Source organism: Maylandia zebra, linkage group LG1, assembly GCF_041146795.1.
Source record: "Maylandia zebra isolate NMK-2024a linkage group LG1, Mzebra_GT3a, whole genome shotgun sequence".
In the NCBI taxonomy this organism is placed as follows: domain Eukaryota; kingdom Metazoa; phylum Chordata; class Actinopteri; order Cichliformes; family Cichlidae; genus Maylandia; species Maylandia zebra.
In genome coordinates, this window is record NC_135167.1 from 28,881,932 (window position 1) to 28,952,977 (window position 71,046).

The window sequence follows — 71,046 nt, forward strand, 5'->3', positions numbered from 1 at the left end:
ATGTATCTGCATATGTGCATGTACATCTATATTTCTACAAACAGGTGTATATAAGAGTCTGCTTTGTGTGTCTATATATACGGATGTCTGACAGTGTTTTTACAATGTTTCTTATCTATTTTAATTCTTTTTTATTTGATTTTATTATCTCTCTGTTCAGCACTTTGGCCGACACTTGATGTCTTTTAAATGCGCTATATAAATAAACTTGACTTGACTTGATAGCTGGACTGGCCATCCAGCTACGCTGCACAGCTGCCTCTTCTTCTCTCACTCTCTCCCCCTCCCTCTCTTGCTGCTACTTCAATCACGAAACTGATCAATGACTTTTCTGTCGCAAGTCCCGTCTCTCTTGTTTGTTTATCGCCCACTTTGCACCAGAAAGAGGAAAACTGCATGTTTAAGCTGTTGTTAGAATTTATTTAATATCACTTTCTAGTATCAGGTGATGTTTGCTGGAGCCACAGACATACAAGCTGCTCATAATGATATCGGTTTGGATGTCTGGTGAGAGGGAAACATGAAGATGTAACCAGGAGATGTCCTTACTGAAACATCAGAGCTGAACAGGTGATGGAGAAACAGATTTACCTTTTAGGTGACATGAATGAGTTAAAGAGAAGTTATGAACTGTTTCTGAGAGACAAATAACACCAGGATAATTTTTTACATAGCTGACATCTGTGCAGGGGCGGGTCTAGCAAAGTTTTGCCAGGGGGCCAGGTAGGGCATTAACAGGGAAAGGGGGCACAAACAAAGAAATACTTTTCTTTCTTATTCTCATTTAAAATGTCTAGCTTTTGATAAATAATTATCTGAATCTTACAACCAAAGTGGTCATCTGATGTAAAATGTAATCATACATATATACCAACATAACAGTGTACATCACCATCACAACAGCATTTGTTTTCATTCAAAGGCTTTATGGCTTTTCCTATAATTCCTGGTGGGCCGGTCTCTAGTCGGGGCCCGGGCCGATTTTTTGTCCCAGTCCAGCCCTGGGCAGAGCATTAAACAAACAAAAAACAATACAACAAACGTGTGGGAAATCTGTTTATGGTTCATGTGTCTGAAAGAAAAAAATATATCAGCCACTACATCAGAATAACAGATTTTAAAATCACCAAATATAAGGACTGGATATCGGCCTTAAAAAAAATCGCACATCATTCAGTCTCTAATTTAAAACTCCATTATTTTAAATATACTCATTAATTAACCCTGGTATAACCATTTAACCCTAGAGTGGGTTTAGCTGGTTAAAATATAGAACAAATGATAAAAATGGTCATTAATTTAAAAAAAAAAGATGCACAAAAAAGATTTTATTTGACATTTTTCAATCCAGTGCAACCTCCAGAATGCATCTTCTTGGTACATCACGCCTCACATGATATGTTGAAACAAGGCCACTGAGGCAAGCAACTGTTCCTATTTAAGGCACTGCATCAGGAGGCCCTTTATTCTAAAACATGCCTTATTAGTTTTCCCTCTGGATATCAATCTCAAATTCACCCCTCGAGACTTTGCTATGTTGAAATCTGTATCACGGGGTCGTAAGCAAAAGGTTGTTCTGTGTACAGCAGATTGATCTATGAGGCAAAGCACACCAAACACAAATCAGTCTGGTCTTGACCAGCTCTGTCATTCTTCCTCCACTCATACATGTCATACATGAGAGGAATGTCAGTACATGTCAATGTAAAGTAACAAGTGATTACTATCAGTTATTCTCTCCTTCATATATCTAAACAACATCCTTTACCTTTTCCATTTATATAACACAAAACATCCCCTGCTTCTAACCCTACATACGTCTATGTACTGCCTGAATTTTTTTTTTTTTTAAAAAAAGTAAAAATCTAGCCTTAATACAGACCACATATCTGATCTGATCACACAAAAAGCACTTCAGGTAAAAGGCTCTACTCTTGGGTTTGAAATGGGAGGATTGTTTCTTCAGAGAGCGGTGTCTTCAGAGCCAAAAAGCTTTGTGGCGATGGGCTGGTAGTCGGCCACCGGTGCTTTTCCACCGAAGTCTGAAGGCAGGATGTCTGCATCGAATTCTTTGAGGTAGTTGTCCAATTCATCACCATGAACAAAGACCTGAGGGAAGTTAGAATCAGCATTTAAAGATGTAGCTTAGATTTAAAACCAAAAAAATATAGCTGCTGTCAGTTGTGTCCCTTATCTTTACCCTCTCCAGCAGCTTGCTCTTCATGAAGGGTTTAACCACGTTGTAGGTAGTGGTGAAGTACCAAGGCTGGTGAATAACGTGAACTGCCTTGAAACGGGCTGGGAACGAGTCCTGCAGAAAAACACAAAAGAGCCAAAAACTAGTTTGAGGCTCCACATCAGCTTTCATTCTGAGTCTGTTTGGGCCTGCAGTTGGGGTGGGCGATATAAACGGTATACAGTAGAAATTATATGAATTTGGTCAATGTTAGAGATTTTGACTAGGCGCTCTACCATGATAGCGCATGTTGACGGAGTCATCAAGCTGCGCCTGTTTTGGTTGAAAGCATTGCAGCGGCTGCAAGCAATATCATCTGCAAATTATGCCGGGCGACAGTAATAAGCCAAAAGCTACGCTTCCTCCACTTCCATACCATTGATTTATTAATGCTGAATTCTCTTGCAGCTGCTCTATTCCCATCTGATTATTTCAGTTGTTCTCCTGACTGAAGTTTGGTCCGTTTACAGCATCCTGTCATGCGATTGCATTTGTCCCTAGTCATCGGGAACCCTCGCGTTAACTTTTATTGAGTGGAAAAAAGATAGCATTCATCCTCCAGCTTCACTGTGTTTATGCTAACATAGCTGTGTTGCTAGCGATCACATAACACATCATTATATACCAGCTAGTCCAACTTCAGCAACCCTAAAAAAGTCACTGCTGTTTCGTTTTCTGTCTTCATTTATGTTGGAAGTGATAGCAGAGCTGTACGTTTTAAGTCTTTTAGAAATCTCTCAGTCAAAATATCATGTTTAGGTGGAAACTAGCGAGCTGACTTCCTGCTAACGTCTAACTCTGTTAAATTTAATAAATTCTGTTTTCATGGATGCCTGGATGTTAAACTTAATTGTTACACCTGGTAAAGCAGCAACACTGATCATTTTATTAAAGATGAAAGAATTTAGACAGTTTTTAACTCAGTGATGCCGCTGTGTTCCTTTGACTTTGGGACCTGAAACAGATGGTGTTTTGGACCCAGATTATTCTGGGGATTATTCCGGATTATAAGGCACACTGTCGATTTTTGAGAAAATGAAAGGATTTTAAATGTGCCTTATAGTGCGGAAAATACGGTATACAGAAGAAGAGAATATATCGCGATATATATCGTTACGGCACATGCTTCAAATTAATAATAATAATAATAACTTTATTTATAAAGCGCTTTCAAACAAAGTGCTGTACAGCTATTTGAAACTAAAAAGATGAATAAATAAAAGCAATAAATAGCAGTATAAGTAAAAACACAATACAAGTTAAAAATAGTAAGAATTTAAAAACTAAAAGACATAGAATTAAGACATGTAAGATAGGGTGAACAAATGTGTCTTCAACTTAGTTTTAAAAACCTCCACAGAGCGTGCCTGGCTAATATCTTGAGGGAGGTTGTTCCACAAGAATGGGGCACGAAAAGAAAAAGCACGCTCTCCAACTGTCTTTTTTCTGTCTCTAGGAACCTTTAGAAGGCCTGAGATCGTAGAGCACGGGATCGAACATCAAGGTGTAAAAGGTCGGAGAGGTATGAAGGTGCCAATCCATTTAAAGCCTTGTAGGTGGGCAGCAGGATCTTAAAATCTGCTCGAACCTGACAAGGTAGCCAGTGAAGAGCTCTCAGTACAGGGGTAATGTGCTCAAATTTCCCAGTTCTTGTTAAAATACGAGCAGCTGCATTTTGCACCATCTGTAGACCTCTGAAACTTTTCTTTGGAAGCCCGTTACAATAATCAATACGTGAAGACACAAATGCATGGACAAGAACCTCTGCTGTAAAAAACTTGGGCATGTGGTTCAACATGGTGCTCTCCTTCGAGTCTCATGTAAACTCTGTCTTATCAGTATTTAGGAGCAAGAAATTATCCGATAACGAGCCCCTAATTGCAGATACACAAGATTCTAGTTTAGAGACTTCAGCACAATTTCCAATGGTTAGAGGAACATAAAGCTGCAGGTCATCAGCGTAACAATGAAAAGCTACATTAAAAGAACGTAAAAGAACACCAAGAGGCAGTGATGTTATACTGTGATATGGATTTTAGGCCATTTCGCTCAGCCCTAACCTGCAGCATGTCCACCATCTTCTTGAGCTCAGCTGGCTTGATTCCTGAGGCATGCTGCATTGTGAAGCCTTTGAAGTTCTCAATCAGCACAAATCCATTGATCTGGGTCTCGTCATTCTCGAGCAGCTTCTCTAGGATCACGCAGTATGCCCTCAACACCTATTACACGCAAAAGGACATATATTTCACAGAGTACACTTGGATGACTGAGCTGCAGCTGTGCAGGGCTGCTTTTCGGGTACCTCATCGAAGGTGATCTCCTCCAGGTCCCAGTTGTCGATGTTAAAGAGCAGGACCACGCGGCCATACTTGTCTCTGCTGGGCAGAACCACTGGGTATCCCGCTTCGACTGTGCTGCGGACTGCCTCGGGGGTCAGGTTCTCAAAAAGCTCAGGATACTCCTTCCTGAAGCGTACGTAACCTGGAGAACCACAACCAACAGATCAGCTGCATTCTCATTAGTTATTATTAATCCCCATCTCTCTTTCACGGCGCGTCTTTCCCGTTTTACTCCCATCACCACCAGTCGGTCATGGTAGATGGCTGCTCGTCCCTGTGCCTGGTTCTGGCGGAGGTTTTATCCTGTTAAAAGGAAGTTTTTCTTTCCCACTGTCACCAAGTGCTTGCTCAAAGGGGATTATTGGATTGTTGGGTTTGTAGGGTCTTTACCTTACAATATAAAGTGCCTTGAGGTGACTGTTGTTGTGATTTGGTGCTATGTAAATAAAACTGAATTGAATTGAATTCTCTCACTGGATACTAATAACTCACAACCCCACAGTGTACACAGCACTGCATATTTCTGATGCACCCACACAATGATAGTCCTGTGTCAGTGGGGCTCCAGTCCATCTAAGCAAGGCACCAATTAACCCACAGTAAATGTGTTTATGAGAGAGAGAGACAGAGAGGGAAAGACAGTCCATCTGGATGTGCATGGATTCCAGTCTCACACGGAACAACTTTTCTATATTGATGAATGTGCAGGTGTTTATTTTTGTTTTTGTGGGGATGGAGTATTCCAACAACAGCAGCACCAAGATTCAGAAATTCTGGTTCCAGAATTATGCCGATGCTTGAGTTAAGGTTACTAGGTTTAAGATCAGCTCAAGGTTTAATGGAATATTACATTATTATATTATTGGAATAATAAATGGGCATCATTTTGACCCAATCTGGTTAGGAAACAGCATTCTGATCATTCGGAGGATTGAAAAAAAGATTAAGAGGTTTTTGTGTGTGCAGGGCAAGTCATAAGGTGTCCTCACTATTGTCGAATTGCTCTTTTTAATCTTAACCCGCTCCCAGAGCAGCAGAAGTTCCCAGCAGAACGCGGCGGACTCACAAGTGAAGCAAACCTGCCGTCCCATTTGGACACACAAAGAACAGCTTTGTCAGCTCACTCAGAAGAATCTCAAAGCTCCCAATTAATGAACACATGCCCCCCTGCCTCAGCGATGGCCTGGGATTCATGCATACGAGGAGCACAAAAGAGGCCTCACCATCAATTACTGAAGCGCTTGGGTGCCAAAATGATGCAAGGAAAAAACTCTCTTTTTTGTCTCTCTACTCAATGAAATAAAGTGCTTCTCATAAAGTTGTATTTAGTAGGTTGGAAATCACCTTTCATGAGCTCGTGGGCCCTGTCGACATCAAACTTGCGAGCTCTGAGGAAGCGCAGGAACAAAGAGTCGGGTTTGTCCCCAAAGCGCTCCAGGATCAGCTTGGCCAGGCCGTCTCCATCGGCTGCCCTCTCTTTCATCAAGGCCCGCAGGTCCTTCAGTGATGATGCCCGTCTCTCATCTGTCTCATTCAGCTCATCCTTCGCCTGGAAGGGTAACATCAGCACGAACCCTGAGCCATCCAAGGACCATATATATGACTCGTGTATTTGCTGCCATTAGAAACTATGCTTACTTTACCTTTTGCACAGTGTGTCCAGGCAGTTTGTGGCACAGCCCAAACACAGGCCCATGATCCTTCACTGTCAAATGCTCCAGCTTTGACCTCATTGCTTGCTCCTCCTCTGACACCATGCGAAAAGTACCAGTCTGCATGACAAAAAATCCACGTTAAAATCCTCCTTTATTGTTTGTGTTTTACCTCATCGTTTCAGGCTTCAGTAGTTTTCAAATAAAAATAAAAGTATGCATTAATTGTGCAAAAAATGGGTCCAAGGACCTCCGGACTCCATACGATGCATGCCAGCGAACGTCTGGTTAATCTGCTTCACATGATTGCAGAAAGGACTTCTAAAGCCATTTCTTAAAAACAGCTTAAGGACCCATCCCAGAGCCAGCATTTACTGGCACAATAACAATACTAAGCAGCATCATGTGCTGACAGTTAGACCTCAAAGCCCTCTAATGCTTTTAGCCCACACTGAACCACTGAACTGAGGCCAGAAACTGACCCAACTGCCGTAAACAGAGATAAAGTGACACTGGAGCACTCTGGACTGTTGCAGAGAAATTGAACTTACAGTAGCCATGGTTGCAGCGTCTCACAGCAGCGACGCTAAAACTGTGGAGGAAGAAGATTTGGCACAAACAGAACGTGACCACATTACACCAAAAAGAAACAATGCAGACGCTCTTTCAATTAATGATGTATGACATAATCTGAGAACTACACAAATACAACATCACCAGGAGGACGCAATAGCATTCAAAATGAAGAGGTGGGTCTTTAATACATTGTATTGCTCATTAAGCAGCTTGACTGAAAGCATTTTTTTAATTGAAAAGTTTATATATATATATATATATATATATATATATATATATATATATATATATATATATATATATATAACAATTTGCTTAAATATAGTTTCAATTCTGTATAAAGCCAAATAATTGTTATAATTGAGTTAAAGCTCTTTAACCAAGAATCATGACACAGGTGCTGAAGTTTCTCTTCAGTGAGTGTTTTAGGCTCTTTAGAGAGCAAAATTCAAACCTGATTGCAGTGCAGCAAACAATAGAAGAAACTTAGCACAAATGCATAAATCCTTCATTTAAACTATGAAAGACGTATTAATCAAAGTAAAAAACAAGGTTTCTGTCAATTGACATCAAAGCAAAAATATTTTGTTTTTAATGTGATTTTTAGTTACTACACAAAATATGATACATATATCCTCAAAGTGCTCATATGTTATTTGTCTGTGTTTATCTGTCTATCGAATGATTTAGAGCTGAGCAGCCTTACCTCGAGCAGACAGGATCAGAGACCTACAGCGAGTGGCAGAGGAGACAGCAGGGACAGAGAGGACCACGAGGGGAGGAGTTACTGGAAGAAAAAACACTCAAAGTAGGATTAAAATGACACAGTGGATTACGACAGGTGGCTAATCTAGATGATGCAAACTGCGATGCAAAGCGTGAGCTGGGATGGAGTCCCATGGTGCCAAAATGAAACATGCAAGACAAAGAATAGAATTTGTTTTAAATGAAATTAAAAAGTGAAATTTTATTTTTTATTTTTTATTTTAATTGTATGAAAAAAGATTTATTGAACAGGTATATGACTCGGCTTCTTTTCTTTTTTTGCTCTTGATGTACATAGAAATATACAAAAGAGCCATCCATCCGTTTTCTTCTGCTGATCTAAATCAGCACTGTGGGGGGGCTGGAGCCTGGTCTGGCTTTAGGAATCAAGCTTAGGAACTTCTTGCTGTGAGGTGACCACTGCGCTGCCCTCAAAATCAGAATAAAAGAAACCCTTTCATTGAGAAAACACATGAATTAAACAAAGTGGTGTGTTTTTTGTTTTGCACCTTAGGACCACCGTACCCTGGACCAAACCTTCCACAACAGTTCTTATTAGCACTTATTTCCACATTCTCATGAAATATGCATTTCACTATCACTGATGTAGGAGAAATCCCACCTTTCATGTCACATGTGCTGTTAACCCAGCACATGTGACATGAAAGGAGGAAATGTCATATGAGCGAGAGGACCATTAGCTATTCCTTTATGCACATTCTTTGAAATCCTCCTCAGAGGGGATCACTTGTTTTGGGTCCCACATTATGGATTACTTATCCATGACTGCACAATATCAGACAAACTGGCCTCTCTTTTAGTTCCTCTCACTAATTGCAGGAAGTGAGAATCCATGTTTTGCTTTATTTCTTTTAGAGTTTCTTTTATTGGTTGTTCAGTCTAGCTGACCGTGAGTGACCTTAATACCACTAAGCATTTGTAGTTGCTGTGACATATGTTTGATATGAAATTTGTTATGTTCCCTTTATTATGATTTGTGAGTTCATGAGCACCCCCTAATATTTTATCATCTAACTGCCATTGTCTGGTCAAAACATGCTGGAGGTTCGTGTCAGTTTTTTGTGTACTTATGAAATGGCAGTGCAGTAACTCATTAAAATAGATGTTGAATTGGTTAAAAATGTAATTAGTCTAACTAGGTGATTTGTTAATTGATCATAAGTGTAAGCAGGAGAGAATGCAAACTTTACACGTATATGTATGCGTGTTTATGTGTATTAACGTAGATGTGTGTCTGTTTTAAGTTTGTTTTTCTTTAGTTTAAGCTTTTTAATACTGCCGGCCATTAGTTTCTATTCCCCATTCTTTTTCTCTTCCCTTGTTTTGTCTTTAAGACAGATGACATAAAATCTACGGAACAGAATGTAACGAGAGGCTGAGTACGGACAAGGAGCGAACTACTTGAATTCAACTCCGTTGAATTTTGTTGAAGATCAAGACCAGTTTCCTTAAAAGTGAGCTTTCTGAGCTCTCCCTGCTCGTTCAGTATCAGAGTCAAAGGTTCTTATGACACTCAAGGCAAACATAGATGGCGTAATGTTAGCTTATAACCTGTGCTTGTTGGGTTTTTTTCAGCTGGCTTGTTGTCAGCTTTTCAGAGTGGAGACGGTTGCTCTTCTATGCTGTTGACAATAACAAAATTGAGACAATATCAATTTGACATGCTTTTTATGTATGTGAGCAGAAACATGCTAGTTTCTGCTCACATACATAAAATGTAATTAGTCAGAACCAAGATGTCCAGATGGCGGCAACATAGCGGTTTCCAATAACTGGCCTGCTCTTATGCATTTTTAATGGATTATTACCAAGTTTATGTGAACGCATCAGTTCGTTGGAAGACGTAAATACACACAAATCGATCTATATTTTTTAGTAAAACATTCATTTTTTTTAATCACATAAGGTTGAAGCAATGATCGACTGTATCTTTAATGGCTGGATGAGTCATATGACATTTGTCACCTAAATCTTTTTCCTTTTTTTTAAATGGCAACAATCTTTGAAATGTGGTGTGCATTCAAAAAAACCTTTTCTGTGCAATTATAAAAAAACAAATCATGTTTTTTTATGTGGTTTGTGACATTGTGCTTCCTAAGACCAAGTTGTGCCATCGCAGCATGAAAAAGGAGAGCATTTTAGGTACTTAGGATGTAATCTGCATGTCGGCGAGACAAAATGGGAGTATTCAATGGCATTACTGTAAGGAGGTTAATGAGGTATGGGTAAACCGTCCACCCCACACTAAAGCTTGATGCTCTGCCGGGTCTCCTTCCTCCACACACTGAGGCCTCTGTGATCTAGAACTGGCAGGCTTACTGTGTCATTGTTCGTCTATCAGAGGCTCTCATTAGTGATTTTCTTTCTGCTTTTTTGAATAAGCTCTTATTGCCTTACAGAGGCAGTCAGGGGTTAACCACTCCTCCATGTATCACATCGGATGTGGCTATGTTTTTTTTTTTTTGTTCTTGTCTCTGGGTTAGAGTAAAGCTCAAAGATGCGAAGGAATTCCTGTCAGTTATGTCACCCTGCAAGCCAACAAGCAGGACTCTGTGACCACAAATCTAATAAAGAAGAATTTCGAGCTGTTTTACTGTTTCAGTGCACTCTGATCACCTCTGAAGTGCGAAGTATACTGTGCATCCTTTTACAGTGCAGGGTTCTCCTGGCATTCATGTGGATTTTACTTTGTAGACCCTCAAAACATAGCTGCCACTCCCTGACAGTGCACCACACGACACTGCAAGTAGTAGAGGCACCCATATGGAAAAGATATATATAAATCTTATAAAGTTTGTATCTGTCTTGTGTGAAACTTGTATGAAAAGCATATAAGAGTGAAAACAGATATAAGATCCCTTGAAAAATTATATAATGAAACTTGTATGTTTTGGATACTTACTAAAACAATGTATGAAAGTAATGAGAAAGTGGCCACTTTCATGAGCAAATCACATATAAGTTTTTACTATTTCTTTCCATATGGGCACTGCCAACATTTGGGGGCACAAAGGGGACTTACACTATACTAAGGGGATGCTTTTAACATTGTGGACAACAGAAGTAAAATGTATTCAGTGTATGGGAATTATTAGGGCAAAATCTACAGTGTATTAAAGATTTCAGGGAATGAAGATGATGTACTACAAATTAAATGCTAAAAGTAAAATTATTTATTCAAGATCTTCAGTCAGCCAGCATACAACTTCGATATCACTGTTTTTATTATTTAGACCGTGCCCTTGATCCAACACAGCTGATTCAAATGGCTAAATGATCTCCACAACACGTTTTGTAGTTCTCCAGAGGCCTGGTAATGAACTAAGCATTTGATTCAGGTGTGTTGACTCAGGGTGAGATCTGAAACGAGCAGGACACCGGCCCTCACGGCCTGGAGTTCCCCACCCCGATTTAGACCCTGGTTGTTCCACACTAAATTACTACTTAAAAATAAAATTAAGTGAGATGACCAGCGTGTTTGCAAATGTTAAAATACCTCCTTGAAATGTCGCCTTCATGTGCCTACACGTAATCACTAAATGGTATTCCTAAAAACTTAGATTTAAGTCTCTTATTTCTGTCTGTTTGGTATGCTGTCCATTTTGGATGAGGCTATAAGACAGAGGATCAACACTCCCACCATGCGGCTCCAGTAATCTGCTGCCAAATGCAATCAAACCCCCAAACACACCACGCAAAATTTTAAAAACCCAATTTGTTAAGTTAAATATTCACATTGGACTTGTTTTTCTTTCACCTGCACCCTTTAGAGGTCACCACAGGACATCATTTGCCCGTAGCCATACCACACCCCTGCAATCATGAACCCTCTCTGTGATCTTCCTCTTTTAAAAATTCTTCCTCTTTTCACATCCCACTCAAAAATGAAGGAATCTCTGTATGTGTGTTAGTTCCATTACTTTAAATATCTTATTTATTTTGCAGTTTTTGGTTTGAAGTCAGGGAATGATGACATTTGGGGTTCATGCATGAGATCATGTGTGAGTGAAAGTAGACGATGAGACGATGAGACAACGAGAAAGCTCCGTTGTAAACAACAACAACAACAACAACAACAAAGAAAGAACCAGAACTTGCACTCATTTTTTAAAGTTCCTTTTTACTTTGAAAAGGTTAACAAAAAGCAGTCGTGTTTCTCATGAGAAGAATGACCATAAGGCGCAAAATATACATGTAGTTTGCTTATAAAAAGACAGTCAAGGTTTTCAAATGATTTTTATATGTTAGAGTGCAAACTGGGTGATGTTGTGCTAAAGAAAAGGAGTGGCTTTTATTTCTTTGGCTAACCAAAGGTGACATTAAAAAATAAAAATAAAAAAGGCGAGGCATGTGACATGTCATGTCATTATAACACTTTTTTTGATGACAGTGTCCTTTTCATGTCAATCAAATTTATACTTCCTGCTTTTGGCACGTATGTGGAGTCAGAAGATTACACAAGAGATACTTCACTGCTTAAATATAACAGTCAGTACTTGGAGTGTAAGCAGGCTGAAATATGATACTTTATACTAGACCTGCAACCCTTTTTAAAATAGTAGTGATGCATCATCTTTTCAGTAATAAGAAGTAAAATAAGAGTATTAAGAACAATATGTAAGAACTTACTAAAATCACTGGAAAAACAACATTTAGTAAACAAGACCGGGTCAGTGAAAAACCAGTTTACAAACCCCAAATACCCAACTGAGCCAACTGTAAAGAACAACATGCGTGAAACAAAAGTAAAGAAACAATCAGTGCATTTCGGAAAGAAGTAACTGTCAAACTTCTCCGCTGACCTTGCGATTTATAAATATTAAAGCTCTGGAGGCACCAGGCATAGTGATTGAATGAATTAAAAGAGGTCATACTTATAGACTGCCCCTTTGTTGCAGTGGTGATGTGCATATCCTGAAAGTTCAGAGGCAACGTTCAGCATGCATTTCAAAATAACATCAGCGATGAATTCAACAAATGCAGCACTGCAGTCAGTAGTTCATCTTTATGGAGGGCCCAAATCAAAAACCAATATACAAATAAATGATATATAAACAAATGTATATCATTTATAAAATGCGACAGAAACACAATCCAGTCACAGGTTTGGACAAACTTTTGACTGGTTTAATTTAATTTGCATCTGTATTTATTTACCTTTGTATTAATAATCTTTTTTTAAATTTAATTTTTACCAGTGATATTTCCGTTTTATTATAAACTAATCATTCATTTTTTAAATATTCATATTTATTTATTGTTATGTTTTATTTTCCCTCTTACACAACAACCCCCAGTACCAATTCTCCCTTGAAAATCCATGTTTAAGCACAAATGCATAAAACACTTAAAAATATGTAATAAATAAATGGCAACACATGATTTAGTTGGGCGGTGGGTTAAATAAAACACAAATATGAAACCATATGGAAGCACTCTTGAAAAAGTACATTAAAATAAAAAAAATTGGTGAATTACCACAAAGTTAAATACAGATGCAAATTAGAACGGAAATATTAGGATGTGTCACATTTTAGAAACAAGTTAGCCTACAATTATTTTTAATACTATTTGATGTATTTTATAGCATTTGTTGACATTGATTCTTCATGTCTTGGTCCTCTGTATTTCAATATGCAATACTGTAAAAGTTAAAACGTAAATCAATAAAATGCCAAATGTTGTCACGCTCCTTTGATATGAACGACTCCAGGAGTAGGTGTGACCCTGTGGCAGCAAAGCTACGTCTTCCTTCAAGTTTGTCTCTGTGTACCAAAGTGAAGTGAATCTGTGGGAGCTGTACAACAGATGCAAGGGATATCCTGACGGAAATGTCAGCCGAAAGTAACGAAATGTCAGTTTCAACCCAAAAATGTCAAACCTGCCATGATGGTGAAGCCGAACAGGATGAACATCACCTTAAGGAGCTGATTCCCGGGGGAATTCAGCTCATGCGGGAGAATCTCCAGGAAAGTGATGTAAACAAACGTGCCTGCAGCGAGCCCCTCCAGCACTGCCTGGATCAGAGGTCCGGCTGTCAGCTGAGCCTCCATCACACCGATGCCGATGGCGATGCCTAAAGGAGACATCAAGGCAAACACTACGATGTAAGCGGCAACCCACAGTGGGTGAACTGTGCTCTGGATCAGCTTCACAGACAGGCTGAACACGATGATGCTCTTATGAACAAGAATAGCGATGCAGATCTCCAGTACCTGGAAAAAATAAAGACATTTTGCGTATATTTAGATTTACTTTGTGTTATAAAGCTGTAATTACAATGAAACAAACAACAGCATGTAGATGACTAGCTGTACTAAGGCTGGGGCTAAATTATAGAAGTTTAATGGTAGCAGGAATTCCGTCATTATTAAAAGGAATCTATTCTGTGACATGTTTTAATTATTATGTGTTTAGTTCTAACAAATTCACCAGCTGCCATAGAAGAAGCCGTTTTATAAAACACAAATTTATGACAGCTACTGCAATGGGCTCCGATAAGTGTTTCAGCTATTTTAATATGGAATTCATTTAGTGAGTGGTACAACAAATGATTTTTTCCTGGGAGTAATTGAGTAATGCAGTCCATTACTTTTAATAAAAGTGTTCTGTGTAGTATGTGTAATAATGACTGTGAGTCACGACTCCAACACTGATCACAGGAAAGAGGGGGAATACCTCAACAAACATGCACAAACATTTGACCCACAGCATGCAATAAATTTGTGTGAATGTAATTTGCTTTTTGCAGCTTAGCAATGGCGGTGACTCTGAAAATGGAGCCAATAACAACCCAGCGAGAATCAATGAGGAACCGAATCGATATATTCTAATCAATTCCCATCCCTAGCAATATTTGTAGAGTAGTGTGCAAAAGTCTTAAGCCATCCTGGGGACTTACTGAAACGTCCAAACATACATACAAATACAACGTATTTATATAATTGTAAGGAGCTAGAACATCAATATGTGGTATAACCAACGTTACTCTTTTGGTTGTGTGTTTTGTTGTTGGTTTTTTTAAGCATAAAGGAGACAGCCTGCTGAGAAATGCTCTTTGGAAATCACCTTGGTGGTGAAAAAAACAATATAATGTCAAACTGTGTTATCTTTGGCAACAAATCACACGTTTATACAACAGACTGCTGGTAACAAAGTGCCTAAAGATACAATTAAAATAGGTTCTTTGATAAGTTTATGCTTGAATGATTCATATGTAGGGATGGGTACCGGTGTCCGGTGCATAAACGGTAGTAACCAGACCGAAAAGCAGCGCACATTTCGGTGCTTTATTTTGGTGCTTTTTTTTTCCTGAGCTGTGATACACTTCTAGCCAATCATTTTACGTTTCCGAGGATAGTAGGCGGGTCCAGGTACGTACGTTCTTTTAGAGCAGAGCTACAGATTAAAAATGTCCAAGGCGAAGCGGTCAAAAGTCTGGCTGTACTTCACAGCAGAATATGCAAACTCAGCAGCCTGCAACAAGTGCTTTAAGGTGATACTGTGGTACTGTCAAAGGAGGTAACACCTCAAATCCGATGAAACACCTGGCGACGCATAGCGTTTTTTTTAAAAAGCCAAGAAATGCGCCGTATGATAGCTTGCTGCGAGACCTCACACCGAGCACATCTACTGCGGGTGGGTTGCCTGTTATGCATCATCCCCCAAAAACATGAAGAGGAGAGTCCTGGCCCCTAGCCCTGCCAGTGTAGCAGAAATGATGAGGATGATGATGGCAGCAGCAGCCGTTCTTCTCTGGGTGAGTAGCTTAATGTTGTTCGTGTGTAATTTACGTTGAGTAGGCTAACCACGTTATTACATTAATGCATGTAAGGTGAACTAGCAAACATCATCATAGCTACATGCCGCTGTCTTCTTGTTTGATGGCAGATACTCCCTTCACCCTGGCCAAAAAGGCTAAAATGACCAAAGAAAAAGTGGAAAACAGTTAAACATGAGAGGTTTTTGGACAAAGTTTGTGTTTTTTCCATTGTTTAAGCACTGCTTCCAGCCAAGAGTGATACCATATATGCCCCATAGCTGCAGAAAAGGCTAACATTGTTATCTTTTTACAAAAAACAGCTGAACATGAGAGGTTTTTGGACCAATTTTGTGTTCTCCATTCTTTAAGCACCGGTTTGAGCACCGGCACCGTTTCAAAAGTACCGATTTGGCACCGGTATCGGATAAAACCTAAACGATACTCATCCCTATTCATATGTCAGTGTTAAGTGGCTTAACAAAAAATAAACATTGTACTGAAAATGGTCAGGTACAGGGAGTGGACCGAAAATGGGTGAAAAAGCAGCCAATGTCCAAAGAAACAGAAAAAGTGTTAGAAAGCTTGGAGAGCTATTGCTCTAGACCAGAGCAACATATAAGGAAACTGGGGTTTACTCAAGACTTTTGTACAGTACAGTTACATTTTATGTATTGTATATATTGTTCTCAGTTGTAAAGTACAGCTGAACACACACATCAAATTTTCATGTGAATGAAAGATGCTGACTGAAATTCTGCTAAAGCTGCTTGTGCTGTCATTCGATCAGTAGAAATAAATCCGACTCATTTTGCTGCCAAAGTTTTCTGAAGCTCTGAACTGAAACTTGCTCTGCAAACATGACTTCAACTTCACCTGAGCATTAATTTCCCAAATAAATGCTGACACGGGTTTGACACGTAGCAAGAGAGAGGTGCGATTACGAGCCTTTAAAAGTTTGTGTGGATTAAGAAGAAAAAAAAAAAAAAAAAAAAAAGAGCACGCGATCACAGTTACCGTCAGGTGATTTGGTCTGTCTTACCTTCGAGTCAGTGCTTTGCAGGCCAATAGCAAGACCCTCAAAAACTGAATGGAGTGAGAGAGACAGGAAGAGCATGAAGGAACGAAAGGAGGAGTGAGCCTGTAAGTCTACATGAACGTGGTGGCCGCTGCTCTCCAGATCACGGGCTGTGGCTAGCCCGTGGCCGTGCCCATGGTCATGCAAAAGGGGAGCACTCTCCTCACGAGCCCCTCTCATCTCCCGGAAGCTCTGGACAATCTTCTCCAGTATGAGGACCATGAAGAAGCCGGCAGCTATGATGAACTCTGGAAGGGGAAAGGGGGTCTTTTTAAGACCAGATACAGAGATTCAACAGTTAGCGGGGTCAATGTGGTAAAATCAAGAATTAGTGAATAGATGTTTAACACAGGAAGGAAATAGTAGACAGGATATCTACTGTAGAAGATGAAAATAGATGAAATAGAAAATATCAGCATTAATAGGAGTAATAGTATTTTGAGCTATAACAAACAGCCTTTCAATCTTGCGGTTTCACATGACTGTGGAGCAAATATGTTTGAATTTTGGACCACAAATACTTTGAACAGGTGACAATCTGAAAATCTGAGGTTGTTCATGCAAAAAAATAACATTAATTGGGAATACAGATCAATGCATTGTAAATATATGATATATTATCTTATATTATATTGTTTCCTTTATGAGTTCGTCTAAATCATTATTCCGAGATACCTCCACCTCCCGAGCATCCAGCACTGTGCCAATGTCTGACAGATAATCCGGAATGATGTCGAGCAGACATGCTGCCAGGAAAACCCCACCAGCAAAGCAGCTGATCAAACTGAGAACCATGCGATGAATATCTGCAAAGAGGAAGACAAAACATGCTTTATGTTTCAGCACAAACTTAAACACAGCAGTAAAACCTTGTCCTATATAATGGCTTTTTTATTGGTTTATTTAGCCTTCTATAACCAGGAAACCCAATGGAGATCAAATTTCTTTCACAACAGAGGCCTGGCCAGATGGCAGTCTGTATTACTCCCCTAGCTGTACTAGCTTATATGTTGATTTCTTTTATTAGAACATAACAGATAAAAAGCCCATGCTACTGACTAGTATGCAAAATGTATTGCTGGGAATCTAATAAACTATGACCTGTCACTAAAACATACTGTTTACAAATAAAGAACACTGACAATGATGTCATCATTTTTGAACACAGGAGGGGCCGGGCTCTTGTTAAATCACTACTAGCCTTCAGCTTCATCTGATCGTTCAGTAGAACCTAAACCTAAATCTGAAAGATTAATGGTACATGTCCAACTATAAATCACGGGATTTCCCTCCACCCTTTGAATTGTTGGAACATCATGTGACACGCTCATGAGCAATGATGACTCAAAAGAGGACTCCAGCAGCAATAAGCCAGAATTGATGCTTTCACTTCCTTGTAAGAAAGCCGAACTTAACTCACCTCTATAACACATTTTTTTCAAATTCATATTTTCACTTTTGTGTTCTAGAAATGTGACATCAGAGTTTTAACCTTCACAGCTATCAGGTGACTGAAGCCAGAGGTCAGAGGATGGTTCACTTGATTGGACAGATTAACCCTTTAGACTGACATAAATGACTGCTGTGATATTAGAAATAATAAACCGTCAAAATGTAGACATTAAAATATCTACAGCATTATCTTGCCCTCCACGTGTGAGACCCACCCTGTTTTTCAACACTTGTGCTGCGCATGTTCAGTTTCCAGGACCGGGCTAAAAAAAATCAACTGCAGCACTTAAAACATTTCAGCGAGGTGATATGTGATCATGTGATCCACTGGAAGCTACAACGGTGAAACCATTGAGCTCCTGTAACTGGGCTTTTCTGAAGCTACACTAAACTTCGTTTACATTTCTTGCAAATTAAGGTTTCCGCCTTTATCTGTAAATGGCAGCAAATCCCAAAAGAGGCAGGAATACCTTACAGGAATGAGCAACTTCTCCCGTTTAGCTCGGCATTGGTGACATCGAGACACAACTAACAGAGAACAAGTAATATTAATAATTTGTTCCCCCTTTCCGCCTTTTGAGCTGAGATTGGTGAGATCTCGGTATTTGAAAATCAGATTATAGCAGTCACATATTTTATCCTCTCAAATACAGATACTGCTGCTATTAGCAGCTGCTTATGCCATTCCTTTTTCATATTAGTGTGTACCAACCTGTCCCATTTGTCTCTCTGAACCATTTGATCCGAGCGGGGATAAATCCAAAAAGAAGAGTTAGGAGCAACAACCCGATCAGAGCGCCGATTTTCACCTGGAACAGATACTCCATCGTGTAGTGTCAGTTCAGGACTGAGGTACAAATATTAGGTTAACATCGGCGCAAGACGACGACTCCAGCAAGTTCCAACTAAAGAATCTGACAGACGAGCCGCCGCTGCCGCAGGGTTGTTATTTAGACAAGAGCAGGCTACGAGGACCGTGAAGGGACAAAAGTGGCGTGGCTAAAAACAAATGAGGAAAAAAGCGAATTTTTACTCTTTACTGTTTTATTGTAACAATGCTTCTCTAATAATGATTTTAATGCTGCTACCACAATCTCAACCTCTACTGCTACCACTAACAACAACAACAACAACAACATTATTATTATTATTATTATTATTATAACTACAACAACAACAACATTATTATTGTTGTTGTAGTTATAATAATAATAATAATAATAATAATAATAATAATAAATCCAAGTCCTGCTTAATAATAAAACCTATGCGGAAAACTATATATACAAAATCCCACTTTAAATATCGTATAATCACTGTGGTTGAATTTTTTTTCTATTACTTTTAATAGATCAAAGCTATTTCTTGTTAAAATTTTAAACTGTGGTTGTGGTGCTAACTGCTAAACGTTAGGGAGAAACAGACCAACTGTGTGGGGTGATGGAGCATATCTTCAACCTAAACCTGAGGCTGGGGAGAGTTCCACAGCTCTGGAAAACCCTTCTGTGTTGTACCAGTGCCAAAGACTCTACGTCCGAAGGCTCTGACATCCCACCTGATGCAGACCCTGGAGCGGCTGGTCCTAGCTCAGCTTCGGCCTCTGGTGAGCTCATCACTGGACCCACTTCAGTTTGCCTACCAACCTGGCATTGGAGTGGATGATGCTGTCACTCACCTTCCACATCGTTCCATCTCTCAGCTGGAGACTGCTGGGAGCATTGTGAGAATCATGTTCTTTGATTTCTCCAGCGCCTTCAACACCATTCTTCCCACAGTTCTGAAGGAGAGCTGGAGTACACAGTGGACCATCACCTCACGTCATGGATACTGGGTCTACCTCACCGACCGACCACAGTACATGAGAACTCAGAGCTGTGTGTCACACAGGGTGTCTCCAGTACAGGGGCCCCACAGGGAATGTTTTTGGCTCCGTTACTCTTCACCATCTACACTGCAGACTTCTCCCACAACTCCCAGTGCTTCCTTCAGAAGTTCTCTGATGACTCTGCAGTATTCGGCCTCATCACTGATGGGGATGACAGGGAGTACAAAGAACTGACCCAAGACTCTGTGGACTGGTGCCAGCAGAACTACCTCCAGATCAACACTAGAAAAACCAAGGAGCTGGTGGTAGACTTCTGCAGGCACAAACATCCTCCACTGCAACCACTGAACATCCAAGGTATGGACATTGAGGCTGTGGATAGCTACAGGTACCTTGTTGTTGAACAATAAACTGGCCGGACTCATAATTCAGATGCAGGCTGTACCTGCTGTGGAGGCTCAGGTCTTTTGGAGTGAAGGGCCCACTCCTGAAGACCTTTTATGACTCTGTGGTGGCCTCAGCCATCTTTTACAGTGTGGTCCGCTGAGGCAGCAGCATCTCTGTTGGGGACAGGAAGAGACTGAACAGGGTGATCCGGAGGGCCAGCTCTGTTCTAGGATGCTCTCTGGACAGAGTGGAGGTGCTGAGTGACAGGAGAATGGTGGCTAAGCTGTCATTTCTGTTGGACAACATCTCCCACCCCATGCAGGAGACCCTGACAGCACTGTGGCATTTTAAACCATGACATTAAATTCTAGAGGAAAAAAAATCATATTACCCTATAAAAGAAATTATATCCTTACCCCATAAAAAACAAATACAATACTTGAATAGCAAAACTATTCTAAACATCGTTTCTGCTTTAAATGTATTTATTCATTTATTTATTTATTTAGTGCGACTTCTAGAAATGGCCAGCAGATGGAACCCCGTGTCCATGGTTCGCAACTCACTTTCAACTACAGGAAGAAGAATCCAAATTAGTTGGAGAATTCAGGAACAGCTAGGCTGGTGGAAGAATAACTTCCAAAGAGAAAAATAAAACATTTTGGGGAAAGTTCATCCAACTAGTTGTGTTTTTTGTTTTGTGGTTGTTGTTTTTTTTTGTTTTGTTTTTTTAGCTAATTTGACACTCACTTGCCACTTTATTGGTATAATATCTGTTCAACTGCTCATTAATGTAATATCTAATCACCAAAACATAGGGCAGCAACTCGGTAAAAACAACTTGCTGAAATTCAAACTGCGTATCAGTATGATGAAAAAAGAGTGAACCTGGCATGACTATTGGTGCTGGTCAGAGTATTTCAGAAACTGCTGATCTAATGGGATTGACAAAGAATGGCCTGAAAAAGAGAAAATATCCAATGAGCAGCAGTTCTCCGGACAAAAATGCAGCCACTAGTTATAGCCAAGGTATGCAGAAGAGCATCTGTGGACACACAACATGTCGAACCTTGTAGCAGATGTGCTACAGCAGCAGAAGACCGCACAGAGTGCCACAGGAAACCAAGGCTGTAATTCATATGGACTCACTAACTGAACAACAGGAGAGTGGAAACGAGTCTGATCTCAGGAGTCTATTTCTGCTGCAATGGATGAACCAATCTGTGTGACACCATCACATCAACATGAACCAAAATCCCAGAGAAATCAGCACCTTGTTGAATCTGTGCCATGAAGAATTAAAGAGGCTCTGAAAGTAAGAGGGTCCAACCCAGTGCTGCTGAAATGTATGTAATAAAGTGGCTGTTGAGAGAATGTGATGTTTTTTTAATTAAAAAAAAAAAACAATCAAAAAAAGTTTTTGTCCCGATGATCATTTAAATTAAAGCTAATTTATACAGTTGTTCATAAGTTATCCAGTTTAGTACCCTGTGTTTGAAGACAGCTGATGAGACTTGCTTTTCAGTCAGATCTTTATTTGTCACCTTTATCTGTCATATACATATCTCAAGACAAAATCATATACGTTTGTCAGCAAAGCAAAAACCAACAATAATCCTGAATCCAACTTCAACACACGTTTTGACTTAACATAAGCTCCACAGCATCTGATACTCCTCTTTCACTGTAACAGCAAAAAAAGAGATAAACGTTACTGTAGTATAATGTCACAGCCTTTGTATCCTGCAGCGACAGGTAACTTAAACCCGTTTGTCCCACAAAACCGAGCCCTTCGTGAGGCAACAGCAAAACTATAATAAACTTCACAGGGCTCTATATATAAAACACTGCTTGATCACAGACAGACTAAACAATGCAAGCTACATTTAGAAACTCTGTTCTTGAAATGCTAAAAAGAGGGAAACACATGCAAACTGCAGATATACTACAGATTAATACAGATCAATACAAAGGCTAGTATTTGGCTTTTGAGCGCAAGTGATAAAATATCATTTAAAAAAAATAAAATAAGTAAAGTAACTTCTTTAGATAACTTTGTATAGAAGTGCATAGAGTGATACTGGACTGTAAAATGAATACATGTCAGTACATTAAGGCCTTTGGTTGTAAGATTTACAGTCTCTGCTTCACCTAAGCAGACAATGAAGCCACACAGGTTGACGGGATGAACAAGATAAAAGAAACAACTGACAGCCATGTACTGAGGTGTGGCTGCTCAGGCCCATCTTCTGACTGTGTCAGATGAATCTGTGGGTGTTTGAACCGCTTGTCCACCCGTTACATGCTGTGGATCATTAGAGAGTTTAGAGTAAACACACAAGTTCAGCAACCATCGACTTGTTTCAGCTTATAATGTAGTAGTATAGTGGCAACTAGAGAAAAGGTGTGTGTGTATGTTTCTGTATAATTACTTGGTAACTCTGACTGATCCTCGCTTTCTGACCAGCTTATTCAAACACGACTCCCTGCTTCTTCATGGTCAGTGGAGCGAAGTGGAATACATTACATTAACAATATTCACGGCATTCAAGGTTTGAAGCCCAAATTCAACATTTCACACAAACATGTCAGCTTTTTGTCCTTCATCCTCACAATCACATCCAACGAGCGGGAGAGACTAAAGGTAAAGGTAACAACGATGATGTCAGGTCTAAGGTTAGTCTGAGTTTTACACTTAAAATTAGTCTAAAACACATTCAGTAAGGTTTTGGCAATAGTAACAGACAGTACAGTCAGAATACTTATATAATGAAAACACTTTAAATAACTGCAGCACTGAGATGCTGGCAGCTGTACCAGTGCTGAGAAATATATAGACCAGGGTGTGTGTGTGTGTGTGTGTGTGTGTGCAGCTGTAGACCACATATCTATCAGGCACTTAAACTCACAATTTCTACATTTGTAACCAAAATGTAACAAGATAAGAGTTAAACTGCACTCTCGCTGATTTGGTTTAAGGCTCATACACAATTTCCGAATTCAGTCAGCGGTCAGCTATTGGCAGGCACGCCGAGCCAGCCGCTGGAGATTTTGCTGGGCGTCTGGCACCTCCGGCTCTGGACTGACTGAGCGAGCATGCTGAATGGACAAGAGCTGATGGAGAGCTGAGGCTGGTCAGCTAAACAGCAAAGTGAAGTGAGCAAACTTGCTTTGCTAAAAGAAAATATAGTTATTATTTCCTGATCTATGTGTGAGTGCTGCTGCTGGTTAAACACAGCAGGCTAGGTTCAGATGAAAGAAGGAAATAAAAATGCCACCGTCTCAATGCAGTGTATTATAAACCACAGGGAGCAACTCACCAAGCATCATCTTAGCACTAGTGGTTTAATTCCACAGCCACAGAGCTATGTAAATGACAGACTGGAGTCATTTATGACTGCTTTTTTTTTAATATAATGACTCTATTTGTGTTCATCCCAGTTTATTTATTTTTTAATCTATGACATATCTTGTAAAATGCCCTAATATAATTAATTATGGGTTTCAATCCCTGCTATGTAAAAAAGGGGTTTGGCTTAGGCTTTGCCTCAAGGCTTCTACAGCAGTAAATCGGGCTGCTGTAGGTGTGTTTGCCATGGTTCACTGCAAAACACCACAAGTGGAAATTCACAATAAAACCCACCCCAGCAGTGTTATATATAATAACTTTCTATCAGCTGTGCCACACCAATAATTACTAATTCGTGGCTTATTAATAGGAAACCTTGAAAATAAGCCCACTCGGTTACCTGATGGTTACAGAGGAATGCCTAACAGAGGGAGGGACAGTGTAATATGTCAGGTGATCCGTGCTGTGTTAGTGTGTGGATTTTAGCCTCCTCAGTGTTTGATGAGGCCCTGCATCATCTCCAGCGGCAGCGGGAAAATGATGGTGGAGTTCTTCTCGGCAGCGATGGTGTTGAGGGTCTGCAGGTAGCGCAGCTGCAGGGCGGACGGAGACTCTGCGATCACCAGGGAGGCCTCCTTGAGCGCCCGCGACGCGTTCATCTCCCCCTCGGCGGCGATCACCTTGGCTCTGGCCTCGCGACTCGCCTCTGCCTCAGCCGCCATGGCTCTCTGGAGCTGGAGGGGCAGCTTCACATCTTTGATCTCCACCCTCTCCACCTTGATTCCCCAGTCATCCGTGGCGTCATCCAGTGACGACTGCATGCTGTGCGCGATCTCCTCGCGGTCGGACAGGATCTCGGCCAGGTTCTTGGTGCCCAGCACGTTCCTCAGGGTGGTCTGGGCCAGCAGGCGCGTGGCTGCATCCGCGTTAGTGATGTTGGCCACAGCCAGGGTGGCATTCTGGACGCGATAGTAGACCACGCCATCAACGCTCACTGTCACCGAGTCTTTGGTCAGAACCTCTTGAGGTGGGATGTCGAAGGTGATGGTGCGCATGTCCACGTTAATGAAGCTGTCGGTGCACGGCACGATGAAGAACAAACCCGGTCCTTTGGCTCCACCACGCAAAATGCGCCCCAGGCGGAAGATAATGGCCCTCTCGTACTCCTTCACGATCTTGATGCACATCCAGATAGATAAGGGCAAGGTGAGCAGCACGAGGAGGAGGGAGAGGCCGACCAGCAGCCAGCCGCAAAACCCGATGTCCGAGTCAGTATTCTCCAAAGTTACCTGACGCTCGCGTCTCCTGGCTTCTTTCAGGGCGGTGTCCTCGTTGTCGCCAGCCATTGTCTGGGCCCAAAATCTGAACTAACTGTTAAGCTGAGGTAAAGATGGCAGTAGTTTACTGGAGCAGCTGCTGCGCACTCCTGAAAAAACACAAACAGAAAAAAACTACACAACGATTACGCAAAGACGCGGGAGACGGAAATGGAGCTGATGATGCCATAATCGTGCGCCGGATGTGTTGCTATTCCCCACACAAGCCGTGAGTGCTGATGTGTTTCAAGAGTCTGGACGGGTTTAATGCAGTAACGAGCAGAGCGGCAGCGGCGGCTCGGAGGTCGATGTCCAAGAAGACGGCAGCGGAGGAGAGCAGCAGCAGCACCGGTCCGGAGAGCGAATGGCGGTGAGGCACACACACATGCGGCAGAGCTGAGTAGTTCACTTCCACATTTCCTCAATGCTGTACCGCAGCTGATGCACCGACTCAGCTGCAGAGAGCATCAGAAGCCTGCGGTTTGTTCTGCGATGGCGTGAAAACAAACTCAACACAAGAATCTAATTTCTGTCACTTTCTCACGTTTGATCTCTCCCACCCCGGCTTCGTTCACGCGTGCTGCTATGCAGTACTGGTGGAAGGGATCGATCCATGTATCGGGAGTGTCGATACCGACGCTGGTATTGGACACTAGCGCGGATACTTTGTTTCTATCCGATTCAGTTCAGCTGTGTTAAATTATTATCATAATTATGGGGGGAAATTAAAGAGAAATACCTCAAATATACACTGAAAAAATGTCTGAACCTTTTCGTTTTGAGTCCCATGTCTGTTTTATTTTATTTACACCTTATGGCCACATTGATACCACAGAAGCTGCCCTGTCCCTGAAGCCCAAAGTGCTTTAAAGACAGGCACATTTACACTCCAGGTCCCCAAAATACATGAAAAGCTGAAAGGTGTGTTTTGTTGTGTTAACTCATTTTACTAAGTAAAAATCACAGTGATTTGGTGGTCATTAAAATGTGTTCAGAATATGCAAATTGATGATGATTCATGTCATAAATCATGACACACCGCTCTCCCCTACATAAGCTGCCTGTACAGGTTAAAAGAATTGGTATCGGCAGTATGGGAGAAGCGTTTCATACAGACAGGCACCAGCCAGCCAAAAGGTTTGAACGCAGGACCTTCTTGCTGACGCACTGCCCTGCATCAGACAGATACTGAAGGTAGATGAGTTTAAATACCTGGAGTCAGTCATACAAGACAACGGAGAGAGGTGAAGAAGAGAGTAGAGCAGGTGGAGATGAGTGTCAGGGATGATCTGTGGCTGAAGAATAGCAGGAGGTAGAGGTGTCTGAGATGGAGATGCTAAGAGTTTCATTGGGAGTGACCAGGATGGGCAAGATTAGAAATGAGTACATCAGAGTTACAGCACAGGTCGAGCAGTTCGGAGACAAAGTTAGAGAAGCAAGGCTGAGATGGTTCGGACATGTATAGAGGATATATTTAATAAAGGATGCTGAAGATGGAGCTGCCGGGCAGGAGGAAAAGAGCAGGAGCACAGAGAAGGTTCATGGATGTAGTGAAGGAGGACGCACAGAGTGTTGGTGTGATAAAGGGGGATGCTAGGGATAGGGTGAGATGGAGGCAGATGAAGAAGAAGAAGGTATTTAAACATCTTTTGATTCGGGCCTGTATTTTTGCAGAGGGAACAATAAACAGAGCAAAGGCAAACTTTTAATGTAATCACATAAAAATGTGCATTAAAATCATATTTTACATTGAAGACAAAATTGATCTTGACAAAGACGTTTACATTTATCTGCTAAAACCTTCACACTTCATTCATTACTGATACTGTACCCCTACACTGATATTTAGTTATTGTGCATCATGTCAGATATCATCAGTTGAAAACGTAATGAAAAGGTTTCATGTGAGTGGAAGCTTTAATCTGTGTTCCTTCTGTAGGACGCACTTTTTTAACCTAATTTTGTTTTTGTTTTTATATCATAGTAACGTCGTATTTAATGGACTGAAGAAGTGAATTAACGTTCTGAGTGTATGCTCATGCATTTGTAAATCGTACAACCAGTAGCGGTCTTAGATATGGGCGACATGGGGAGTTGCCCAGGGCGGCATCGTGGTAGGGTCAGCATCATGGCATCCGCAAAAAAACAAGTTGCACATACCCATGCTGCCCCGACATCATAACAGCGCATTTTGGGGATTGCAAAGGCACTGAACGGTTTTCTATCGCCCCTTTGCGAGGAGTAAAGGCGCCCTTTTTGAATAATTAAACGGCGTTTTTTTTTAATGCTATTTCTTAACCAGAGGTGTTCGAAAACTCACAATACTTGGCTGGCCTCTGGCTGGTTGGAAAAGCGTGAAAAATGTGCTTTAAAGTGTTTACATTAATTTTGGGGAAAATGAAGTGTAGTCCAAAATTTGGACTGTTCATATAACGATATATATCGGATGACGATATAAAAACGTCTATCGTTTCATTTTACGCTATCGTTTATTTCGTGGTGTCGCAAAATAAACTGTTTACGGCAATATCTTTTCATTATTTTGATGGTCACTGTAGTGGCTATATTAATTTCTTAAAGTTTTCTCTTTCTCTTATATTTTATATAGCAACACTAGGGATGGACAAGCGCCTGTTTTTATGCGTTGTTGTTAGCAACAACGACGGTAAAACCATCGCATGTCCGCTTGTTTATTTCCACATAAACCTTTCACAATAAAGCTCAAGATCCTGTTGAGACCTTTCAAAATAAACGGAATCACGTGAAAAAGTATGCAGAGTATTGACGGATGAGAAGCAAAAAAAGAGTCGTCAGGTGCTAAAAAATAAACCTTAGACTCAAACGTTAGAACAGGCTTTTCCCTGCAGCACGCCGTGTAATAAATACAAAGAAAACGGCGAACGTTACAACCTGTCTAAAAGTGTCTAAAATGTCTAAAAATGTGTAGTTTCATGCATCGGTTAAAACACTCTACTCCAGGTAAGCGACGCCTAGCTGGAGACAATTCACCTACCCGAGAGTCACAGAATTTACAGAAAATATTACATTTTTTCGTTATTGGGACGATAGATGTTTTATATTGGGATATGAGATTTTGGTCATATCGCACAGCCCTAGTCCATATGCTTTATGTCCAAATGTAAGTGGGGCCAGTGGAACAACCACTGTGTTACTGTCTTGTGGTGCTTTATCATCACTGGAGAGAAGCTCGAGTCCAGAGGTGACATCTTCGCTAAGATTACCTGCTCATTTTAAGACATTGTTCCCTACCTAGTTGTAGATCTAATAACTCTGAAGACGTACACACATTGGTGCTTTAGATGAGTTGAGTTCTTCTATTTCAGATATTTATGGTAGAAGCTGATAGATCCAGCCAAACACCATACAGTAAGAAAGAAGTATCTGAAAGCTTTTGCGCCTGCCTTAATTAAAATGCTTGGATACGTATGGTAACGCTGTCATTGCCCTCTGTGTTTTGCCCATCAGCCCAAAGGTAAAGTTGGCACGAAGGGAAAGAAGCAGATCTACGAGGAGAATGAAGCCACTCTGAAGTTCTACACGAGAGTCATCCTCGGAGCGAATGTAAGAGGCCCTGTGTTGTTTTTGGATGTTTTCAGTCATGTTTTCAGGCCTTTACAGGGTCTCCAGGGTGAGAAATTGATTCGTAGGGGATCAAAGTGTGTTCACACTTCATTTTCTGAGGCTTTGACTATTTGGGACACTCAGATCTAATATCAGTTTAAGTCCTGACTGTAGGATTTGGGTGTTTATATATTGATTTAGGTGCATTTTTTATTTTAAAAAAATGTAATTCATAATTTGTTTGAAATAGTGATCGCAGGTCTCTTGTGCTCCTCTGCAGGCGATATACGCCGCTGTAAATTTCTTGGTTTTCTACAGTTCGTCCACATTTTGGACATGGGTGAGTTTATTTAAAGACCATAATTTAAACTGTGAATGTCCGCAAATAGGATTGAATGTTTCTGGCTTTAAAACTCTTCTACGACTCCTCTGGCAGTTGCTGCTCGTGTTCGCGTTGGCGGTGTACGTCGGGAGTTACCGCTCCATGGCAGCCATGGCCAAGCCGGCGTTTGCTGACGACGGAAGTCTCCTGGACGGAGGGATAGACCTAAACATGGAGCAGGGAATGGCAGAGTAAGTCGTCCCTCCAAGATGTCTCACACCGTCCAGTGAGGTGTGTGAGGCATTTCCAGCTTTTGTTGAAGTGCGGTGGTATATCTGTCCTACTTGTGCATTGTGGAAACTAAACAGAGTTTTTGGTGTTTTTCCACTTAACAACATGCATGAGCTCTCACAGCATTTTTTGTCTTTGAAAAAAAAAATGACACAATTAATATACTGCTCAACAAATGAAAGGAGGCTCATCGTCGCCCCTCTAGTGCACCTGTTGATAATTTCATAAAGACCAAAGCAGCTGAAACCGATTAACATCCTGACCAGATCAATATCCCACAACTTTAACTGACTTGATGCTATAGTCTGATTAAAAAGTGCTCCTTCATCTTTTTGAGCGCTTTATAAAAGTAGTTCAATTTCAAGCAAAGGCTTCACCAGATTTAGATTTGGCTGCTGTCCCGTACAACGCCGTGTTCTCCAGACATCAATAGAGAATCTCTAGTGGTGATGGACCTCTAAATTGTCCATCACAAATCATCAACCTCTGTGTCTGCCCGACCTGACTTTTTTGTGAGGAGGAACCTCATTGCGGATGAAAACATAGGAAGAGTCCAGTGTGCAGGCCTGAAGGTGGCGCCTGAGGTCAGGAGTGTTGCCAGTAACACGCTTGTACTTTAAAAAACCCCAAAAGACATTCATGTGGTTGTACTCCATGTCGAGACTCCAAGATGAGACTGTGAATGTGGCTTTACTGTAACGCCTCGAGGAGCCCGAGGTGAAACATTTGCTGGAAACCACCTGAACCGTGGCACGTGTGCAAAGGTCCAGGCGGCCTGATGAGAGCTCTGTGTCCTTTGCTGTGGTCACATGTTCTTTTTCAGTGATGATTAATTCTGGTTTTAGACACCTGAAGGACGTGATCCTGCTCACAGCCATAGTGCAAGTGCTCAGCACCATCTCCTCTTACTTCTGGTATCTCTGGCTGCTGGTAAGAGCTTTTGTAGTCCCGACTTCTTTTCATTTTGTTTTCCACACACGTCATAATTTAAGTTTGTCCTGTGTGTGTGTGCCAGGCCCCGGCCCGTGCCCTCTACTTGCTGTGGGTAAACTTCCTGGGCCCCTGGTTTATGGCAGAAAGCCCGTCGGCGCCGGAGGAGGTGAACGAGAAGAAGCAGAGAAGACAAGAGCGCAGGCAGATGAGACGATTCTGATGCTGCAGAGCAGGCGGAGCAGTATTTTTATACGCAGAATCTAATCTAGAAGATGGCGAGGAATTCATAAGTTATTCAGGAAGAAATTTAGTTATTAAATTAAACTCAATCCAGATCTGATCTTGTGGAATCTCGTTTTCCGTGTTTGCTTTCTTTCTGCTCTCCTGTGATTGAGTTTTCTCCCGAAGTTATGAAACAAATTATTCCTTATTTAGATAATATTACAGCCCAAATGTAATTTGTCCCCAGGCAGAGATTAGGGGTTTTGCTGTTGCACAATGCTGCTGCGCTGTCCCATGCAGGTTTGAGTTACAGTGAGTCAGATTTCAGTTCCACAGCAAGATGAGTCCAAATTTCTTTGAATCTGTCAGTGCCGCTTTTATTGTGGTGCACGGTTTGTTTTATTTTTCAAAAACTGTGAGCATTCATCGGAGAATCAAGAGACGTTTATGAGTTATTGCTGTCGTCAAATCAACTGAATGCCAGTGAGTTTTAATAAGAAAATTGAAACAATTTTGCAATAAACAAAAGAAATCTTCCTTCAGTGTCTCGAGTTTAAAATTTTATTTATTTGCAGACGTAATGTTTGGCTTAAACGCGACTAAAGGATTGAGAGATGATTATCAGTTTCCTTACGAGACTAAAATTAGGTTTTGGTGTAAATAAACCTGACAGGTGTTTCATGGGTTTAAAATGTAACTCTCAGAGAAATGTCGGATTTTAAAATCAATCCAAGAAGAAGAAAAATGTCATGTTTGGCAAAAGCTGAAGCCAGATGATCCACATAGGACACGGTCATTTGCAATCAAATATTCATGGCCTAGTTTAGACAAAGAGAAACATGAGTAATTGTAATGGTCGGTTATAATAAGGATTATTAAATTCACGAATTCATTTTGTGAAATGCCAGAGGAGGAAAATGGTTTACAGAAACTCTTATATAAAACAACTAACAGTACTATTATCCACATGACATCCATTTATTTCAAACTAACTATGATACAGTTTTTAAGCTTGTTCTCAACTCACATCCACTCACCAGCGAATTCATTAGGTTAATTGGGTTCAACTGCTTGTAAATGAATATATCTCATCAGCCAATCACGTGGCAACAGCTCAACATGTGGTCAAGAGGACCTCCTGAAGTTCAAATCAAACATCAGAACGGGCAACAGGGATGATTTTATCTACTAGAGTTTTCCCACACAACCATCTGTGGAGTTTATAGGGAATGTTTGGAAAAAGAGAAAGTATCCAGTAAGCAGCAGTTCTCTGGGTGAAAATGCCTTGATGTTGGAGGTCAGAGGAGAACGACCAGACGGCTTTGAGCTGAGCTGAACTCAGATAGCCACTCATTAAAACCAAGGTATGCAGAAGAGCACCTCCGAACAGTGAACACTGAACCTGGATGCACACAGGCTACAGCAGCAGAAGATCACACTGTCCTAAGAACAGGTAACTGAGCTTACAGTTTCCACACTGTCACCAAAGCTGGACGACAGAAGACTGAAAAAATGTGACCGAGTCAGCAGCAATTGAGAAATGAGATGCTGTTGGTTTAAAAGCCTGCTCTGCACCATCTAACCGTTGCTAGCAAAGTGAATTTAGTGATTATGTTGAAACTCCAAAGAGCGCAAGTAGGCTGGCAAAGCCCTGATCTGCTTCCAGTGTAATTACAGATTGGCATTGTTGTTCTGTTCATGCTTACCCAACGCAACAAGCTACGACCTGCAGTCGTCGGGTTTGACGGGGAACTGCTGTGATGGTGTGAATCCTTTTATAAGGAAACAGAAGAGAAAAAGCATCTACAAACAAAACAAACCCCCCAAAAATGAATTTAACCAGCTTTATTTATTTTATATAACTTCATGCTTTTCCTAAAAAGTCAGTGTCCCCACAGGCTTTTTAAAAATAATTGCTTTTCCTTTGCCTGTGTCTTGTCCTCCTTCATCCCAGCCCTGTGGTCCTGTACTGTCTCTATTATAGGGTTATAAACAAAAGTAACCAAAATTAGAGCAGCACAGCATCCAGTTGTCAAGGCCAATCCCAGATGTGGGCTTTGAGAGGGAGCATGTTGCAGTGTAATTTAGTGCCGGGGCCACTCACACGCACATAACCCCACCCCCCCCAAAGGGGCTTGCATGTGTACTTTGTGTTTTCTGACTGTTGTGCTTTCTATAATAAGATGTACCGAAATTTGATGTTCGTTCTAACCGTGCAGCGAGTTCAGCGAGAAACCTGAGACAGACAGGAAAACGTCTTTTTCTGCAGGCTCAAACTTTCCCCTTTTCTCTATAACATGAAGTCGTCTCGCTTTTTACTGTAAAGTACAACAGTATGGAAAAAAGCACAGTGCTGCATGTGAACATCCCTATCGCAGCTGCTGATTTAAGATGGAAGGGGGGGGAAAGAGTGGGAGAGCGAGGATGTTGTTTACCGTGGCAGTAAAACAGGGTTTATCCTGACAAGATGAAATAAGGGAGTTAAAGCTGCATTCCATAGGCTTCTTGTGTAACTTTGTATGGTATAACCTTTAAAAGGCTTAAACCCATCATAAACTCGGAGAGGAAAGGAAAAAAGCACGAGCTCAACAATCATGAGATTAACAGAAGGATGAGCAGACACAAATGGAGCTTCTTGACTCCTCGCCTTGAGCAGAAGGTGGCCATCACATTGTGGCTCCCTTTGGGCTCACGCCACTAGACGAAACAGGAAATTGGGAGCATTTGGGCAGCAGTCGAGCCTCTGACCCTTGAACTGCGGCTCTTCTCGTCTTTGAAGTCAAGCGAGAGAATCACTTACAAAGCAATTACACGCGATGTTGAGTGTGTTTCCTTGAGCATTCAGCCTCCGCTGTGTAAACAGAATCAGAGCTCTCAGTGTGTTTGGCAGAGCCGTGGGTGTAGTCCAGTCCTGTTTTGACTAAACCGAGCCACACACTACGGACGGCTCGAGGTTTATGGCGCTAATTTTTCACTTAGACCACGATCGCTGCGATTTCTTTTCCTAATAAGAATCATCTTCGAGCATAAAGATGTCACCGGCGAGGCAGCGTTAACGTCTCCCGCCGTGGCCTTAAAAGGCCGTCGAGAATTCCTGCTGCATTTGACTCTGCGTGGGTGTGTCGGTTTGTTTGTGTGCTTGTAATGCTCATGTTGCGGGGACATACATCTGTCTCAGACACTGTTACACACACAAAAACACGTATCATGGTAGTGACTTCGCTTTGGTTTATGCCAAAAAGTTTTATTTACAGCTAAGAAAGGTGTCCTTGTCTTCTAAAGAGAAACATAACTCTGTGTTCTTGAGCATTAGAGTCCCATCAGAGATGACCCCCCCCCCCGATTTCCCTGCCAGCTTGTTTGAAACGGATTCAACAAGTTGCTGGAAACATTTCATGTAAACGTGACGGCATCTGTTGGATTGAGATCAGGTGACTTGGAGGTCAATTGAGTCCAGCTGACTTACTGTGATGTTCATGAAACCAGTTTGAGATGATTTGAGCTTTGTGACATGGAGCGTTATCCAGCAGAAGATGGGTCTCAAAAAGGATGGACGTGGTCAACAACACTGCTCAGATAGACTGTGGTATTTAAACGGTGCTCATTTGGTACCAGGGGGCCCAGAGTGTGCTAAGAACATATCCCCCACACCATTACAACACACGTAGCCTGAACTGTGGATACAAGGCAGGATGAATCTATGCTTTTATGTTGCTTTCACTAAATTCTGACTGAACTGTAGCCTCAGTTTCCTGTTCTTGGCTAATGGGAGTTGCAGCAGGTGTGGTCTTCTGCTGCTGTAGCCCATCTGCTTCGAGGTTCGACATGTTGGGCGTCAGAGATGGTCTGCTGCGTACATTAGTTGTAACAAGTGGTTATTTAAGTTACTGTTAACTTCCAATCATCTCGAAGTACTCATGCTTGTTTCCCTCTCACCTCTGACATCAGCATGGTATTTTTGTCCAGGGAGCTGCCGCGCAGTGGATGTTTTCTCATATTTCAAAGCGCACATTTCAAAATAAGGCCACAAAATGTGACGTTGGACTAACCCACAGACGTACCGAATACATTTCTTTTTATAAGTCCTGGAAATTCCCGATTTTGCTTTCGTTTTGTTTTATTTTTTACTAGATATGAAGAAACCTCTTTATCAAGCCTTCTATTGCTCTGAAACACGGCATGGCTGAAATTTGAACCTCATCTAATAGCTCGGGGCTACACCTGCTGCTACCATCAACCAACCAAATTACTGGCAGTTAAGCTGTACTGTGGGCAAAGCAGGTGCCAGACTCTGACAAGGAATTCATTGAGTGAAATAAAACAGTAGCCTGCTTTGCAATATTTTTGTTTGATGGTCTGATACTTGGACGCAGGTCAAAAACAATAAAAAAAATTAATAAATTAAATGTGTCACGCTTTTTAATAACATCAGTTTATAGTCTAATTTAATTATCACACATTGCACACAATGAATGCTTTAGAGCATTCAGGTTGTATTTTGCACTCGCTGGCCTTAGCAACCCCATGAAACTTCGTTTGTACGTACATGTATCGGAGGATATGAGAGGATAGGCCTACAAATCAGCATAATAGCAGAAACGTCAAGATTGTGATGAATGTTCTCCTCTGGAGCTAAATTGATCATAAATAATTCACCGTACAATAAACTACACGCAGAGTTTGTCAAAACTTGTACACGCTGTTAAAAAAAATGCTGGCCAAATTATGTTTTGTGACACCGTGTATTACCTGGATGCGTGTTGTAGCAAATGTCCTCGTGGCTTGACAAGCTGATAATAAAACAGCACAAATATAAAAAGCAATTTAAGCAGTTTGAAAAAAAAAAGTTCTGTAATATGTAAAAATCTATTAATGTAACCATAAAAAACTCTGAAATTCGAAGCACCAACTTGGTCTGTTTGTGAGTTTCATTACATTGTTCAGCTTTTTTGGAAAAAATATGCTAATTCACAGTTTGCTTTACTGTGAACACCTTTGTTTATAAAGATTTACAACCTAGCAGTAACCTCCCAGGCTACAAAATGATGCCAAAGGAAAAGTGCCAAAGATTTTAATTTCTTGAGGTCCTCTCCAAAAGGGAGACTCCTGTATTAAAATGCCCAAGCGCCTTGTCTATGTCTATATAAGCAGACAACAGAAAAGTGATAAAAGAGGCAGATGGAGATTAATGCTAGATGCATTAAAGGTCCCCAGACAGATCATCTAATCATCTGTGGCTACAAACAAACAAAACAAAACAAAATTAGCAGCAACTATAGACTGTATGCAGAAGACGGGCATAACTACTGTGAGCTCGTGTCAGGTCTCCACAGAGACTGTCCACAATTTCCCTTTTATAAAAATTCTACAGTGTTTCTTCTTCTTCTTCTTAGAATTTAAATATTAAGCCCTATAGTTTGCATTATTAGTAGCATGGCTAGTGGGTGCCATGATGTGTAGCTGTAGCTACTAGCTTACCGCTAGGCTTCATCTCAGGAAGTATGAGTTTTACCTATTGCTAATGCAGTGCATTTTTAAGAATTTTAATACAATATTATGAAGAATTATATGGCATGCTATTATTATTAGTGCTGTCAGCATCAATCTCGTTAAAATGATCTTAACACCATAACCACATTAACGCGTCGACGCATTAGCGCCATGCAGCCCCACGCACAGGGCAATCCGTGTTAACTCGCTAACGGAGATTTTCTGCGTTAATGCGGTTATGGCGTTAATATATATATATATATATATATATATATATAATGTTCTTCCTCTACACCCCCCCCCCCCCAATTTTTGCACATGTCGAGGAGCGTGTCAGGCTACATTTCACTGTGTGTTATACTTGTATAACTATGCATGTGACAAATAAAGAACCTTGAACCTTTACTTGTTTATTAATCATAATTATTACATAAAAAGAACTTTATGGAAAGTGAAAATAAAGTTGAGCTAAAATAAAGCTGCATAAAAACTATATTTTAAAATTGACTTCACTGGTGACAAAAACGTAGGAAACATATTTTAAATACATTAATTACTGTAATTACAATTACAATTCATCACTGTAAGTCAAAGTTTCTCATCTCGTCCATATCTTCCTGAGATCACCGGACCTGCAGCCACAGCTTCAGGTTCACACTGCTCCGCCTCAGTGTGCAGCATCACCTCCTCAGCTCTGCCCAGGCCTGAAACCTGACCAGTTTGGTTGTTCTGCTTTGGATTTCAGTCTTTATTTACTCAGATGAAATCTCCACACTTTGGATTGCCTGCTAAGTTCAGCTACGGTTCCTCTGCTGCTCAGAACAGTCAGACAGTTCTCCATGCATTCAGTGACACCCTCCCGTCTCTGCCCCTGTGCTCGCAACATCAAATCTCTGACTCGATCTCTGATTTGTTTTTCCTTTTTATCGTGCACAAACACCACAATTCACTATTTAATTAATAAGCTAATTTTAGGAAAAATCATGAAATATGAGATAATGTTGTGTCATTTTAACAGAGGTAATGATTTTTTAAATGCTATGGGATCAGGGACAGCCATGATGTTAACGTTGAGACAACCTAGAGCGTGACATTTCATACCCATCTTCAATTTACAGTCTATGTTTATTATTATTTATTAAATTGTTTGATTTGTTTGATTTGCTGCCAGCCTGGTGGACTTTTTCTAAGGCACCAGCCAAAAGCCATGATGATTAGAATCTGGATGTTAATATCTGTTGCATCTGCTCTCCATCGCTCCCTGCCTCTTTTATCTTTCTGTTGCTTCTCTCTGATAAATTTATAAAAAGGCACCCTGCAGCCTTTGATCCAGTGATGTGACCTTGTAAATAGATGTTTTCAAGTACTTGAACAACATGACCTCAGCGAGGATCACTTGCTGATTTTAAGTCGCGATAACAACACAGCAGTTCTCCGAGCCCCATTTATTATTTTGTTTGGTTGTTTCTCAGAAATAAATAAATACACAACCCTCTGTGAGCAATCATGGATTAGCTGTGGCAGTGGCGCCACTGTCTGAACGCCTCACACTGAACCAGGATCAGTAAGAGACAGTCTCCATCACACTGGGCTCCCTTCCTTTTCCTTTGTTTTCATTCAGTTTCCTTCCACGTTTTCTTAGATACTATTCTCCCCAATGCAAGTCTAAACAAACGACAATACTGTGAAAGTAAACAAATGTACAAATGTGATATTCTTCAACCTTTGGCCTCACTAAACCCCAGGACCAGATTCAGGCTCATCATTTTGGTACTTACATCATAGGTTAAGGAGAATGTCATGCTCGATTTTGTTTGTGATGGTTTTAATTTTGCATATGTTTACACAACTAAAGAGAGGTTGCTGATTCAGAAGAAGCAAGATGGCAGGGAAAGGTCTGTGTCAGCGCAAACCCTGTTTGGGAAAACATACGCGCTTTCATGCATTCTTAAGGTTACAATGTAATGTTTGGCTTTTTCTGCATGGATTAGAAATCAAAGTAAAGATACGCATCAAGGAAAGAAACAAAGAAGAGCATGATATGCAACACGGGTTCTGAGGAAATACATACTTAACTGGATGATGAGGAAGGATATTGTACACTTTAAGTGTAATAGGATATTAAATCAAGGGTAATTTATGCTGAACAGTTTCCATTGAGATTGATCCAGAGATAAAATTTAAAAAATCCTGATGGTCTTAGCGTGTCATTGCAATGTTCGGTGAGAGCTCAGACTCTTAAGACTTCATGTTTCATGTAATCCTGGTTTATTAAGTTAAAATTATCAAATCCTATGAATTGTTTCTTTGACCACACAGCTGGTGCTGGAGTATTTTTGTGTTTTTTGTTTTGTTTTGTTTGGCTGTTTGAGGTTTGAGGCTAGCATTGTGATGCTGATCGCCTTTTTCCACCATTTCATACCGATCCATCCCCGCCCACCTCATGCTATTAGACATATAATGGAAGTCTAGATTAATGGTTAATTTCCAGGAAACTCCTGTGTTCTGTCATAAAGTGCTTTCCATTAATTAGGGACTCTGTTTCTCAGAATGGAGGGGGAGTGGAGACGAGTGATTAATGAGCTAACTAGTGCAGTCAGCAGCTCGTCCAGCCCCAGTGGGGAGCCTGAGAGTCGGACCAGCGAGGACAGAGGAAGAAAAATAAATATGTGGCTGCTGGAAGAAGAAAGAAAGGCAGAAAAAGGTGCATGGAAATGCATGGAAGGGGTAACCCGGTTTAGTTTCAAAGGGATGGCTGTAGTGTTTGAGCTGAACTGTGTGAGTTTAGGATGAGGCTTGATTATGATCCTCCCTGGTGCCAGGAGTCTAGCACATGGGGATGAGTGTGTGCTGAGTAGCTGAGTAGAGAAATGCTCTGTTTATTTAACTGACATAGTGATAACAAGCACACACACACATGATTTTTGTGTTTTCAGGGTTTGGGATATTCAAATGTTCAGTGTTAGTCAGTTAGAAAAAAATGGTCACACTGCTAAATAAAAGGGTCCCTACAATCCCCTTTTTTTCTGATCTGGCTAAGCCTAGCCAGATCAGAAAACATGAAATTGTTCATTAGTGAGTTTTTAATAGGCTGATTTTACTTTTTACTTTTTATGGTACTTTTTATTTTTTAAGATAAAAAATGTACGTCGACATCAGGAGGTGATGATTCCAAACATTCACGCAGGGTTCTCGTCACAATTATGACGGGAAAAGTTAAAGGTTTAGCAAATCTTTGGTGCTAACACTTGGAGCACTAAAAGTACAGATGTACAACCAAAAGCAAACAACCGTTGATGTCTTGTGTAAAATCCTCTGTTCAAGTTAGTTAACAGGTCAAATCAGTAGTTTTTTGTGCAAGCTGTTATTAGGACGTACAGTGTAGATAAGTCTAGTAAGTACTAGCAGTTAAGTGACATCTTCCTGCAACACGGCGAACACCAAGGTTGTTATAGTTAAAACTAAAATAAAAAGTAAAACTTAAAAAAATTTTAAAAATGTTTTCGTTTTTTGACTTTTGAAAAAAAGAAGTTAAACTTGCTGATTTGATGAACTTGGAAAACTACATAAAATTCAAAAAGATAATAATAAAGTAAATCTCAATTTCAGTATTTGTTAGTTAGTTAGTTTTTTAAATGCTATTACAGCTTCCTCGATGAAGCTTTGATGGGTATTTTTATTGAGACTCTACAGGGCGACTGTAGACTGTGAGTCAACACGCACGCCCACTCTGGAAAATACCTGAAACTAAACTGAAGTAAAAACAAAAGGTCAAAACGAAACAAACAAACAAAACCTAATTACAAAATGCAAAACTAAATAACAGGTATGCATTTCAATGAAATCTGCCTAAAGTGTGCAGGTTCCTACTTTTACTTTTGATGTAATGCTACTTTTGACAACAATGTCTAGGAAATAAGGGCAGCCAGTTCTCAGGACAGTAAACCTTAATCCTCCACTGAGAGGGCCCCACTCTGAGTCTGCATAGGTTTACTGCTGGTGCCAAAAATCAAGATGTTTGAAGGCAGAAGATCAAAAGAAGGAATTGTGTTCCCAATAGCACCACAATCAATTTCATAGATTTAACATGGTGAAATGCAAGGCTTTTATGGATGTCTATGTCTTCCCATCGAATCAACTGTAAATCACAACAGTATTGCAAGCAGACTGGAATAAAAACACAACAGCGCTGACTGCATATCCATGGTGGTGCCAATTATCACATGTCAGGAAGTATAATCCCAACATTAAACCCCAGTCACACAGGCCTAGAGACTGGTTGGTGAACCCTGGCAACCACAGGTCAATAAGGAAATACGCCAATCAAATGAAAATGTGAATTTCAATCTTTTAATGGTTCCTGGAGGTCACACGGATTGTATGCCACCTTTACGTCGCCGAGTCGCCTTTGTGACTGGAGCTTTAGCTGGCTAAAATCTCTGGAATCATTGGACGTACTGATTCTGTAAAATAATCTTAATTGCTTTAATAGGACAACATCACAAACAGCAACTGGGAACCACTGTCAGTGGACAGTGCTGCTATGATGCAGTAATGGGGATGCACATGAGACTTGAAATCCAGAGTTAGTGATACCTCCACTTTGCCGCAGACTCTCTTGGCCCTTAAAAGTTGAAACTATCCTCCAAGTCATTTCATTTTTGTAAGTGTGAATTTGCTAAGACTACTTTAGCCTCCGGTATTGAGTAAGAAACAGCGGCGCCAGCAGAGCGACGGCAGACAACTCGAGTCATCAAATGACATGAAGTGGGCCTCATTCCCATCACTGCTTTTCCTCCCACATAACGTGGGTGTGAAATCATGTCCAACAGCGTGTGCAGCAGAGTGGTATTCATGTAAATCTTTGCACGAAAGCAAATCATCTTTTAAATGCTGAAATATTCCTTGAAGTCAGGATCGCTGATCCTGGCAGGTAAACCCTGTAAACGCTGGCCGTGTTGCTAACCCTTGGCAGTGTTTACATATGCAGAGTTTCCTATGGGCATCTGATTAAGAGGGCAGCCTGGCCTGAGTCCAGAGGTCTGGCTCGACATTATCTCCAGCACCCCTGACTGTTATTATAAGGGGGCCTCCTAGTCTCTCCGCTGCTAGCCTGTAAATGGCTGGGAGTGGACAGCCACAGTGTGTGTGTGTGTGTTTGCAGAATAAACTGCCGCCTTGGTGGGGCAACATACTGTCTGCCATATCTCTGGTCTAGAGTAGAGCCATTAGGGGAGCGATGAAGCTGATGACATGTTGTTCCTGTGACAGGCCGCCTGGCCCCAGACTCCACTCTGCTGCCGCTGGAGCTGAGGGAGCCTGCGGGTCTGCCGCTGGACAGACACAGAGACGCAGGGACGGCGTTTATTTTGGGAGGTGGTTTGGTGCCGGACACCCTGTCTGCTCTCCCACCAACCTTAACACACCACCACCCTCCTCTTCCCACGCTCTCAACGCAAATCACCGCCAACACACACACACACCGGTGCACTTTTGCCAAAAATGATGACGGTGCTACTGACACATATTCTTTTGGAGGATCAGTTTGCACAAAGCAGTAAGAATAACAATAATAATAAAACAAGAAAAATGTTTGATAAAAAAAATCAAATGCATAATAATAAAGGAAAAAAGAGATTTGTATGTAATTAATAATCTTCATTAACTGAATAAAATAGATCATTCTTATAAAAGCCATCTTCCAGTGAGCTTTTGTCTTCTAATTTGTTTTTCCTTGCAGGTTCAACAGTACCACATTTACTGAGTCGGGTATTGTAATTGAGCTTTGTTGTGATAACATGACAAAATTAATATAACTCCAAAAAGAGCACTATTTTGGGGTCAGCTTCTGTTGTTTAAATGTGCTGTAGGCTATAAATAAAATATACACATACATCAACACAACAAGGTTTAAAAATCAGGCATGTTTGAGGTATATATATATATATATATATATATATATATATATATATATATATATATATATATATATATATAATTTATTAAAGAATTCAGTAAGCTACACAGTGAACTTAGAAGATAGAAACAATAGAAACAAAATCTTGCTCCTATTACACTAGTGTCAGTCTGAAACCAATATCAGAAATATATTATATATCCACATTTTTTATATTATATATCCAAATATCGATGCTATCGATACTTTGGATCGTTCAGCACTGTTTGAGTTCATTTGGGATTTCCATTACAGCTTTTTGTCTTCTAATATGCAAAATACCAAAAACCTGACCCCAAAGTTTTTCTGCTGCCTCTGATGTTTTATTAAACCCTTCTGAGCATTTGCAGGAATACATTTTACATTTATTCATGTGTTTAACTCAGCGGCTGCAGCAACGCTCGTCTGAATTTTTTTCTATTTTTCTGTTGGTTTGTTGGAGTCTGTGATAAATTTAGATAATAATAATAATAATTTATGGCTGTTGTTTTCCATGGCTGCTGTGACTCCAGTGACCTGTAAAACATTAAACTCAGGACAAAGCTCTTCCAAATCACTTCCTTCTTCCCTTTTTGCATATTTGCTTGTGATTGACTTACACAGGGGGACACATTTTGAACAGATGCCCAGTAAACCTCGCTGTAGCCACTCACAGACACTGCATCCTCTTCTTTGTCAACTCTCTCCTGCTGCCATTGCAACTTGACTCTCACTTCCTCTCATATAGACAGTAGGCACTGATCTTGGACTAGCACACATAACTGGACAAGCCATGAATAGACAGGGTTAATGCTTCTGTTATGAGGTGTGGACTTCCCCCCACCACATTGTAAGGAGTTGCTAAAATACCAGTTAGGAGTCACAGAGACCAGCACTGGACTAGTGCTATGCCACTGGGGGATGCCCTAGTCCCTTGCTTACACTCCAGGTGTTTATCCTGACCATCAAAAGGAATGTGGGCTTCACATTTCAACATGTGAAGGAGAGGAGCTAGGAACTGAACTGTGTGATTAATGGAGAACCTGCTGTATCAGTATCCCCTGTAAAACAATTAAAGAGTACATTCAGCATTAACTGAAGAATTATGTTGTACCACACCTAAACAATAAATGAATAAATAAATACAAACACACAGTCATCTATATGTTACTAATAATGTATTAATATTAGCTAATACTTACTCTTGTTAACCCTATTTCTCTTGCTTGGTCTCTGCTCAGGACTGAGCAGAGGAGAGCAGGATGTTGCGTCTTTAAGAGTTAAGAAACTTGAAACCGTGTTTGCGCAACAATCATTGCGGCTCCCAGCCGCCAAAGTGTCTAGACTGGCACATGATGGCGGGAATCAACCAATGGCTCCAGAGCTTTCCTCTGGGGCCCCGAGAGAGAGAGAGAAAGAGAGAGAGTCAACACCAAACGAAAACCAAGGCGCTGTGACTTTGGTTTCAAAATAAAAGCGTAAAAGTTCCGGAAAATTGTATCTTTTAGAATCAGAATCAGAGAGACTTTTAATCCCAGTAGGAAATTGAGTTGAAGATATATACAACAAACGTCAAACACTCATATAAAAGGAAGTGTAGAAACAGAGATATTAACAGATAAATATTAAGATAAGTATAGAGATATAGGTGTAGATATAAATGTAAATATACATATAAATATAAAAGGACACAAATATTTGTGCACATATATGTCCAGAAATGTGTCTACACATTTCTGGACCCCCCCCCCCCCCAACTTTCTCGTTTTAACTGCTGTATGTTTTATTTTGAAAAGTTACCATTGGATAATCCAGGTTTTATTCCGTTTGACTTGACTGAAGCTTGTGTCCGTGTGTGTTTGCGGGAGCGTGTGTGCACGTGTGAACGCGTGTGTTTGTGTGTGTGCGTCCGAAAAGTTCCTGCAGGGGAGTGGAGAGTGGAGTAATTCCAGCTCTCTTTAAAACAACTTCTCAGCACGGATTCCGTCCTGGAGTTTGGCACCGGAGTGTCCGATCATCTCTGCTTTGTCCCGGGACACTGACGCGGAGTTCCTGCATCCCACACAGCGACAGAAACCGAGATTTTAGTGTTGCAAGGATTTATTTTTCGAAGCCAAGGAACCACGAAGGGATCGAAGAGGCTCTAGTCTGGAAAGTCTGGAAAAGTTCTGAGTTTCTGATTGTGATGGTCTTTCTGTTCATGTAAGCTGATCCTGGCCCTTTGGGCGGTCTGACTATGTTCTGTGAATTGTGTGTGGGACCTTCAGAGTGTCGGGGAGTTAACGGCTTTGTGAGAGGGCAGGCGAAAGAAGTGGCTTAATTGAGTTGGCGACAGCAGGTCACTGAGCAGTGACTGCATGTAGCCTTCTCCCTCATCAGATGTTCGGTGATGTTTAACGCGATGCGTGATTGATCATTACCTTCTAATGCTGCGAGGAAGCCTGGAAACGGTGACCACCGGCTGCGCACGCTGTGCGCACCGTGCACAAACTCACGGTCTTGTGCGTCGAGTGTAAATCGATGTGGCATCTCCCGAGAAGCGGACGGGACCGACGGGACTCATCCGAAACTGTTTAGGTTATCGTATGTTCAAGTCGAGACGCCCAGGTCTTGTACGGCGACTCTGGAGAAGCCGTGTGGTCACCGAGAGCGACGGGCGGGATGGAAGCAGACGAGGTGAAGGAGAGCGGAACGGTGAGTGGGGCAGACACTCGGGTAAGCTCCACAGACACGAGCAGCGGTCGATGACACACACAGACACGGCTCCGGGACTCACGGGGGAGGCTGGAGACCTGACAGAGGGCGCGGAGAGAGAGGACGAGGAACAGCCCGACGATGACCGGGGTGCCATGTGCGTCCCGGAGCACAGAGGCTCCCGGCGAGGACAGGAGAGCGACAGCAGGACGGTGACGTGTTGTTTGTTTGGGGAATGGGATTTCAGACCTCGGAGCTCTTACTGGGCCGCGAGAAAAGACGGAGCTGGCCCCTGTCAGTGCGCACCGAGGCGTGGGGTTCTGGAGGAGGACCTTGCGAGCACCGCTCACGCTTTTTTGAAGAGACTCAAGGAGAGGTCTCTGGACGCCTTGGTGAAGGCTGTGGAGACCAAAGGAGGGATACCCGGCGAGTGCGTTATGGTGCCGAATACTGAGCTGCGGCTCGGTGCTCATCACATCTCTCCATACTATCTCCTTTGTAAGCTGTTCCGCTGGGGCGACCTGCCGCTCTCAGCGCGACTCAAATCGCTGTGCCACTGCCAGAGCTTCGGTGCGGTGGACAGCGCAAAGGTGTGCTGCAATCCTCATCACTACAGCCGCTTATGCGGGCCAGGTAAGGACACTGACACCGGAAGATAGGGGTTGTGGAATCAGAGAACATCGATCAAACTCATTAATCAGACATCATCCCTTAGAAAAGACCATTATAAATGCCTTAAACACCGAAATATCCACCAATATTCCAACCTCGAGATTGAGTTATCTGAAACCATCACACACACCTTCACGAGGGCCCCTGGTCTCCCCCCAGAATCCCCTCCAAGCTGATAGGCCTTGCAGAAAGTTAGTCTCATGCAAATAAAAAAAAGTGTATTTAATGCTATATAAAGATTGATGACCTGTATAACTACAGTATAACGAATAGCATAATATAATGGGGAATTCCAACAAATATGTATCGCTCGCCTGAGGCCTGCAGCTGAAGAAGAAAGTCAGTATTGTTAAAGTGTCGAGCATTTCTTTTCCTGCAGTTATTACAGATGAACTCATCATGCATTTGCAGGCGTCTAACTGGCTGCACTTCCAGCTGACAGTGCGAGTCTGTTTTTTCTTCTAGTGTTTTATCGTCTGTCTTACAGGTTTATGGTCTATTCATAACTCTTTTTTTTTTTTTTTTTTTAACTTTGGGCAACCATTACTTTGGTCCTTCTGCACATTCCAATTACGTTACACGCTTATTTCAATTTTCGCAAAAACTGGCGCTTCTCACATCATCCAAATGGAGGTCGCACTCAAGTTGCACTTAGGCTCTTTTTCCTCTGACAAGGAGGTCCTCCTCTTGTTATTTAGGTTAAGGAGTGCCGATAATATACAGTTTGCATAGTGCTGGCGCCAGACTGACTCGCTGGGTATCTGACTGACTGAGGACTCCGGCAATTACTGGCTCTGCTCTTAAAGGGGCCGCAGCCACAAACTTGTGTCCACTTTGGAGTGAAGGATTTATTCCAGCAGCAGCAGAATTATGGAGCTTTCAAAGCCGCTTTAACACAAAAGTCATAATGAGAGCTTGTATGAAAGAACGGAAAGATAATGAAGAAGTAACAGGGGGTAAAAACGAAGCAAAGGCTTTTAAAAGTGCATCAGATAAAGACGCAAATATATTGTCTAGGGTGAAATACTTAACTGGGGGTCTGATGCAATGTGACTCGTGTTGATTAAGCATATTTATTTAAAAAGCTCCAAAGGAATTCCAAGATATGAGCTGTGCAAATATTCCCCACGCTTTAAGTTTTTTCCTTGATCTAGGGTAGAAGGTATGTCGATACAAAGTGAAATTACAGACACACACAGCCTTATGAACATATTTTCCCATGAAAAATAACACAGTGTAAAGTTGATCTGCAGTGCTGCATTCAGGTCTTGCATGTGTTACCATTTGATATAACAACAGGTATGTTTAAAGACTTCCCTGAGGAGAAAATACTTTTTATGTGAGTGTAGGCTCTAGATTTTTTTCTTTTTAGGGGGGGGGGGGTGTTAAGCAAAATGTCTTCAATTTTGAACTGACAGACAGAGTTCGACATGTTACATTCTTGTGTGCCTCCTTGCATAATTGTGCATCTCGTAAAACCTCGTGGACTTCTTGCATCTTTACGATATGATTAATAAAACAGTAATGAACTAACCGTGCATACTGTGCGTGGCAGTCTTCATTGAACCTTTAGTTTAACCTCATGTTTTTTGGCTGTTCTTACAGAATCGCCTCCACCTCCATACTCTCTGTCCCGTTCAGATGAACACAAGCCACTGGGTGAGTTTGGAAAAAAAATGGCCACCACAAAACAAAGTAGGAAAGGAGTTCATTATATCTTTCATCTGAAAATACAGACTTTATTTGATATAAGACACTTGTGCTGAAAGAGACACATGATGGTGTTGTGTTATGATAAAACAGTCCCCTGTTTCATTGATCTGACAATTATGCTTTCAGATTAACGGATTGATTAATCATTTTGTGCACTGTCAAAGAAAGTCCAAGGTGTCCTATCGACAGTCTAACAATCAGCGAAGCTTGAGCTTTAATGACGAGAAGATTTTTATTGTTTGATAAAGGATTCAAGGAGTGCTTGATTACCAAAATCATAGTTGGGGGAAAAAAATTAACCTGGATCTCACACTTCTCCTGTATGCCTTTGCTTTTTCTTACATTTCCCAGACTCATCTCTGTCTTACACTGAAACTGCGCCACCCCTCTTCTCCAATCCGCCTCTCAATATGCCAAGAGACTACACAGGTGAGTAACTTGCATAATAACTGCTGGCTTTTTTGCTTTTCCTGCAGTGCATGGTGAAGAAAGCTGATTCTGAAGAAAGGAAAAGTTCTCACAATGAAGTTTGGAAGCACAAATGGGGAAAAAGTTTTTGAGACAGGCATCCCGTCTGAATGTTTACATAAAAGCCAAATTATATTTGCTGGTGGTGTTATGTTGTGCTTTTCCCCTGTTTTCAAAGGCCGCAAAGGCAACAGAAAACTCCGCTGCATAAAGCTTCTATTGTCAGAGAGGCACGGAGGGCTCGGTGGGGGTCTGGGGTCTCGCTATCTAGATGCCACAGCAGTGTAGGCTTTCTGTCTCTCTTTCCCCCGTCTATGCTTTCTGCACAGCAAAATATTTCACTGCGACGAAGCTGCAATAAGATCCCTGTGCATACTCTCAATCCCCTTTTGCCTCTCTAACCACCCATCCCCCTCTTTCCCTCTTTCTTCCCTCAAATCCCTTCATTCCTCTCTGCAATTGAGCAGTGGAAAGAGGCTGGCACTTTGGGGGCGGGGGAGCCGAGCGGCTCAGATGAGGCGGCGATGTAGAGCTCTGTGTGTGTGTGCGGACGCGCGTGTGTGTATGCGGTAAAGGGGGAGAAGGGGCTCAGGGCTGCTTTGGACAGGAAACAGCCCCCTCTAGATGATGAAACTGGAGCTTTATTTGTTTACGTGCTGGGGTCGGGTGGAGAGGTCCTCACAGTGTTAGAAGAAACCCACAAACCTACTCGATCAAGCCTCCCCGAGCTCGCTTGTGGACGGTGTTGAAAGGTGAATGGGCAACCTATGAAGTCTGCGTAGTGTAGCCATGGTATCGTTGACCTTTATGAGGAGTCACTGAGGATTTTCTTTTTGGAGGAGGGGGTTGTTGTGCCCAGAAGTTAACTGGAGACCTTTAGTTAAAGTTGATGTTGGAAGCAGAAGCAGTATATTGAGTTGTTATGCGCGTTTTCCAGGGGCAGAGCCTTAGCCAGCTTTTTTAGCAATACTGAGGTCGGCAGTCCTCCCAAAGCACACGTCACCCCTCTCAGAAGAGTTTGAGCTGAAATGCGAGCAAGAAGATGCTTTAATTGCAAATAATATAAACTGTCCACCTGCATTCACCCTACAAATCAGTTTTCTGTTGAACACCATCATGAATGTGTAAGATTGCTTTTTGGATAGTTTTGGAGAAGTCATCCACAGTTGTTTATCAATGACTAACAGTCACTGCACACTTTCTGAGTTCAAACAATTTATCTGATTTGTGAAAGTGTACTTATTTTAGCAGACTGTGTCCCAAATCATCCACACTCGGTCAGAAGTCCATCAAATGTCAAGTTTTTGACTTTCTGAGTAATGAGTGAGGGGGAACCATCTATTGTTTGCCTGTCTATATGAATGGAAGTGTATCAGCTTCCTTACAACATGTGGTGTGTCGAGTGTATAGACAAGTTAGCTTGTGTGTGTGTGTGTGTGTGTGTGTGTGTGTGTGTGTGTGTGTGTGGTCTCTGATCCCCTGCCCCCCACCCCAGCACTCTGGAGCCGAGAACCAGAGCGGAGGCCAAGAGGCATGAGTAGGAGTGAGACTTGGGTAAACAGAGGCAGCCAAGAAATCTGCATGTAGCTTTTGTTGTTAGCTCTGACAGGTTAGAGGACTCCTGTTTTGAGCTACAAGCTGGGTGAATAACAGGAAGTGAGCTGAACGCGAAGCCTACTTAAACATGTATCAGAATGAGCGTAGCTGTCACAACCTCCCCCCGAAAAAACCCCTTGATGTTGGTAAGATCTTTCAAGAGTGCAAATTAATCTCTTTTATTGTGCAGGTAATCCTTTGGCATATCATCTAAAGCTTGCAGTGTTTTTTTTAGGACAAAAACAAGCATTGGACATGTGCTTTGGCACTTTAGCATCTTTTTTCATTCCTTTAAAAACCAGCTGTGTACTCACAGCTTTAAAAAAAAAGTGCAACAGCAGGGTGTGGTCCATACATACCTTTGCCCTGGCCTCTTTTATCATTCAGTCAGTTAACGTTCCCTTTAAACCACAACAAACAGATCTGCCTTGAAAAAGAGTGTTTCTGCTGGAGGTTTAGTAGACTTATATCTGCTGGGATCGTCCCCCTGTGACTCCAACGAAATGTGCCGTTCAGCTGCTTGTGTGTGTTGTGTGTGTATGACAGGGAGAGAGACAGGGAGGAATTTCTGTCTGACTCGGTGATAAGATCGTCTCAAAATACTCGCATAGGGGTTCTATCAGGGCAAACACACACACACGCTTTCACCAATCACGCGATTTGTTGGAGGGGATTTTTCCTCTTTGTACCTTTAAAATCGATGTATAACTGAACAGGCCTGCTGAGTACTGTACTTGAAGGTGTGTGCTGGCTTTTCTCTGATTCTTCTGACTGTAAGTTTTTCTCTTGTAGCTTGGAATGAAATTTGCTTTTTCACGCACGGACAGTGTTGTGGCTGTCAGTTTGGAAACGTAATGAAATTTGGTCCTAATGTGGATGAGACTAATAAATGGCTTCCACTTAGCATAGCCAATGGGTCAAACTAAAAAACAAAGAGGTCTTATTAGCCTGAGCTGACATTAAAAGTTAAGGTGGTAGTGTAACCGGTCTGTTCCTGCATTGTGTCTGACACTGAAAGACCTCCAAGTAAAAAACGTGCCCACTTCAGCTCCTATAACCAAATATAAATAGGACGAGAGTTAGCTCAACCCACGCCAACTAACAAGCTAGCAAGGCTTATCTGTTCATGCTAGCATTAGCATTGCCTAGACACATACGCCGCACACACGTACCACATATTCACAGCATCTAAAAAAGACAGGCGTAATTATGACAATAATGAACCAAAAACACACAATCAGAAACATCAGGGTGGATAAAAATATAATTAGTGTTGGAAAAGAAATGAAACTGACCTCTCCCACAGGGGAATCGAAGAAAAGGGGAAAAGCCCAAAGGGGTACCCCAAATTTATAGGGTTGCACCAAAGAAGAAGAAAAGGATAAGAATAATGAAGATAACTACAGGCTTGGAAGTCCTAAAAGTCAGATATACCAGGAACAGTTTGGGGTTTCGAACACATTTTATGTAATTATAACAATATGTAATTTATGACCCGATTACATTAGCACATTTGTGTCAGCTGTACAGGTTAGCTTCTACAAGCTGTAGCTGTGTTCTAAAGTTTGATATGGAGGAATTTAGTATTGACAGCATCTGCACAGAAATGTTAGAGCCTTTTCTGATTTCAGGGAAAAAATATTGTTTGATTTCTAACAATAATAGACTTGGTACCTGATGGTTACCTGCTTTGGCATAGTTGGCTGGACAGATTCATGGTTTCTTAGAGCAGTGCTCATTGGTTTCATAGGCAAGATGAGCGGCCAATCAAAAACAGCTATCAAAATTTAAACGTATAACTTATTTGAATTACTGTAGCAGTTAAAAAAACAATTTTTTTGAAAGGTCTCGATAACAGAGGGCTGATTGTACATTATTGTCGTAATCTTCGCTGTTGTATGTGAGAACCCTGGGCAATGAGTTCTGTTTGTGGTTTGTTTAAAAGTGCTGATTTCACAATGCATCCATCCTTTTCTTGTAAAACTGGAAAACAATAAATCTATCTGAGGGGGGAAGCAGTTAAACGTATACTCCCAAACTAATGTAGTACATCTAGAAACAAAGACCTACACTTGATGGTGTTGCAAATTAGTTGGAACACATTTGTTGTCTGGCTTTAGTTTAAAAACAAAAATAAAATGTGCTCCTGCACTGTATGTAAGTCTTTTGTAAACTCTAATGTAGTAACGCTGTACAAAGAGTTTCATTTTTCTCGCCAAAGGTAAATGCATCTGATTAAATTTAATTCATGGTGTAATATAATTGTATAACTATGATAATCCCAACACTAGTTGCAGATTTCCATACATCGAATAACAACTTGCAAACCTGCTTTTTAAATACTGAGAAAGGCAATAAATAGAGAGCTGAGTGTAGCTTCTCCGGTGTCAATCAGCAGTCAGGATGTGCCATTTACTGGATAAAAACAGAGCTAAGTGACATTCCCATCCAAACACGAATCAGATGACATCAAGACAGTTTCTGGCCATCATGTTAAAACTCGCAGCGTAACAACATGCTAACTGTTACCATGTTGACTCTAGCACATAAACTCTAGCATTTGGTGTTAGCAGCTAATTCTGATGCACTAAAGTCATGCAGAATTGCAGAATGAGGTTTCATATTATTAATAAGCGGTCCCCTGTCATCACACCATCACATAGCCAAAAAAAGTAAGGATTTTATAGGTGTAGCTCATTTGGAAAACCTTTATTAGTAAGTTAAAATACAAACAAATGTATTTTTCCTCCCCACTGTCGCCAAGTGCTTGGTCAGAGGAGACTGTTTGATTGTTGGGTTTTTCTCTGTCTTATTGTAGAGTCTTTACCCTACAATATGACGTACCTTAAGGAGACTGTTGGTGTGATTTTGTGCTATATAGATACAATTGAATTGAAATTAACTGAATTTGCGATTATCTCAATTCTCATAATTTTATTTAGGCTGACTGTTGTCGACTCTTTCTTTAGTTTATTTCGTGCTGCTTCACGCGCATGTTTAAACACTGCGTGCAGATGCATCTTACTCACATTTTCAGCACGTAACATAAAATGTATCATAAAATGTAAATACTTACATTCAGCCTTGGGATAAATGTTATATTTTTGGCATAGATGTTGTGTTTCAGCTGCTTTCTTGTCCTCCTGGTGTGTAATGAGTATAACAAGCTCGTTTTACTAGCATTTCAGTGAGCACTGTGTATGTTACTCACCACATTGTCAAGTGTGCCATATGCAGATTCATGTACATTTGACGCAACTGAGAGTGTAGCTAAACAGTGCCAAGAGTTTGTGATTTCTTTGCCATCTTTCACCATATGACATTCTTGTGCATGTCAAACATTTGCTCGTCTTCTTGTCATTAGCCCCTTGGCTTTTGAACATGTGGAAACAAGTAAGGCAATGATACTTAGAGGACATTAGTATGGCCTGGATGAAATGAGGTAAGACAAGAGGACTGGTCCCTTTTTGCCCTCAGTAATCATATTTTGGGGGCTTGTTTGGTTAAGCAGAGCGAGGTATCAGCCAAACATCCTGTCTCAAAGCCCTGTCTGCACTCACAGCAGCATTAACCCCATGAATTGGCCCTTTGACTGATGTGGCACGGCCTAGGAATGTTGGGAAATTGGGAAGGTGAGGGGGAGCGGGGTCTCCGAGTAAAAGGAGTAGGTGGGGGATAAGGGGAGGAGGGGGTCTGACTCTTGGGAGTGACATGTGATACATGTTTGAACATATCGCCGTTAATACTTAAGAAACGTGGAGTGGAACTGACATTCTTGGAAGTTTGGAAGCAGGCAGTTTTAAGAGTTTTGACAGTGCTCCCATGCTACGTTTAGCTCAGAAGGTTTTGGGGAATTCGCCCACCAAAGCGATGCTGCTCTCAAGTAAAGGCTTTACTCTCAGAAGTAGAATATTAAATTAGATACCTAGATTAAACAAAACAAAAAATGTTATCACTTTCAGATGCTTGATGAATTGTTCAAAGACACAAAATAAACACCCGCATTCTGCCGTGTCCGGTGAGAATCCCTCTGCCGCCGCCTGTATGGGTCCTCCCGGTGACCTGAATCTCCAGTCTGTTTGCTGGCACGCGTACAGCACTTGCTCCTATGCCTGACTGAGACACATTAGACTATGGAATTCAACATCAAGTGCCGGCCCATTAACCATTTGCCATTTCCTCAAATATTTTCCACTGCGCCTCTTTTTCACTACAAGCAGCCGCATGGGTGAGGACGCAGCACACAACTCGCTCAGTTTATTGTGTTTGTGACCTTTTTTTTTCTTTTTTTTTTAACACATTTTGGACTGAATGCCATGTTATTACAGCCCTGCTCCCAGAGAAAATACAGCAGTGAAGGGAATATCTGGAAGAGCTGACAAGTTCTGGATGTGGCATTTCTCTCAGTTGGAGAGCACCATTATTAAACTTTTCGTGGTTTTTATTTTGCAGTTTAATTCTGCAGTGCTCTTCCCATAACTTTGACCTTTTGTGGCTTAAACCAAAGCACAGACCAGGTTAACATCTGAAAGAAAAGTAACAAATAAGAGTAAAGTTAGATTTCAGATTTTTCAGGATAGCAAACAAATCTTAAAAAGCAACAGAAAAAAAAAAATATATATCAAATCAAATCACTTTTTATTGTCACATCACATGTGCTGGTACATTGGTACAGCACATGCGAGTGAAATTCTTGTGTACATATATATATATATATATATATATATATATATATATATATATATATATAAAGGGCTATAAAGGGTTAATGCTTTGTATAGATGGACTTTCTGATAGCAGACCCAGAACATGTCAGCCACACTTACCAAACCCTCCAGGTTCCCTTATTTTATTTCCCTATAGAAAAAAAATAGAGGGGTTTAATACTTTCCAACTTTTAAAAAAGATTTCATTTCTTCTGGCTCTGTCTCAAATGTAATCAAAAGCTGTAAAATCTGTACTCACTGAGTGTCCGAAGCTCTAGTTTTGACACGTCACGTGCGTCACATTGCCTGTTGGGGCGAAGATGCCCCCCAAAAGCAGCCAACATGAATTATAGCGTATGTGAGCATCTGAGGTCCCTGCGCCTAGAATAGATTGCTTGAGCGGGTTGTGTTTTCTTGATTTTCTTTTTCATTATGATAGATGCGGCAGTAGTGTGCATATGTTTAAACGCCGTGTGCAGATGCATCTCGCAGACATTTCTAAATGAAGCAAAGTGAATCAGCAGGCTTCCAAGTTCATACACTAAGAAGACGTTACATATTTGTAGCCATCCTGGTGATTAAGCAAAGGTTGTTTCATTGTTCACAAAAACCTTTTCTCCTCGCTTTCATTATCTCTTCTGCTCTTGCTCCCTTCCTGCCCTTACTGAAGATCCATCTCTGCTGTTGCTTCTCCACAGTTCTTCTGCTTGCTTTTTGCTCTCGTAGTCTTGCTCTCCTCTCTTTCAGCCCATGTTGTCAGGCAATCACAATTTAAAATAAGGTTTAAATTACAGGACTGGCTGTGGCTTTCCGTTGTTCCCTCAGAGTTTTTGCCAACTCGCAATTTGGCTTTTAATGGAATCCTGCCATGCTGCTGAACCTAAAGATTCTTTGCAGATGTCGACAGACTCTGACTCTATGAAATGTAAGAAACTGTCGGCAGCACCGTGAGCTCCAAAGGCAACCCTGAGCTAAGACGCACGTTAATTAATATTTGTAGGTATTTTCAGGACTTGTAGCCGCCTGTTCACCCCGCTTTGGAAATCACTTTTGACAGCATTTGTCATCATTTGATTTTGATGACCGAATGACGAGAAATAGTAAATGTGCTCTTGCACACGTCGCCCTCCGCTAAACGACTGCAGGCCCTCGTGTCACCTCGCTTTCGGTCCACACTCCCGCGTGCACGTCTGAGCTGGAGTTTCACATTCTGATAATTCTCCCAAATTACATTTTAGTGGAATTCCATAACTAATTCTTCATAGTGGAACAAATGGATCTATTCCACCAATAAACGCGTGTAATTATGTTGTGAGGAGTGAAGGCCATATAGTCGGACCACGTGAGGCTCAATGAGAGACTTGTCAACTTGACCCCTGTGACTGGCTGAGGGGAGGGTGGGTGGGGGGGAGGAAGTGTTGAGGAAGAGGGCCTGTCCAGGAATGTGTTGGGAGGGGAGAGTTGTCAACTACCGAGCTCTGAAGCAGCCCTGCGTCTGCTTTTCGTGCCTCCGTTCAGACGTTAATCATCTTTCTTTGAGTCATTTGTGCACTTTAAACTATGCATTGTCTTAAGCAAGCCAGATTTAAGACTCTAAGTCTTTAGTGGTGATGACACCTGCGTATGTATCTCTGGTGGCTCTGTAGGTGCACGCACAGTTGCATGTATAGGAGAAGCACAATGGGAATAAAAAGGTAAAAACTGACCACAGATGAGATCATCTTGCAAAGCCAACTGTGTGTAAGCCATTTACTTTCACAATTTTTTTTTTTATGGCCAAGGTGATGGCATAAACGCGACAGTGGAGTTGTCCAGGATGCGAGTTGTATGCAAAACCTGAGACATTCCTTGGCTCGAGTTGTTTGGCACTTTGAAGTAGCAGCAGAAATGCAGGAAGCTCGTTACTTTCGCTCTTCCTTTCTAAACCGCCTCCGAGCACTTCTCCCTAGGAATTTTACAGGGACACACTGTAACTTTACTTCAGCTCAGTCGGGTCGGTCCAAAGGACGTCTCCAGCTGGCGAGGCCAGGTTTGTGTCTCTTGTGCCGTTAAACACGAGACATCTCCAGTCACACACCGCTCCATCACACAGATCCACTTCACAATGGAAAAAAAAAGAGGGAGAAGGAATGAGTGTGTGTGTGCAGGAATGCGTGTTTGTGCGCGTGTGTGAGCAAGAGCCCCACTGTGTTCGACTGTAAAGGCCACGTCTGGCGATAAGGCAGCCCGCTGATGGTAGAGATAGTCGAGACGCCAGCTTAAATGTGGCTTGCTGGATTGAAGTTTTTTCCCTGTAATGATAGTTGTCTCAAACAACATAGAATCTACCATTTGTAGGCAGGGAGGGGTGTCTCTCTCTCTTTCTCCCTCTCACTTTTTCTCTGTTTTTCCCCCACCTTATTTGATTTTATTTCTACTCTTTTAGGATCTTTGGCATTAAGTTGAATCAAAACAAAGCATTTTAAAGGCAACCGACGATGGTCAGTAGATAAATTCTATCCTCCCTTCTCGTCCCTCTGTCCCCCTCACACTCCCTCCTCATCCCTGCCCGCCCCCTTCCCAACCCACCCACTTCTTTCAGCACAGTGGAAGAGTCTAATAACTGGAGGGGAATCTAATCCTTGGCACTGGATGAAAGACGAGGGTCTCCCTCCCTCCCTCTCTTTCTCACAGTCTCTTTCTCTCTCTTCATTTTTTCCTTGGATGCTGGTTATGCTTGGCAGGTTCTCGCTCCCTCTCGTTCCCCCGCTCCCTCTTTCAGTCTACCCAGTCTCCCTTTTCCTCTGTCTCTCTCTTTTTTACTCCTCTGCTTCCCGTCTTTTCCTGCACAGCTTTATTCCTCTCTTCTCTCCAGGTTACAGTTTGGAGGAGGAAGCCTCCACTGTTCAGACTGGAGTAAGAGAAAACAAAGCAGGAAGTTTGGAGGAAGTTAAAGTAGCTTTACAGCTATAGACATGTAAACAGCCAGCTTATTAGCGTGTTTGCTTCACATATGCAAGACCCAAAATATGTTCATAACCAATTAAGCTTTTATGCATCATTTTGTCTGCTGAGGGAGCGTCACATCATATTCCCAACATTGTTACAGGAGGGAAAACAGAGAGATGCGGAAATGTGAGATAAAAGATGAGTGCTGGCGTCCTCGTTTGAAGTCCAGGTTTAACAATCTGTGAGCATCCGGCAGGAAACTGACTGTCTGACCTCTGAACTTTGATTGCCACTGCCTTTTACTTTGTTTGTGCAGTAAAGTTGCAGCTTGTTGTCGTGTATATTCCCACCTTTGTTCAACCCCTAAAGTTCAGTGGGCGTCTCGGTGAGATTGGCACTAAGAGACAGCGATTTTGAAATGAAATAACAAAAGCTACTTATCTAATTGGTAAACAGGGCTGTTAAATAGAGGTTGGCTTAAATGCTTGCAGGACTTTGTAATTGCTGCCAGCCCACGTACAGATGCGGGCATGCATGCACACCAACAAAGTCCCACAGACACACACACACAGCTTTTTGACTTCCTCCAGTTGAATATAAACATGCTGATAACCTCCAGCTTCAACCCCTCTTTAAAAATTCCATTGAAGAAGTCAGTTGCCCTCCTCCTCCTCCCTCCCTCCTTCATCGTTCTCACACAAGCTGGTTACACCTTTACTTGGATGATAGCCAGGCCGAGCGTGATGACACCGAGGACTCTGCCAGAAACATTAAACATGCCTCGCTGTCAAAATGCTGGTGGAAATTTTGATCTAGTGTTTTGAACTTTACAGCAGGTCAGTCATTCTTAAATTTAATAAAGTCTGCACAAGCACACTTCAGGCGTGCATGAGACCATAAATAAAGAGAGCAGGAGGAGATCTAAATTCTTATGAGTGCTCATGTCTTCTAGCTGCTGCCTCTTATGTTTCTATTTCCAATATACTATCCAGCTATGAATACTGAGGGTGTCTGAAACGTAAAAAAGCCAGCCTTTAAAACCATATTATTTGCCCCATCATTCATCATATGATTGAAATTAAAGTGTGCCGTGCCTTTTGAAAGAAAACCTTAAAAGTTCCAGTTTGTTTTAAGTCTTCTTTGGGAATTAAGTTGATCGTGAGCTCATAAAGTCTCCCTGTGTTTCCCCAGACATGTTTGCGTTGCCTTATTACAGGGAAGAGCATGGCTTGTAAAAGTGTGTGTTTGTGTGTGCGTGAGCGAGCCACGAAGAGATAGAGTGGGAGAAAGAGAGAGATCCTAGCTAGCCGTGCAGCCCGCTCTCTTATTGGAGAGCTGTAAAAACTGCAGTCCGCAGGAGTTGCCAGCCTGGAATTCACTAATGACACACGTGGGCCTCAGATGAGAAGTGCAATTTTGTGTGTGTGTGTTACAGTCATACTGTTTGGATCAGAGGGCTCAATTTGTGTGCGTACGTGGGCATGTGTGAGGCCCTGTCTCATCATTTTCTGTGTATGTTTGTGCTCGTGTGCAACCACTCACATCTCTTCTACATTTACCAACCCTTCTTCTCTGAAACCCCTGAAATGAAAATGGCCGGGGCATAAACACAAAAAAGATCTCGGCCCTCGTTTCACTTTCTTCTTTTAAAGCAACCCGCCATTGGGAGAAAGGCTGCCGCCATTTTGGCCCCTGGTAAATGAAGTCGAGGGTTTTTTCGCTGGAATATGAAAGGAATGGGGCCACAGGCACATGGGTCTTTAAATCTTCTGTGTCAATAGAGTCTCTGGAGCAAAATAATGGCATCACTCTGTGTGGGAGTTAATGTGAGCTGATAGCATGAGGGCTGGGGGGTCAAGGGTTCATGGGCTTGCGCTAGGTTGACAGAGAGCTGAATGCTTTCCACCCCAGACACCCCGCTCTAAAACCTCCTCTTTAACTCCGGGCCTGAAAGAGGCTTGCAGAGGGTGACAGTGAGGAGATGTCAGTGGAGTTAACAGTTTTAACCCCCTTTTCAAAATACCGCAACAGGCGACTAACTAAAGGGAAGAGCATGCATCTATGCAGCTGAATGGGTATAAAAATGATGTGAATCATTTACAGCATCGAGTATTGGGACATTTTGTTTATCATTTATCAGGGGAGGGAGACCGTGGTCAACACTCATGTCCATGTGTTCTTTTTTTTAATTGTTACAAAAGAGGAAACAATCCAAGAGATGCATTTAGGACATCCAGAGAATGCTAATTTTACATGAAAGACAAACTAGAAACAAAATAACAGCATTCAAGGAAGCACAAGGAATTTGAGATGGTCCCCTCTATCATCACGGTCCTTCCTCTAGAGCTCAGTCAAAGCAAATAAATGTTCTATAGTACTGAGATGTGGTAACTTAGGTAAGCCCCTTTTAACCGTATGCTGTAACCATTCACGCCATTCAGCAATTGCGGGCTGCATTGACCCGAAGTGTGGTAACATTTCTCGGGAAGTTGCATCGTGAGTTACAATGTAGATTTCCAGAAGAAGTCCAGTCTAATGAACTGTGGGTGCATTTTCACACATCAAACTGTGCTAAAATAAAGCCTTTCTCCACTTCCTAGAAAGTGATTTCCTGCTTTCAAAACAGGCATGTTTTCTGTGGCCGCGTGAAACCTGCTGTAGTTGTGTTAGTCTGATATATTTTGAGTGAAGAGGTTGTACTTAAACAAGATTTTAACACACAAGGTTCACACAAATTGACGACCATCAACTTAAAAAGTGAAGTAGATCGACTGATAGCTACTTCCCATTATTCCTTTTATTGATGAGTCAGAACAGATTTCAGGGATAGCAATATAAAGATCCATTTATGATGTTCTGATGTTGTTTACTTGTGCTCAGCAGCTAAAATGTCTTTTATATCATCTCACACTGATAGAAAAATTAAATACACTTTACTGCTACGACCATTACCTCATTCACTTCCTTTCCTTTCCTCTTCAGACACTGGTACCTCCATCGGCTCGGTGACCTCTGGCGGACATCGCTCTCACTGGTGTAGTGTTGCTTACTGGGAGCAGCGCACACGCGTGGGTCGCCTTTATCCAGCCTACGAGCCCTCACTCAGCATCTTCTATGACCTACCTCAGGGCACTGGCCTCTGTCTTAGCCAACTCCAAGCCAACGCCTACCATAGCCGGCGTGACGACCCAGGGAGCCACAGCTTGTTAGGTCATCACGGACATCACAGGCACGGAGGGAGCAGCAGCAGCAGTGTGCAGCAGATACGCAGTAAAATTGGTTTCGGCATCGTTCTGAGTCACGAGCCGGACGGAGTTTGGGTGTACAATCGCAGCCAGCACCCGGTGTTTGTTCACTCGCCCACTCTGGACCCGCCCAGTGCTCGAAGGCTAAACGTGAAGAGGGTGATGCCGGGCTTTTCTCTCAAGGTGTTCGATTATGAGTGCTCCAGCTGGATGGCAGAGCACAGCGTAAAGCCCGAGAGCCAGGAGGGGCCCTGGGACCCCCACAGTGTTCGCATCAGTTTTGCAAAAGGATGGGGGCCCTGCTACTCCAGACAGTTCATCACTTCCTGCCCCTGCTGGCTGGAGGTGCTGCTCAATAACCACAGATAGCACGCACACACACGCTCATAGACTCACAGGAAGCGTCCTGGTCCAGTATCCTAATTGTAATCTACCTAGATTTAATATAAAATTTATATATTATATAAAATATATTATACTTGTAAATATTTGAGTCATTTTTACAATGCAATTATTTATGTATAGTGTAATGTGTACATGAACAAAATAAAAAGGAACAAGAATATGCACTTTTGCCTCTATATATACATTACAGATTCTCAGCGTTGTTTCGCAAACATAAATATGAAACTCTCATGATTTAGCAATTCCATTGAAAAGTATGCCACACACACATTGTCAATAAAGTCTTTGTATGAAGTGAATGTTTCCGTCATGTTCTTGAGTGCTTGTACCTGAGCTTTGGCTGGCTTGCTTGACTTGTATGCACATGCAGGTTTATAACATTGTCATTAATAGGATCCATTAAAGGTGAGTAACTCATTCCTGAGAAAGGTTGTTAATGTTTGAACTCAACAACCAAACAAGCACGCCTCTTCCTTCAGTGCAATCGACTTTACATAAAAGATGCACAGAGCCACTGAAACACCATCGACTGGTAAGTAAAATTCTGTCTTGAAGCCTCTGAGCTTGTTAGTCATTGTCATTTCCATCTTGGTGTTTTGAATTGAGGTCTGATGAAGGAGCTGTGGACCTGACCTTCATACTGAAGACACGCCACACTCATACGATGTGAACTGTTAACTACAAGGTAGCCCAACCTAATGCACACCCTGCTTTGGCATGAGGTCATTATCCCATAGACTTCAATACCATCAGACTTCTCTGCGGAGCCATGGTAGTCCTCCACCCCCTGTTGAATATTAGAAACAATTGACATTTAAGAGACTTCCACATCAGCTTCTGTCTTCACGCGATGGTAAGTAACTCATCAAAAGGTCTTGCCCTCAAAACCACAGGTCTGCTTCCTGCATACATTTCAAGTGATGCTAAAAACTCAGCAAGCTAACAATGGAGAAACATTCCAGGTTTGTAGTTTCTTGTTTTCATGGAGGAAGCTGAACACATACAATGTAATCATACTAATAATGTAAGTATGCACAAACACAATAGAGAAGTCCGCTGAGAAGAAAAAGGGGACTATTAATAAATGTATAAGCATACCAGATAAACCTTATATAAGTTTTCGTTTTTTGGAGGCAACGATTTTGCATAGTTTTTTTTTTAAGTTCTGGGAACTAATTAGATTTTACAGTGGCAGATATTTCGTCTGTTTTTTTGTTTGTTTTTAACCAGAGCAGAACAGATAGTTCACACTCCCAAAAAGTTGATTCTTTGATCAGTGTTGCTGATCAATGGTCATGAAAATTTGCATATTAATGATCAAGAAACTGATCTCACAGCACGTTGTTCGCCAGTGGGCTAGTTTCAGTCATTCTGTAAATGTACTGTTTATAGGATTGGGGAAACCTGCAGTCAGCTGAGACTGAAGAAGTCACTTGGATGAGTGACGAAACGTTTCTCCCCCTGAAAGCGTTACATCCAGATCAACTTTTGGGATTTCCTTACCTGGATGATTGAGCATGCATCAAGACAGATACGTACCCACTCCAATGATTGGTGATTTGTACTGTATGTCTGATCTTTTAGCTGCCGTGGTTTAAAACTCCATTCAGCAGTCAGCAGATATTATATTTTGTCCAGATTATAAATGTCTTGAAAACTTGACTTATCTTAGCATGGTGTGCAGTGTGTCCTTAAAAACTTACAGAAACTGGACAAGTGTAGGACAAAAGAAGAAGTGGCCTAAAAACAGCAGATGAACAGTAACTGTTGTGTCCAACCAGGGAAAAATCCAGCAAAAACTTGACACAGGACCTCATAGAAATGAATACAAATCTAAAATGACTGGTTCATTTCATCACCAATATGTACAAAGGAGGTCAGGAGAGAGGTACAACAGTGAGCGTCTACAGCCATCTGAAAAACACCGTGGAGGCTCTGTCATTTCATTTGAAAGTTGATGGAATCATGAAGGGACCCCAAACGCACCGCCAATGCAGTAAAAGTGAACCTGGATAGAAAAACACACAGAGGAACACTATGAGTCATGGACTGGCCTCCCCAGAGCTGGACCTCAAGATTATTGAAGCAGTGTGGGATCATCTTGACAGAGAACAGAACAAAAGGCAGAAACATCCAAAGAAGAGCTTTGAATGTCCTTCAAGAAACACGAGAACTGTTCCTGAATAAATGTTACTTATACACTGTATTTCCAGTTATGTTGGCAAATGTTTTAATAAATTGCCCATTTTCCTTTAAAAATGTAAAGAAATGAGCAGTGGCTCAAGACTTTGGCAGAGCAATGTAAATACAGTTGCTTTTTGGTAGTATGGAAAATCCACCAAACCTTTATTCAAGTAACTCTAGGCTCTAGTTGCTGTAGATCATACAGAGACATGTGAACCAACTCCATTTGCTAAAGAGATGGTAAATGATCTAAAAAGCTGGTGGATCAATGTACCTCGGCTCATTGTAACCATACTGAAATGCTTGTTTTGTTATGTCTCCAACACCGACACGAGGATATCAGATCGTGCGTCTCCATGCGTACATACAGTCCCATTACACATACGCAACATGTTCTTTAAAAATGCGTTCAGACTGTGTAAATCATATCCAAGTTTCAGCTATCTTCTCGCTTTGAAAGCACCAGCAGCAATGGAAAACAGTGAAAGGCGTCACAGTGCCAGTGGTAAGAAAATAAAGTGCATAACTGAGAGATTACACAACAAACCACAGCAGGGCACTCAGGCCCCAACCGACTCTGGTAGGCGAAAGTTTTGTGTTTATAGCGTAACGGCATCCTGTTTGAGACTTCCAACAACACAATTATTTATGGAAACTCATATCTGAGAAAAGGTCAAAGAGCTGGAGAAGTGAGATGAAAAAGTAACGTATACGTCAGAAGGGTGTTAAAAAACGATAACCTTTCCCGAGTTTCGGTCGAAGAAGCAGAAGCAGCAGCGGGACATCGCTCGGCTCAGGCAGTCAGGCATTTTTGTTTTGACCCTGAACCTCTTCAGGCTGCTTGCTGAAACCTGTAATTAACTTTAGCCTGAAAAGTAAAGAGGGGTTGATTACAAAGTTGCAACACTCCTGAGGAAAAAGAAGAAGAAGAAGCACCGCACCACTTAAAAACTTCTCCAGTGTTGGAAGTTTGAAATAGATATCTTAGCACAAAAACACAGTAACAGTATCTTAGTTTTAAACTTTTATTTGTTTAACTGAATAAAGGCTTTGTAAAAGTTTTGGGCATTCCCATACACCCCTCCTAAAAAAAATTCCAATGTATATTTCAGTCAAGGCTCCTCTCTGCTTTTCCAGGCAAAGTGTGGGATTTGTGGTTTGGATACAATGGAAGGATTCAGTGCAGGGGTTGGGGTGGGAGAGTTGCTGCTGGCAGGACTAGTCCAGAAACCTACCATGTTTCTCTTCCACCTCTTTTTTGGTTTTCCCATCTGAAAACAGCCAGGCACAGCCTCCTGTTCTAATTGTTTTCCTTTGTCCCGATTCAGAGTCATGAAGACAATGAAAGGATCCTATGCACAGCGAGCAGCGGAGGATGGTATTTTCTTTTTTCTTTTGGCCCTTGACTTCGGGGCTGCGGTGGCTGCTGACCTCACTGTGAACTGAAGAAAAACGGGCTAATTCTGCCCCTGGCTCTTGAGCTCCACCCCTTCACTGTATAATTATCCCTGTACGAACTGTCATGTTATAATTATGTTAATGAATACATCAGGGATGTGTAATTAATGGAAGGCGTTCTCTGTTTTTGCTACAAACAAGATAAGTGACAAATGGATGCATATAAGTTTGAGCTCCTTAACTGCAAACACCGTCTACCTTTTAGCTTTGAGTCTCATGTAGGTAATGTTTCATTTATTAAGGGTCACAAAAAAACATGTTTTAAACAGAAGTAGAAGCTCGCCTCACCACTCTTCAGCTATGTTGGTAACATCTTCAGGCACTTATTTGGGCATTTATTTTAAAGCCCTAAAGCGAGATCCACGGTCATCAGGACATAAAATATGCAGGTGCAGAATCATCAGAGAAATCTGATTAAAAAGATGCTCAAACATTTGTTGACTTTGTTCCAAAACCCAGCCAGTTATCCTCTTCTGCTTATCCATTGGGCAAGAGGCGGGACACGCAGTACCAGCCTATCACAGAGCAATAGACAGCTACTCAGGCTAAAACTCCCACCAATTGATCTAAGTCCCTAATAATACATTTTATTTAAATAGCGCCTTTCAAAGCACCCAAGGACACTGTACAACAGATAAAAACTGGAAATATACACAATAATAAAAATAGAAGATAAAAGTTAAAGCATACAGAAATTTAAGGATAGGCAATTTTAAACAGATGAGTTTTGAGGGTGGACTTAAAAAGAGAGAATGAACTAATATTTCTGAGGTCCGGGGGTAGGGAATTCCAAAGTCGAGGGGCAGAGCAGCTAAAAGCCCTCCCTCCCATTGTAATCAGACGAGCAGAGGGAACAGAGAGAGAAAGAGAAGATGAAGATCTGAGGCAGCGGGATGGGAGCTTCATCTGTAATAAGTCAGAGAGGTACAGTGGAGAGAGAGAATGAATAGCCTTGAATGTATACAGAATTATTTTAAAATGGATGCGAAGTTTAACCGGGAGCCAGTGAAGTTGCTTCAGGATTGGGGAGATGTGGTGGGTAGAAGAAGTCCTAGTAATAATACGGGCAGCAGAGTTCTGGACACGTTGGAGCTTGTTGATAGATTTTTGTGTAAGGCCAAATAATAATGAGTTGCAGTAGTCAATTCTAGAGATAACAAGATTATGGATGAGAATGGCAGTGGCGTGAGGTGTGAGGAAGGGGCGGAGGCGATTAATGTTACGGAGTTGGAAATATGCTGCACGTGTAATATTATTGATATGTGAGTTAAAGGATAATGTGCTATCGAGAATGACACCCAAGCTTTTCACAGAGGGAGAGATAGGGACCAGCGAGTTATTGATGGTGAGAGAGAAGTTGTTAATTCTGGATAGCAGTCGTTTAGTGCCAACCAGAAGAAGTTCCGATTTATTGCTGTTGAGTTTAAGGAAATTGGAGGAGAACCAAGAATTAAGTTCAGCTAGACAGAGGGTGGAAGCCAGATTACCTATAGAAAAAACCCACACAAACATGGGTAGAACATATAAACTCCAGACAGATAGGCAGATTTAAACCCAGGGCTTTCCTGCTGTGGGGCAACAGTGCTAACGCCCATGCCACCATGCTGCCCTCATGCTGGACCTCTAAAAGCATTTGTTTTTTCCAGTCTATTATAGTTTGCTCGTGTGCAGAGTGCTACTCCATTCATGTTGCCAACATGATCAGTGCTCTTGCTTACTTCACTAGAGCACCAAACAAATGCTGTGCTAAATTCACTTAATGACACAGTGGATGCAATTAATCCAAGAAAAATGATACCTACTCTCACCTACCTCTCCAGTGCAGTAATGCTCATCATCAAAACTACTAACCTGTGCAGTGCCAGTGCAGCAGCATGACTGGGCTCACAGGCTTCCTAGCTCGATTATTGTAAAGGTGTTATTTTTTTCTTTTGGCACCAGGGTTGGGACTGCCGCGATCTTGCTATCTTGCTCAAGTGTCATGTTTCTTTCTTCTAATATCTCTGATATCGCTGTGAGTTATTCAATACTTGCAGCTTGTTAGAGCTCAGCGGTCAGTTGCTCTGAACTGTGAGTCAGTATCAGTTTTGTTGGTGTAATATTGAATGGCAACTATTTTAACAGCAGTTTAATCAAAAAGGTTAACAACACGATCTGATAATCTATCGCAGCACACTTTGATCTTATGTCAGCTGGACAAAGACAAAGAAGAGCAACATCCACTGTTTGTCTTAGTTTCTCTACATGATAAAGAAATGCTGCTGTAGTAAATTTCTTTTTTTAAACTGTATGAAGTAAATGTATAAAATTACAGAAATGTGTAATTTAATTACTTTGGTGTATTGTGGATGGCCATGGGGGAGGTCTTTATCAGTAGGACAAGCTGTAAGACTTAAAAGTCCAAAATGTATGTCCTACTTCACATTTTCTAATTTCACATGCGTTGTACTCGCATCAGGGCTCCCAGTTTAGCCAGGACATCGGAATAGTAAATAATGGATACAGGGGTGGGTGGAAAACTTTGTTCTGTCTGTATCCATGTATCTCGTTTAGGAGTTGAGATACATTTTCGATTGTGGCTCAAGAGTTGGGAGTTCGCCTTGTAATCGGAAGGTTGCCGGTTTGAGCCCCGGCTTGGACAGTCTCGGTCGTTGTGTCCTTGGGCAAGACACTTCACCCGTTGCCTACTGATGGTGGTCAGAGGGCCCGGTGGCACCAGTGTCCGGTAGCCTCGCCTCTGTCAGTGCGCCCCAGGGCAGCTATGGCTACAATATAGCTGCCATCACCAGTGTGTGAATGGGTGGGTGACTGGATGTGTAAAGCGCTTTGGGGTCCTTAGGGACTAGTAAAGCGCTATACAAATACAGGCCATTGTCAGGGTCCTGGGTTTCCTGACCCAGCGTTTTAGTTCATTGTGATTTTTGTATTATTGTACTTGGTGTGAGTTTCTGTGGTTTCTAGTTTCGATCCCTTGCCCTTCATGTTTCTCTATGTCCCCTCTGTTCTGTGTAAGTCTGTGTCTGCATGTTTGAGTTCCCCTCTGTGTCTCTCAGTTCTTAGAGTCCTCTGCCTTATGGTTTATGTCTCTGTTTTTCTTAGTTGCTGTCTCCACTGTGTCAAGTTCGCGTCTCTGTGTGATCCTTCCTGTTTTACTTTGTAGGTCCGTGTCTTATGTGAATGTGTCCTGCTTTGCTTGTCTCATCAGTTCTAATTTCCCCCAGCTGTGCCCTCCTTCTGTGTCTCATTCTCCTCGTTACTTCCCAGTGTATTTAGTCCCTGTGTTTCTCTGAGTCAGTGTTGCGTCGTACCCTCAACAAGCTGTGTGTTTTGCCTCCGTGTTACCAGTGTTTTGTTTCCAGCTCTAGTTCCAGTTCAGTATTTCTGCTTCAGTGTTTTAGTCCACCAGCGTTTTTGTTTGTCTTTTGGTGAGTTTAGTTAGTAAGAGGTTTTCCAGCAATAAAGCTGCGCTTTAAGTTGAACTTCTGTGTCTGAGTCCTGCATTTTGGATCCACCACTCCTGCTTGCCCGCCTGCCACACAGCCAACCATGACAGAACGACGCAACCATCAAATGGATCCTGCGGACTCACGGTCTCAGTATCTCGCGCAGTTGTGGAATTACTGCCGGGAAGTAATCCACGCTGAGGACACCCCCAAGAGACTCCTTCAGGTGGTCTTTTTTGACAACTTTTTGTCTTCCACCCTCTGCACAGCTGGTTTTTTGGACATTAACAGATTAAAACAACTAATAACAGCTCTGAGAGCCAGGATATGCTTCGAACTGTTTGGCATGGGCGGTCCAGGCACGGTAGAGTCAGCTACCCTCCTGGAAGCCCTCGCTGCCTGGTATTCTCAGCATCAGCATCTGTTCCCATCAAGCCTTATCACTAAATCATTCCATCCTCCCTTAAGAGAGGGACTGCATCCTCGTTGCCTTCACCCCAGTACACCAGCGTCACCTGTGTCTCCAGCAGCTCAGCTCCCAGTGTCACCTGCCCCGCAGCCTCCCCCAGTAGCTCCAGTGCCGCCTGTAGCGCAGGCCCCAGTAGCTCCAGTGCCGCCTGTAGCGCAGGCCCCAGTAGCTCCAGTGCCGCCTGTAGCGCAGGCCCCAGTAGCTCCAGTGCCGCCGCTACCCGTAACTCTGGCTCCAGTAATAGTGGTCTCACACACTCACTCCATGCAGGGAGAAAGTATAATTTTACCTCAAGGTGCTTTTTGTAGTTCAGCCGCCTTTGGCACAGTTTGCCGCTCCAGGGCTTCCCCAGAGGCTAGGTCCCAGTCCTCAGCTGATTCTGGACCCCTGGAGTTTAAGCAGCCACCCGAGGGACTGCTCCGGCCTTCGTGTCCTGTTTCTGCTGGAGGGTCCGAGGGACTGCTCCGGCCTTCGTCTCTTGTCTCCGCTGGAGGGTCCGAGGGACCGCTCCGGCCTTCGTTTCCTGTTTCCGCTGGAGGGTCCGAGGGACCGCTCCGGCCTTTGTCTCCTGTTTCAGCTGGGGGGCCCGAGGAGCCCGTCCAGCAGCCTTCCTCGTCAGCTGGTGGTTCCGGAGAACCACACCGGCCTCATGCCTCGTCGGCTGGAGGGTCCGAGGGGCCCGTTCAGCCTCCCGTCTCCGCTGGAGGGTCCGAGGGGCCCGTTCAGCCTCCCGTCTCTGCTGGGGGGCCCGTTCAGCCTCCCGTCTCCGCTGGAGGGTCCGAGGGGCCCGTTCAGCCTCCCGTCTCTGCTGGAGGGCCCGAGGAGCCTGTCCAGCCGCCACCTGCGGCCGCTTCGTCGTCGCCTGGTCCAGCTTCATCCGAGTCTTCGTCTTCGTCCTCGTCTGGTCCAGCTTCATCCGAGTCTTCGTCCTCGTCTGGTCCAGCTTCATCCGAGTCATCATCCTCATCTGGTCCGGCGTCATCCGAGTCTTCGTCTTCGTCCTCGTCTGGTCCAGCTTCATCCGAGTCTTCGTCTTCGTCCTCGTCTGGTCCAGCTTCATCCGAGTCATCATCCTCGTCTGGTCCGGCGTCATCCGAGTCTTCGTCTTCGTCCTCGTCTGGTCCAGCTTCATCCGAGTCTTCGTCCTCGTCTGGTCCAGCTTCATCCGAGTCTTCGTCCTCGCCTGGTCCAGCTTCATCCGAGTCTTCGTCCTCGCCTGGTCCGGCTTCAGCCTGTGCTTCGCCTGGTCCAGCCTCATCAGAGCCTTCGGCCTCGCCAGGCCCAGCCTCATCAGAGCCTTCGGCCTCGCCAGGCCCAGCCTCCGTGTCTTCAGCCTCGCCTGGCCCAGCCTCCGTGTCTTCAGCCTCGCCTGGCCCAGCCTCCGCCTGTGCTTCGCCTGGTCCGTCTGTTCCTGCCTTGTCATCGCCTGGTCCGGCCCTGTCATCGCCTGGTCCTGCCTCGTCTGGTCCTGTGCCCACCGGGCCTCAGCCAGTACGCTTGACACTGGAGTATGTGGCAGGGACTAAACACGATCACAGACTTTAGAAGGAAAACCAGCACACCGCAGACCACGGCCTCTCTGTGTGAGGATCTAAACGTATTCTACGCTAGATTCGACACAGCGAACACCATGAGACCGGACAGTGTGCGCACCGCGGATGACGTCAGTGCGCACACTGTGTCTGAGGAGGATGTGCGGAAGTGCTTCAGGAAGGTGAACGCACGCAAAGCTACTGGTCCGGACGGGATTCCCGGCCGCGTCCTCAAGTCATGCGCGGCTCAGCTGGCTGGAGTGTTCACGCACATCTTCAACCTTTCCCTCTCTCTGTCTGTAGTCCCAGCCTGCTTCAAAATGGCCACCATCGTCCCTGTACCCAAATCCTCCACCATCTCCTCATTGAACGACTGGCGACCTGTAGCCCTGACCCCCATCGTAAGCAAATGCTTCGAGAAGCTGGTCAGGGACTTCATCTGCTCTGCACTACCCGACTCACTGGACCCTCTACAGTTTGCATACCGCCACAACAGGTCCACTGATGATGCCATAGCCCTGACACTACACACTGCCCTGTCACACCTGGAGAAGAGAGACACGTATGTGAGGATGCTGTTTGTAGATTACAGCTCAGCATTCAATACCATCGTTCCCTCGAAGCTGGACAGGAAACTGCAGGATCTAGGACTGAGCAGCTCCCTCTGCAGCTGGATCCTTAGCTTCCTGTCTGACAGACGCCAAGTGGTCAGACTGGGCAGCATCACCTCATCCCCCATCACACTGAACACTGGTGCTCCACAGGGGTGTGTACTGAGCCCTCTCCTGTACTCACTCTACACCTACGACTGCACAGCCACTAACAGCTCCAACATCATTGTGAAGTTTGCGGACGACACTACAGTGGTGGGTCTTATCACCAACGGTGATGAGACGGCTTACAGGGAGGAGGTCAGCGCCCTGACCCACTGGTGTCAAGACAACCATCTCACCCTCAACGTCGCAAAGACAAAGGAGTTGATAGTGGACTTCCGGAGGTGCAGAGAAGTACACACCCCCATCACCATCAACGGCGCTGCTGTGGAGAGAGTGAGCAGCTTCCGGTTCCTTGGAGTACATCTGGCTGAGGATCTTACGTGGTCAGTACACACAAACAAAACAGTGAAGAAGGCGCAGCAGCGCCTCTTCTTTCTCAGGAGACTGAAAAGATTCGGCATGAGCCCCCGCATCCTCAGGACCTTCTATCACTGTGCCATTGAGAGCATCCTCACTGGATGCATCACCACCTGGTATGGCAACAGCACCGCCTGCAAAGCTCTCCAGCGAGTAGTGCGGTGCTCTGAACGGATAATTGGAGGTGAGCTTCCCTCCCTCCAAGACATCTACAGGAAGCGCTGCCTGAGGAAAGCGGGAAGGATCATCAAGGACTCCAGTCACCCCAGCCATAAACTGTTCAGACTGCTTCCATCAGGAAGGAGGTTCTGCAGCATCCGGTCCCGTACCAGCAGACTGAGAGACAGCTTTTTCCATCAGGCCATCAGACTGCTGAACACGTCATAGACACCTCAGCTTCACTACTGGAACTTCAACATTATGCACTCCACACTGTATATAAATGCCACTTGTTTTGCACATATTCAACTCTGTATATTTTATATATTTTATTATTATTATTATTTTTTTTTTTTACTATTTAATTTGTAAAAATGTGTATACACACACACACACACACACACACACACACACACGTAGGAAAATATTTAGTATACACATCCAGAAATGCATACACTATTATATATTGTACATATATTTATTAGTTTCAGGTTGGCCATTCTTGTATTTTGCTCGTTTGTGTTGTTGTGTTTGCACATCTCTGTTGCTTGTGGGGCTCGCACACAAGAATTTCACTCGCATGTGCTGTGCCAGTGTGCCTGCACATGTGATGTGACAATAAAAAGTGATTTGATTTGATTTGATTTGATTTGGAGTGCCGCCGCTGCCTTCCGCGCGGCCGGCCCCCTGAACTGCTCCGTCGTCTCCTTC

The 71,046-nt window shown here is 42.4% G+C and overlaps 5 protein-coding genes across 5 annotated transcripts; 2 read left to right on the plus strand and 3 right to left on the minus strand.

Moving 5' to 3' along the window:
- Window positions 1-1,043: 1,043 nt before the first annotated feature.
- LOC101483584 (retinaldehyde-binding protein 1) lies at window positions 1,044-7,575 on the minus strand. Its single transcript, XM_004557924.3, has 8 exons — window positions 7,510-7,575; window positions 6,779-6,819; window positions 6,219-6,347; window positions 5,920-6,124; window positions 4,539-4,717; window positions 4,297-4,455; window positions 2,201-2,311; window positions 1,044-2,109 (listed from the first exon to the last, which is right to left on the minus strand). The coding sequence occupies exons 2-8, from the start codon at window positions 6,785-6,787 to the stop codon at window positions 1,963-1,965; spliced, it is 939 nt and encodes a 312-aa protein (XP_004557981.2). The 5' UTR covers window positions 6,788-6,819; window positions 7,510-7,575; the 3' UTR covers window positions 1,044-1,962.
- Window positions 7,576-11,689: 4,114 nt separating this feature from the next.
- Window positions 11,690-18,847, minus strand: slc39a1 (solute carrier family 39 member 1). The gene is made up of 4 exons (XM_004557925.3): window positions 18,591-18,847; window positions 17,102-17,232; window positions 16,391-16,693; window positions 11,690-13,804 (listed from the first exon to the last, which is right to left on the minus strand). The coding sequence occupies exons 1-4, from the start codon at window positions 18,703-18,705 to the stop codon at window positions 13,451-13,453; spliced, it is 903 nt and encodes a 300-aa protein (XP_004557982.1). The 5' UTR covers window positions 18,706-18,847; the 3' UTR covers window positions 11,690-13,450.
- Window positions 18,848-21,608: 2,761 nt separating this feature from the next.
- LOC101484342 (stomatin) lies at window positions 21,609-24,911 on the minus strand. Its single transcript, XM_004557926.6, has one exon. The coding sequence runs from the start codon at window positions 24,783-24,785 to the stop codon at window positions 23,931-23,933; it is 855 nt and encodes a 284-aa protein (XP_004557983.1). The 5' UTR covers window positions 24,786-24,911; the 3' UTR covers window positions 21,609-23,930.
- Window positions 24,912-24,962: 51 nt separating this feature from the next.
- tmem208 (transmembrane protein 208) lies at window positions 24,963-30,642 on the plus strand. The gene is made up of 6 exons (XM_004557927.4): window positions 24,963-25,125; window positions 28,242-28,337; window positions 28,618-28,677; window positions 28,774-28,910; window positions 29,796-29,880; window positions 29,966-30,642. The coding sequence occupies exons 1-6, from the start codon at window positions 25,120-25,122 to the stop codon at window positions 30,101-30,103; spliced, it is 522 nt and encodes a 173-aa protein (XP_004557984.1). The 5' UTR covers window positions 24,963-25,119; the 3' UTR covers window positions 30,104-30,642.
- Window positions 30,643-43,410: 12,768 nt separating this feature from the next.
- On the plus strand, window positions 43,411-60,256 carry LOC101484891 (mothers against decapentaplegic homolog 6). The gene is made up of 4 exons (XM_004557928.6): window positions 43,411-44,857; window positions 46,502-46,555; window positions 46,961-47,038; window positions 59,290-60,256. Exons 1-4 carry the CDS (start codon window positions 44,116-44,118, stop codon window positions 59,919-59,921), a joined length of 1,506 nt encoding a protein of 501 aa, XP_004557985.2. The 5' UTR covers window positions 43,411-44,115; the 3' UTR covers window positions 59,922-60,256.
- The last annotated feature ends 10,790 nt before the right edge of the window (window positions 60,257-71,046 follow it).

Coding starts and splice junctions, on each gene's coding strand:
- LOC101484891 (XM_004557928.6), top strand. CDS start 44,116: ATGTTCAAGTCGAGACGCCCAGGTCTTGTACGGCGACTCTGGAGAAGC. Junction 46,556..46,960: donor AGATGAACACAAGCCACTGG/GTGAGTTTGGAA, acceptor TACATTTCCCAG/ACTCATCTCTGTCTTACACT. Junction 47,039..59,289: donor TATGCCAAGAGACTACACAG/GTGAGTAACTTG, acceptor TTTCCTCTTCAG/ACACTGGTACCTCCATCGGC.
- tmem208 (XM_004557927.4), top strand. Junction 28,678..28,773: donor CGTCCACATTTTGGACATGG/GTGAGTTTATTT, acceptor CTCCTCTGGCAG/TTGCTGCTCGTGTTCGCGTT. Junction 28,911..29,795: donor ATGGAGCAGGGAATGGCAGA/GTAAGTCGTCCC, acceptor TTCTGGTTTTAG/ACACCTGAAGGACGTGATCC.
- LOC101483584 (XM_004557924.3), bottom strand. Junction 4,456..4,538: donor AGGAGATCACCTTCGATGAG/GTACCCGAAAAG, acceptor TGCGTGTAATAG/GTGTTGAGGGCATACTGCGT. Junction 2,312..4,296: donor AGATGGTGGACATGCTGCAG/GTTAGGGCTGAG, acceptor GTTTTTCTGCAG/GACTCGTTCCCAGCCCGTTT.
- LOC101484342 (XM_004557926.6), bottom strand. CDS start 24,785: ATGGCTGGCGACAACGAGGACACCGCCCTGAAAGAAGCCAGGAGACGC.
- slc39a1 (XM_004557925.3), bottom strand. CDS start 18,705: ATGGAGTATCTGTTCCAGGTGAAAATCGGCGCTCTGATCGGGTTGTTG. Junction 17,233..18,590: donor CAGAGAGACAAATGGGACAG/GTTGGTACACAC, acceptor TCCTCTTTGCAG/ATATTCATCGCATGGTTCTC. Junction 16,694..17,101: donor TGGATGCTCGGGAGGTGGAG/GTATCTCGGAAT, acceptor GGTCTTAAAAAG/ACCCCCTTTCCCCTTCCAGA.